At 48.9% G+C, this 70,291-nt stretch overlaps 1 protein-coding gene and 2 long non-coding RNA genes across 3 annotated transcripts in view; 2 read left to right on the plus strand and 1 right to left on the minus strand.

Moving 5' to 3' along the window:
- Window positions 1–5,315: 5,315 nt before the first annotated feature.
- On the plus strand, window positions 5,316–10,892 carry LOC121071199. Its single transcript, XR_005820436.1, has 3 exons — window positions 5,316–5,444; window positions 9,008–9,082; window positions 10,808–10,892. It is a non-coding gene; the product is annotated as an uncharacterized LOC121071199 (long non-coding RNA).
- Window positions 10,893–11,773: 881 nt separating this feature from the next.
- Window positions 11,774–24,979, plus strand: LOC121071458. The gene is made up of 7 exons (XR_005820609.1): window positions 11,774–11,866; window positions 12,919–13,051; window positions 13,689–13,798; window positions 15,296–15,451; window positions 18,535–18,656; window positions 20,035–20,220; window positions 22,292–24,979. It is a non-coding gene; the product is annotated as an uncharacterized LOC121071458 (long non-coding RNA).
- A 21,366-nt stretch (window positions 24,980–46,345) lies between these two features.
- Window positions 46,346–70,291, minus strand: part of TNFAIP2 (TNF alpha induced protein 2) — a 24,012-nt gene continuing 66 nt past the window's right edge. The window contains exons 1-12 of the mRNA XM_040558695.1: window positions 63,628–70,291; window positions 58,192–58,543; window positions 55,422–56,049; window positions 53,812–53,926; window positions 52,414–52,539; window positions 51,828–51,928; window positions 51,642–51,740; window positions 51,334–51,457; window positions 50,202–50,324; window positions 49,289–49,444; window positions 48,571–48,692; window positions 46,346–48,066 (exon numbers count right to left, since the gene is read on the minus strand). The exon at window positions 63,628–70,291 is cut by the window's right edge and continues 66 nt beyond it. Of these exons, the coding sequence (XP_040414629.1) occupies window positions 47,925–48,066; window positions 48,571–48,692; window positions 49,289–49,444; window positions 50,202–50,324; window positions 51,334–51,457; window positions 51,642–51,740; window positions 51,828–51,928; window positions 52,414–52,539; window positions 53,812–53,926; window positions 55,422–56,049; window positions 58,192–58,543; window positions 63,628–63,909 (2,370 nt within the window). The 5' untranslated portion in view covers window positions 63,910–70,291 and the 3' untranslated portion in view covers window positions 46,346–47,924. The remainder of the gene's footprint in view (window positions 48,067–48,570; window positions 48,693–49,288; window positions 49,445–50,201; window positions 50,325–51,333; window positions 51,458–51,641; window positions 51,741–51,827; window positions 51,929–52,413; window positions 52,540–53,811; window positions 53,927–55,421; window positions 56,050–58,191; window positions 58,544–63,627) is intronic.

A 70,291-nucleotide genomic window follows, 5' to 3' on the forward strand; every position in this document is an offset into this window, starting at 1 on the left:
GAAGTTCTTAATGCCATTTTTGTAGTAATGGAAAGGAAAAATTATATATAAAAACAACAACAACAACCATTTGCAACTATCTAGCAAACAGCATGTTAAGGATAGCATTTCAGCTTACGTGTAAGTGTATTGTCTTTCTTACAGCAGTGCTGGGGCTTTTAAAAATATGTTTTAAATTTGAGCTCCTGGACTTAAATGACATTTTTTGTAAAGGAATCTTTTCTGAGGATTATGGATCAGAACCTTTAACAGCTCAGGATCATATTAACAATATGATCTTCGTACTGGGTGGGCATTAATCTCCTTTGTCTTTCACTATGGGTTGCTGTAATGGTATGCAAGTTACGTATATGTAAATATAAAATAATACTGTGTGTAGTTGCTGGAAAATTGTTAAATCCATAAGCTTGAGATCACTCTTATCTCCTCTGAAAGGTATTACTAAACATGAAACCCAACGCATCTCCTCTCTTCTGCAGGTTTGCTTCCCTCTCGGCTAACACCCGGCTTTCTGAGAGGTGGGGAAAAACCTGGCTCCAGAGCAAGGAGTGATGTCCTCGCTGAGGAACGGCTCATGTACAGTTGGCACACATGGCGTGTGTGGAGTGTGACGTGTGCTTCATAGAAACTATTAATAATAAACTCTCTTAAACCGATAGGATTGTCATTGAAATAATTGGCAGCGGGCGGCGTGTTTTAGTCATTAGACAATGATTAAAATTCCACTGGCTTTCCCCCATTGCTGGTGGTTAGATCGTGTATGAGGTTTTTGACATTATTTTCCTAGAACAGAAAGATTACATAACAGGGTTGGCAGCCTATAAAAATTTCCTCACTCAACATGGGCAGGGAACAGGTTAGCTTTCTTAGAAGAGAGTCGAAGGTTGTAGCCGCCCAGAGAAAAAAATCTGGGGATAAATGACTTCTCTGGGAAGTAGCTGCTAAACTTCTACCTGAAACACCACCTTGCACAGAGGAGTTGCTAACATTCTTCTCCGATAGTATTTCCAGTATCTGGATCTGCTTGGATCATGAGGAAGACGATGTATTCCTGGGGAACCTTCACAGGAAGAGACAAGTGGGAGAATGGGGCTGGTGAACATGCAAGGATGCTTCCCAAGGCTGGGCATGAGGAAAGAAAGAAGCAGGAAACAAAGAGGAAAAGAAAACTAAAAACTGTGGCAGGCAAATTACTAAAGGCTGTGGCTAGTGGGAAAGAGACAGCAGCAAAGAAGGCTGAAAGTGAAAATGTGGCTGGGAATTTGCTGAAGATGGGAACAAATAGGAAGGAAGCGGAGGGAGAGACGCCTGCAGGTAACCTTGAAGTTATCTCTGTCTCCAGTCCTAGACCTTCTCAGCCTCCTCCAGCTCCGGAGACTCTTGTTTTCATTAGTTTCTGGAATAGCTGATATAAGTGTTCCTCCTAACCATCCTTCAACTAATTTGTTGTCCTTTCTGAGCTGTATGGTTTTTCCTCCGAAATTTCTGTGTTTCTTTCCCTTTGCCTCATGAGTATTTCTCTTTGCCATTCTGAGATTATCCCTGCAAAGACTCCTGATGCGTCTTCTAAAAAGGATGATGTACGTTTGACTTGTACCCTGTAGGGTGTGACTGTGCCGTTCTTCCACAGATGGGCAGGGGGAGGTGGGTTGTACATGGGTTAATTGTACAAAGAAACATTTTCTATGCGTTGCATGTGTTGAGGCAGGATGAGTGCAGCTTGCTAGACCCCTGCTGAGCAGCTTGCCCATTTCTTTACTGGAGATTCTTGCATTAACCGCGTCCCCGTTTTGTGTCATGTTCCTCCCTTCAGTCCTGTTTAATTTAATTCTAACTACACAGACATGTTATTTCACAGAAGAAAGTTAGGATACGTGCAAAACATAATTGAAGCTAATACTCTTTCATGCTTTGCTCTAAGCACACCCAAAGCTATATCCTGAATTGATTCCAGTGTCTCACTGCTTCTGTCCTGGCTTAACTTTTCATGGGTCCTCATCAAATTTAAGTTTTCTTCTGGGCTCTGCTCCAGTTGTCTTTGGGGAAATCTTGTTAACACTTTGTTACTCAGTTTCATCATCTGTAAAATGCACAGGAAAAGAAACTACCGCTTTGTGCAGCTGTTGTGAGATGAGTTTAATTCTTAATGGCGGGTTGAGTGTGATGGTTAAGACACTTTGGAAATGAGCAGCAGTGAAAAACTTCTCCCATCATCTTCTGAACTTTAAAGATTTGTTACCTGTCTTGTCAGGGTGCCCGGTGATCAGAGCAGTGTCTCGGTCACCACGGCTTCTTGCAGACACCGAAGCTGTGAATTCCCATTGCTAATGCAGTGCAGATAGCCCAACTTTTGATTTTCACCTTTGGACAAAATAGTGCACGCAGCTATTTGGCCTAGTTCAAGGGCCCTGGTCTGCAGTGAGCAGCCTTGGTTTAGACAAGAGGCAACAGTTCGGTAGGAGTGACACACTCAGTGCAGCCACAGGAGGCTGTGAGCAGGAGGGAGAGGCCTTACAAGAGAGTTTGCAGCACGTTGTCCTGCCAGGGTTTCTGCACAGAGGACAGAGGGTTCCTACCAGGCTTGATTTTCGGCTGTGCGCTCCTTCAGAAGATGTCCTTTCTGTAATGCTTTTGTTCTGGCCCAAAGGTACTTTCCTTAATGAAAGATTGATATTGATAAACCTGCATTGCCCACAAGAGGATCTGGGATGATCACAGAAAGATGAAGACGACATGTCTGCAGGCTTAGTTAGCCTGAAGGAGAAAGGAAGAGAGAAAGAGTGCTTGCCCCAAGGAAAGTAAGAGGTGCAAGTGCTAAGCCTTAAGTAAGGGAGGTGACTTTTTATAGATTCTGAGGCTTTCTGGGATACCTGTGAACTATGTACTTCGATATGTGGATATTAAGGCGATGGGTCCTACAGAGGAGTGAACAAACATCAAGCTGAGTTGTTACTCTCTCTATTGCAGAGGAAACCGTCTGTGAATTCATTGAGCAAGGAAAATTTTTTCAAGCTTGTAATTGTATTTCTGATCTGGAGCATTCTGGAAGCGATGCTGTGGGAAAGTCTGAGTCACTTTATACGCTGCTGGCTGAACGAATGTGGGCTGTGGTGGGAGAAGCACTCCGTGGAAGTGATAGGATGCTCCTGGAGCCGCTGCAGTCAGTGGGTGAATCGCTGAAGTGGGAGAAGCAGAAGGAAGAGGAGTGGCTTGGCCGTGACCAGGAGATGGAGTCCATTTCCACCTGGCACCCAAACTTCTGGAAGAAAGATCTGGAGGAGAAACTGATGCAGTACATGGCAGCCCAGATTCCCCACTTTGTTCCCACGTGTAACACCAATGAGGCTGCACTAAAACAGCACCTGAGTCAGCTGGAAACAACATTTCTTCCCAACCTGGAACACAAAAGCGGCTTCTTCAAGGAAGCAGGACTGCTTGTCACCTATGCCCAGTGCTGCCATGCCTCTTTGTCCTCTCACCTTTCCACCCTTACTGACAATAAGCACTGTACTTTCAGCCAATGTCTTTTAGTTTATGAATGGTGCCTTAACATGTACAAAAGGTATGTCTGAAGGACTTTCTTTCCTCTACAGGTTTTCTGTGTCTCTCTAATCTTCAGTTCTGAGCACAATCTCCATTTCTTGTTAATGCAGTGATTTTCAGGGCATAAAACCAGACAGATCTTGCTGAGTTTAGATTTGCCCATTGCCTGTTTTATCTTCTGTTCTCTCAGAACCAGAAGCTTTTTAGTTGTATTACTGCCTCTGTCTAAATCCCTTGTACTGGACTCAGGGTTTTCCCTGATATATGCAGATAGGATTTCTCTGCTGGACTTCTGTTGGACATGCGCACAGAGTCCTCCTTTCCTGAGCAAGCTGATGGGAATTTCTTTTCTCCTATTAAGCCTTTTTTAGCAAGCCCCAGAATGGTCCATTTACTCCAGAATAATTTACTTTTGCCTTGATGTCAGCATTATGCTCTGTGGACTTCTTTTGTAGTCTCCTTGGCTCACTTGCTGTTTTATCTGGCTTGCAGTCTGACCAGTTGTTTCCATATTTCCTGCACTCAGGCCACAGGAAAAAATACAGCAGATCATTTAATTCATACCCAAGTTTGGGAAAATGGTTGTGGCTTACTCGGTGATCTGAAAAGCAGCTCATCTGGGACCTTTTGGCCCAATGCAAATTCAAAGCTTTCCACCGAGAATTCCTGCAGGTGTCATCGAAGCCTGGAGCTACTTTGCTTTCTTGTGATTTCTTTTTGTATTGCAATGGTAGATGAGGTGTTTCATTCTCTGTGTTCATGGTTACTTTGCTGCTTAACAGCTCCGATTTACTGATTTCCTACTAGTTTTCAGTGCTTTGGCTTGTTTGGTTGCTTCCATCCCCACCTAGAGCTTCTCTGTTCCTTGTATTAATTGCACCATAAATACTTGGTCAGCTGCTAATCAGTTCATCAGATGGGCTCTTCCCTTAACCAACCCGTGAAGGAGTGGGACAGCGTGATGGGTACACATTGGTGCATGTTGTCCTCAGAGACATGGGAGACATGAGGCCAGGACGCATCCCTTCTACTGCTATTTTTATGGGTTTAAAATGGTAAAATTTTGATTTTGGATAAGATTAATGTATTGATGAAATACCAAAAACTTACATGAAATTGGAGATGAATAATTACTTAATTTAAATATATAAAGAAAAGCCCAGAGACAGGAAAAATGTGTTACGCAAACGCTGAATTTCTTCAAGAAAAAAAAAAAAAAGCAAGAGCAGCCTGTGGCTGTGTTAGGGTCAGAAGACAGTGAAGAAAATGGAAATGAGGAGAGATGCCAGACTGACTTTAGGAAAAATAACAACAGTCTTAACAATTTGGATTCTTCTCTCTGAATACAGTTACAACCTTAGTTAATGCTCATGTGTAGATGCAATTATCCTCGTCTACAGGTGCTTTTTCTTATAGACCACTTTCCATTCAGGTGGAATATCTTACACTTGTAAATTTTTGCCTATATGGAAGTGGGTTTGCATAGCCGCGCCCAAGCCCAAGAAGGAATTCAGCAGCAGGAGAGGGAAGGGGAGAGGGAAACAGAGAGCAAAAAGTATAATTCGGGCAGCAAATTTAGGAAGAAGGAAAAGAAACAGCAAAAAGGCATAGTCAGCCAGAGGGTATGAAAGAGATGTTCAGCCGTGTTGGGGCTGCTCCAGCACTGCAAACACTGCTGGATGTTTGCTGCGTGCCGGGTGAGCCAGGGACACAAAGCAGGGGTGCCAGGTGGGAGAAGGGCCGTGAGTCACTGGGAAACTGAGCTCTTGTTTTCTGCACACAGCAGCAGCGGGACATGCCTGAGACCCAGGCAGACCTCCCAGCACAGCCTTGCCCTTGATGTACAGAGTCTCGTGTGGATTATTTTGAAGACAGAGGAAAAGTTACTTGCAGTCACCCGGGTAAGAGTTCAGTAGTTTTACCCCAATCTGCCTGTTGTACTCATCCCCTCGCAGCCCTCTCCAGCCTGCTAGACTGGCACTGCTGAGGTTATAACAAAGATTATTTCCCGAGCCCAGCAAAAGAAAACATGCAGCTAGTGCACAGGGGGCACAGTCCTTCTATAAGGTCTGAGCAGGGCATCCTGCCCTGCAGTCCCACAGACAACCTCAGTTCAAGGGCTGCAGCATCTCCTTTTCTCAGCAAATCTCCCCCTCTGAGAAGTGCTGTCTAGGCACGTGGTGCACCAGCAAAGCAGGGGAGATGTGTTACAACAGTGGGGAGTTCCAGAGGAAACCATGGTGTCTGGAAATTTCAGCAGGGCCTTTCAGATTCAGCCAAAGCCTAAATGCAGCACAGGGAGTTACCACACGGATCTTCTCTCTCACTTTCCCTTTCTACTCCTCCCTGACCCCCCCTCCCTGAGCAAAGGAGGGGAAACTCCATGGCAAACTGCTGAATCACCTGAGGGGGAGCGCTCTAAATTGCAGAGATTCTCAAGTCCCTTTCCCACCAAGGTTTTCATAAACATGGGAGTAGAGGCACCAGCTGGTGACAATATGCTTAAAACCTACTGCTTTCAGTGTTTGACATTAAGCATCTACGGGCTGTTTCAAATTATTACCCCGGGGAAGACCACGTGTTCTTAAGGGCTGTTTTTAGCACTTATTTCAGTGAAGGAAATGACTACACTTGGGGTAGTGCCGGTGAGGTTATCTCAGAGCATGCCACTGAGTCACTGACAAACCCTCAAAGCTACTGACTAACAGCGATGAAGAATTTAAGTCTTTTTTTCTTTTTTTTTTTCTTTTCTTTTTTTTTCTGATGTAATGGCTGGAGGAAGCTTTTGTTTAACATGGGCATTCTGCTTTCCTGGTACACCGTGCACTGAGCTCACCTGGATCTGGCGGTGGCTCTGAGTGCTCGTGCCATGGTGCTCCAGGCTGGCTGCATTTCTTCAGGCATGCTTGGATCTGGAAGCGTTGCAGAACTGGGATCGCTGTGGAGCACGGTACAGCACAGGCCCAGCTCAGCTCAAACCTGGCCAACTTTGGACCAGCCCTGGGTTCAAGCTAATAAGCTTAAGTGGACCTGAGCTCACTTCATACGGAAAAACTGTTCATGTCTTTTCACTCAGCTCAGTGGCATAGCCTATAAAACCTGCTTTATTCCTCTATTTCTTTTTCCAGGATAGTTCGACACCTCATTACTCCAAATATATAGGAAGCTGACATTGAGCAAATACCCTGAGTTATCACTAGGTGATCATAATGTATAACTGTGACTGTAAATCATACAATGCTGGGTTTGCCACTTCAATGGATGACCACATTTTTCTAAATGAGAAGTGTCTGAGCAGAATAAGCAATTGCCTACTTTGCCTGTGAATACCTGGCTTTGTCACTGGGAGTGCCAGCCTGGTACCTGTGCAAACTAAAAGCATTTTCAACAGAAGTGATGAAAGCTGTGACCACATCAGAGGGTGCTGGCTGCTCAAATGCCATGTGGGGTTCCAACCTCCTAGTGGGGAACATGGCCAGCTCTGGGTACAGGCAGCATTACCTCAGCACCGACACCTCTAGGGCAAGGGGCCTGTGTGCCTTTGAGGGTGCAAAGCTGGTGAACTGGAAATTATGGTGCAGTTGACGGGGTTGTTGATGAGTTACCCCTGTCCTTATGTACTGGGGAATGTGACATGAACGAGGGGAAAACCTTCCAGTGAGAAGTCAGGGTTCATTCTAATACTGAGAGGTGGAAAATGAACTTCTGTCCCCTGCTTCTGTGGCCTCAGCTCAAAACTGACTGTCCAAAACCAGGGCAAAAACTGGAGGAGGGTTTAGAATGACTTGCAAAGGATCACTTGGGTTAGTGTCTTCTTCCCATCGTCCCCCTGTTTTTTCAAGTAGATGAAAAGAGGACTGAGACGTGCATGTGCTTTGGAGAATTTGGGCCGAGGCCCTGCTGCTGCCCAAATGAACAAGGCCGTGCAGTAGTTCTGCCTGCTGGTTTGTCAGTGGTGTGCTCCCACACGTGTTGAACATCTTAGACAATTTTGACATTTGGTAACGAGGTAGAGGTCTCAAGGATGTTAAATACTTGCATGTTTAAAAAAAGTAGCGATTTGACAGATGAGAGAGACCCAAATTATAACCCAGTCCTGTGTGTTTTCTGAGAGGCAGCAGCTGGCTGGGCCATTAGCACCGGTGGGCTGGCCATCCGTGGACCTAAAGCTTTTATAGCACGAGGTACAACATCTTGGTCAAAAAGGGAGGACAAGGAAGAAGCTGGAGGTTATTTATGGGCCTGCTTGCTACATCAGAAGTTTTGGTCCTCTCCATGCTGGAGCTCTGGGTAGCCAGTGTCACCGCAAGGGCTAAAAACGGGCAAGGTTATGCTAATTCAGACACTGCCCGATCCAAAGGAACTAGGTACTCTGTCTCAACAAGTTATTGCCTTGCAGAGATCAACTAAATGTGTGCTTTGTCCCATTACGGAGCAAGACCTCCGTGTTGGCTTAAACTGATGCATTTTGCTTTGCAGCTGGGGAGGCTAGAAATGTTTGTGCAGCCCAGCTGGTATCTGTTATCTCCGCAGATGGTGTTAACACAATTGCCCACAGTCAGGTGATAGCAGTGCTCTGGAAGAAAGGAATTTTCCTTTGGTTGTTTACAACTGCTTATTTGCCTTTGTTTCATGCTTTTTCAATGAATATGGCAGAGCAGTTGTTTTGAATATACTTTTGATGAAATTCTTAAGTGACAGTCATAAATTTCCTAATTCATCAGCCAGAAAAGAACAAAGACACAAGGGGAATGTCAGACTTTACATTCTTTCTATTTCTTTGGCAAAAGATGCAGAAATGAATGAGTAAATGAGCCTGGCTTTTGAGTTTAAAGCTTCTATGAAGGTCAGATCGTGTTTTAAGCAATGAGCCCTTTCTCTGCAGCATTAGTTTTGTTTTTATAGTCTATTCAAAATAACACAAGCCAGCCAAGTCTTGGGAAATTTCCCATCCTGCAGCCTCATGGAGCTCATCTCCCTGTGACAGTAGCTCCAAACACTAACCCGACTCCTATTTGCACTCACACGTCCCTGGCTCAAGTGAAGGAATGCTTTTAATTAGTACTGGCTGGTTCATGTGGGTGCTGGCTGGAGCTAGGAAGGGTGGAAAATCTCAGCTACAGTAGCTGGCAGTGCAGCGCTGTGTCTAAATGTTGTTTTGCTGTGTGGGTGCCTTCATTTGAGCTAAGCTAACTAGGGAAAGCTGTAGATAACCCGAGCTGACACAGGGATGAAAGGAAGCTGCAAATCTTTTAAACTCAAACAAACAACGCAGAACAAAGCAGAACAATGTTATTAGGTCAGCTGGAAGCCAAGCTTTGGGTTAAATGAGATGGCCAAAAAATAGAGGCAGAAATTCATCTAGTCCAAATGCATAACGAGAGGCTGGGAAACCTATCTTGTTATAAATACCATTGTATCTCAACTGCTTTTTTTTTTTTTTTCCATGTATATATGTATTTAGAAGGAAGTAGGGAAAGCCCTGGAAGAAGCTTTTGACATTGGGAAAGCCCCTTGTGCAGATGCTGCGGTCATTCAGGTAAACTGGGGGGTAATTGAAAAGCTCACATCCTTTGGGGCAGTCACGTTGTTGCACACAACTCTGTAGGTGTTTGGCAAGATCCAGTTTTGCCTCTCTTGGTCTAAGCTCCGCGTGTAACAAGCTTGCAAGTTAGCTGCCATATTTAAACTCCATCTCTTTACCCCAAACCTGTTTTTCTCTTGTGCACGTGTAAGGAAAGCTAAACTAACTGAGGAAAGGATGTCTGAGATTAGCTGATTCATGTGGAAGCTGCATTTACACCTGGATTTCCATTTAACACTGGAAAATGGTGGCGTAAGTTAGCCAGTCTGCCCTCTGTGAGTTCTGCATCGCAGCAGAGTGCTCTTATAAAACAAGTGGGAGCTGCTGAGTCGTGGCAGATCCCCTCATCTGGCAATGCAAAGGCAGGCAGTGTGTTCCCTGCTGCCCCGACTGGTTAGGTAGTGTGAGGGATGACTCCAGAGCATAACGAAATTTGCTGCTCAAAGGGCATCACAGAAGCATATTGCAGATTTATGAACAGGGGATATTTGGATCAAGACCTGCAGGAGGCTTCAAATAAATCCTAGAGTTTACATGTGGACTCAAGTGATGCTAGATGGAGATCAGGGCCAGCTGACGTGGCCCTCATATCAGCTGATATGTTGTGGATATCGTCCTTGTATCTCCAACATCTGGCCATGTCTCAGCACGGATGGCTTTGCTGTGCTGTGTACATAGCTGGCAGTTTCGAGTGCTCTGGAGCAGGTGATGAAAAAGCCTGGATAAATTGGCAACCGTTATGAAATTACCGCCTCCTCAATTTTCTCAGGCTGACACCTAAAGATCAGATAGCAAATGAGCAAGGTGATGTGGAAACTCATCATCTGTGGTTTCCTGACACTTCGGGGAACCGTGTTTTATCCCGTCCCTTTTGGTGAACTTTTACATCTGTTGTGAGCAGTGGAAAAAAACCTTCCCAATGTGAGTCACCCTTTGTCTCTCGCTGATGCTTCCCAGAGCATCGGGAGAGCACAGCACACAAGTCCATCTGGCTCCCTTTATCCATCTGGCTCTCTTCCCCTTGCAAGCTTTTGTTTCCACGGAGCAACTAATGGACAGCGTTAAGCTGCCACCTGCTCGAGCCTGCCCGCTGTGGGATGGGTTTGGAGCTGTCTGGCACAGCCCGCCTGCTGCAGGCACCTGGGCCACCGGACGGGGTCAGAGGGGCGAGACAAGCATCTGGGGGCTTAAAGCACGTCGCTGTGTCAGGCCTGAGTGCTGGAGGTGGGCACCGGGCACCTGCCTTGTTCAGACATCCCCGACAGAGGCCCTGGGCACACCGTTTGGGCTGCCTAACCTTTTCTGGTGGCTGCACCCAGATTTATCTGTGAGGGTGAGCCACACAGACCTGCAGGTGTCCCCACAGGCAGCAGATGTTGGTATGCTCTGAGCTGCAATGCTGGACATGGCAGAGAGTGTTTGTAGGGATAGACTTTCTCCTGAGCACAGGACTTTACACCACCCTGTTCACTGCAGCGAAAGCAGTGGTAGCAAAGTTGTAGGATCAGGCATTAAAATCAGACTCCTAAAAATACTTTCAGTCACACAAAACTGAAAAAGAAGTTGTTCCCTAGAAGGCAGAGGGATTTGCAGCAGAGTAAAGGATGGGATGTATTCCTGATCACTGTATAAGGAAAAAATAGCTTTGACCCGTTCTCCTCTCCTGCCTCGAATCCACAGATATTCAAAGAGAAGACAGAGGCTGCCCTGCACATCAGCGAGAGCCTAAGTGAGAAGGTGGAAGCTGTGTGCCTGGAGGAGTGCCTGAGCTTCCTGCAGAGGTAAGGGGGATGCTGTTTTCCTCATCAGCCTGTCCTCAGTGCCCGAAAGAAAGAAATCCTGATGAGACTGGTGGTTCTGTGTCCAGCTTGCTCTGCCATCACCCCTCTTATGTTTTATGGCTGTTTCCCAGAAAGAGGGGCAGCCGCGTGGCTGGTGCCCAGGCATGTTGTTTTCTCCTGGCTCCCTGTAAGGGGGAGAGCTCTGCCCCATTGTGCTTCTCAGAAGACACATGCCTTGTTCTCATCCTCTGCCTTCTCACCATTTCTTCTGTCTCCCTTCATCTGCATTTTAGTCTTAGGCACCTCCCTCCCCTTGCATCGTGCAAGGCAGAAAACACTAATAAATACTGCTGGTTGTAGATGAAGCGTTTCAGAAGGAGATGAGATTTAAGATCTTTGCTCTGCACATTATAATGGGAAGGAAATTCCTGTAAATCAGAATTGTCCAGGAGCTGTTTGTGAGCCTGAAGCTGTGAGGGAGTGGTCAATAGATGTGGGTCGTGCGTGCATGCTGAGGCTTTTACTGTTCTGCAGCTTTATCAGCAAAGCCTGAGTTGCTTCCCAGAAGCAAGTGTTGCAGCAACAGCAATGATAAGACAAATCCCCTGCTTCTTAATCCATAGAAGTGGCATCCAGGCAGCTCAAGGGCTGTTCCCATCCCATCATAGTGCTCTCTTTCCTCACGAACTGGGCAGGACAGAGACCATCTTTGTCCTGCTCTAGGTCCCCCCTCAGGGACTGAAACCACGTGCAATAAAAATACAAGCAACCACAGAATATTTCTCCTGTTGGCTGCTAGGATAGTGCTGTCAGATGTGTTACAGAGCATACGAGCTTGAAAATATGTCTTTCTCTTTTAATTTAGCTATGAAAATGAAGTAAGAAACTTTCTCCAGATTGATGGCTGCCCTGGGATCTGCAGCAGCTTACGGATCCTCGAGAACTGCTGCATTTTCAGGTTAGAAACCAGACCCCAGTGGCACACCAGGCAAAATGAATTTTCTGAATTTTCTGTGGGGACATCGTCCTGGCCAGCCCTGCCGGGTGCTGTGTTGTGGTTCCCTTGCCATGCCTGATTCTCCCTCGTTAGGAAAGCCTCATAAATGTTGCTCTGAGACTCATGTGCTTACGTACGTCAAGGTAAGCCCAAGCTTAAGTGCTTTGCTGGATGAAACCCTGCCGAATGCACCAGGCTTTCCCCGGGGTTGTTAGGAAGGAGGGAAGCAATAAAGCACAGAAGGCTGGGGGAGGCTGTTTGCACCTACAAGCTAATTTCAGAAGTGCTTGCAGCAATGGGAAAACAAGGTTGCTTCTGTTCTTCCTGTGTAAAATTATCTGAGGATCTCTGGAGTCAGCAAAACGCCCAGATCCACCATGTGCACAGTACTTCCTTGACACTGGAACGCTGCCTTGAGCCTCGGTAGCTGTTTTGTTTGATGTATGTCCACATTGCTGCTGCTGGATCCCTAACTGAATACTTATGAGACTCTTTTATGTAATTCTTCACAGAGATACTGAAAATGAAGTTACACAATGAGCTTATCCAGAAAGTAAAATGTCTGGTTTCAAATTGGTGATCATTTTAACAAGGTTTTGCTGACTTGAAGACTGTTCTGATGGGATATAATTCTTCATCATGTATTTGCAGGGTGTCAAAGGCATACAGGATGCTCACCAACCCTCTCTTTGTCAAGGCCACTTAACGCCTTCTAATTTTTTGAAAATCCTAGCACTTTTACTCATTTAAGCTCATTAGTGATGGGTACAAGTGGCATTTTTATGCTTTTGAGCTTTTATGTCCTTGTGACAGCATCTTAATGTGGGCTGTCCAAACTATGTGTATGTATGTGGGTCACTGAGACCCTGTGCTAGCCCTACACCCCAGCATGTGCCAAATATCCAAATATCCAGACAGTCACGCTGGTTATAGTGGGAAGAGTTTTGATCTGAGAGAATAGCCTGATGTGATCTGATCAATTGTTTCCATATTCCTTTTTGTTTTTGGTACAGAACTGCCTGGTGTAAGCTAACATACATTTGCAGTGCCAGCACTGGTCAGGATGCTAAGGTAAAAGGATTTCTATACAGGATGGAAGATGAGATTACAGAGCATTTTCTGCAGACAGTCACTTCTAAAGTCAAGGTATGGGAGACCCATGTTAGCACTGAATATTTTCATACTGCTGGGCAAGCACCCCCTTCATTTTCATGTCCTGATTGGGAAAGGATTAAAACATGGTGTGATCTTCAGGCCCAAACAAGGATTAAAACAAGGTTTGATCTTCAGACACTCCTCTGCCTTGTCTCAAGCTGCGTATTGACAGCTTCATCTTTTCCAGTTCCACTTGTCTGTAGTATTTACTGTTGTGCTAGAAATAGGTACCCCATGCTTCCCCTGGGGACCCAGGCCCCAAGGGTTGAGCTCCACTTGATGCCTATTCATCCCCTGCAGCTGGGTGTCTTCCTGGAGCAGTGATAATTCACAGAGCTAATATCACACAGATACATTTTACCCAGGATTAGAGCTACTGCCACCCATTTTTCATAATTTTAGATCTTCTAGGTTTGGGCTTGAGAACTTAATACATCTTTCCTGATTTTGAATTGGTTCTGTCTTTCATGTTTTTGCTTTTCTTTGACATAAAGGAACAGGATGCTGCAGCTTGCGGAGGAGTCTGCTTCTGAGAGCAGAAAGAGCGGAAGCACAGTAATCCACGTCTGTAGCCTGTGTGGTGTCTCCACATGTGCACCCTTTGACTCTGTCTGTCCCTTTTCCTCAGGAAACACTGAAGGATCACTTCAAAAAATGTGACAGTGGTTTCAACCACATCCTGAATCCTTAAAGCAAAGCTTTTTGGCATTTGGGAAGAAAAAAACAGACATATATGAGGTAAGGAATAACAATAAAGAAACAAGTAAGAAAGTAAGAATAAGATATTCAGCAAATTACTAAAACTAGTCCGTGAACCTCCAAATTACACAGTATTTCAACATTAATCCAAACTACCATTTTGTCTATCATTAAAAGGGCTTTCCAAGATCTAGTGGTCTCAGTTCAGTTCCTCAGAGTTGGATAGCTACTTTGCCAGGACAGCTAGGACCTTCCTGTTATCTCAGCAGAGAAACCAAGACATGAAGGAAGGGGGAAACCGAATGTGGGAACATCGGGCTGTCTCTGACACTGCCATTGCCCCAGTAGCAGTATATTGGGAATCCTTTCAGTTTCTAATGTGCTTCAACCTTGGTAGTAAGGCACATTTATCCCTTTGGTAGAACGGACCCATGGATTGGTGAGAAGTCCACATCCCCAGAGGATGTATTCTCTCAGGAAGAGTTAAATAAGTCAGGGTTAGCGAAGTAAAACTGCACAAAGTACCTACATTTTTTCACTTTTACAGTAGCCTACAACTTGTGTAGTATCTCACAACACGCTAGAGTCTGGCCCTTCAGCAGATTGGTACCTGGAGTATCCTCTTGTGCACAAAGGTTGAATTCACTGCTGCTGTGCTATACATGGATCACTAGGCATTGGCTCCCTTTCTCTTACCCTCTAAGGTCTGCAGGCTTTTTGTTAGTGCTGGTTTTAATTAACATTTTGAAATGTGGAAAAAGGTAATGGAACAGAAAAATGGAGAGCTATTCTGATGTTGCTCAGAGCCCGTCACTGGATGTTGTGTCACATTAGTGCTGGGGTAAGCAGCAGCTCAGTGGTGGAGCGCTACACCAGAGCTGTCTGTGACTTGCTTTGTCTGTTTTGGGCAGGGCTGGGGATTTCCTGTACCCTTGGACTTCAGCCTAAAACCGATCTGATTTCCACTGCTAATGAAAATGGCTTTTCTGTGTAGCAGCCCATCTCCCCTTAGAGACATTCACTCTGCCTCCCTCTTCATTTATTGCATGGCCTGAGCACTGAGGTTTCTTAGCAGACTGTGGCTCAGAAGTGCTCTCGGGACTTCTCTGTGCCCAGCCACAGCTGTGTGCCCTGGGGTATGGACCTCGGGTGTGTCCAACAGAGATGCTTCAGGGAGGCTGGATCTTGCTTTGTAGACCATCCCAAAGCTATGTGATTGTTAGCTCGGGGCCAAGCCCAGTGTCACTTTGCTGCTCTGGAGTGTGAGTGCGACCTCTGGCTCTGCCACCTGGTCCCATCGCTTTTGTTTGGATGTCTCCACACTTACCAGTGTCATCCACATACTGCTTGGAGTTACTGCATGTGTTAGACCAGGCATTTTGAAAGGATACTTAGGCAGAGAAATGGGACACCCATCTGCCTGGGCCATTTATCACCTGCCTACGGTAGCCAGCATCCTGTAGGTATGGTCTGCTGGTTGCTTGTTGTCCTGCTTAGTACAGGGAAGTTAATTTGGGCTTCTTTGCTCTGGAACAGGCCCTCGTCAAGTCTGTGAACATCATCATTATTACAGAATATGTGCAAGCCCTCCTGACCACTTCCAGGAAACCATCTTCTGTGCAGAGGAAGAAGATTGTCAGCAAGATAGAAGAAGATCACAGGACGCTGCAAACCATCTTTAAAGAGTGCTTAGTAAGTCTTTGATATGGTCATGGGTATGCTCTCTGTCATCAAGATCAGTATCAGAAGAGGAAAAGGCTCTGAAGGCAAAAGAAAAGCTTAAGAGGTCTTACCACAATGGCATTTAGCTTCACAGAAATGAAAGTCAGATGTGCTGGAAGACAGCCCGTCCTATCTGCCAGAAGCTGTTAGTTTATAGTTTTGAAATGTGTGACTAGAGCAGGCAAGATTCACACTCCTGACACTGAAATAAGGACGATCCACATTCCTCTAAGCTGGTAAGATAGCTCCAAAGCTGTCAGCTCCCCCAGGCAAGCCCTTTGTGCCTTGCTGTGTGTATGCGGAAGAGGAATGTGCATTCACATCCCAAGAGTTGTGTTCCCACCTCGTGCTTTCCCTTGAGCCTCTGGGATGATGTACTGAATCAGCCGCTCCACAGCTTCTGGGGCTTCACCTTCTCTGCCCCATACGGCTACCCCTCCTCGGACATGGGATATGTATGTTGTTACCTGTCCCTCTGGCCTCTTCCTCCCTGCAGGCCCTTCCATGGATGCCTCTGTCCCAGCCTCCCAGAGCTGGGCTGATCTGTGCACGAGCCATTTCTGTCTGCTACGGTGTTTTTTCAAGGGTAGAAACACGATGCTGTTGTGGTTGGTCATGGTTGCAGGGAGGAGTGAACCTTCATGTCGAGGTGAACACCTCAGACCATTACAAGGTAAAGACGTGTTGCAAAAGGAATAGGTAGGGTATAAAGTATATCCACACCTTTGAAGAAAACTTGTGGGGAAAAAAAACAACCAGTAGGTCTGAATCACAGAAGCAATTTTGGAAGCCTAAGAAAGCCTCCTTACTTAATTCACAATCCTGTGTAACTGGCAGTTCCCCACACCGTGCTGTCACATGCTTTGCTTGCTTCTCCAAGGACAGGCACTGCAACACCAACAGCCTGCTCTGTGGCTGCTCCAGCAGGAGAATTGGCTGCCGTGCAGCACCCCTCTGGCACAGCTCTTGTGCAAATGCAGGCTGCGAGTGCCCAGGCACGGCACTTCATAGGAAAGCTGAACCGTGCACTGCAGTAACAATTGCAAAGGCAGTCTGGTAACAGGACTTAGTCGTAACAGAGCCAATAATAATTCTCGGCTTTATTGATTTTAATAATTCCACAAATTCTGACTCATTCTGATGATTTGTGAATTCAAGAGCTAGGGACTAGAAATTGATTTTCTCCCATATGAGACCCGCTGCAAGTCAGCTGTCAGAAATTCTGACTTTGTCCAAGTAATAAAATGAAATCAAAATGATAATTTGTAGGCTCCTCTAAAAACCTCTCAGACTCATTACAATTAATCCATTAGTTTCATGGCAGAAAGCTGGAAGCTGCTGGTGCTTTTAGCTGCAAACCTGCCTTTCCTAGAGCGATCAAGCACAGACATGTCAGTGCCTTGAGAAATCAGGGCATCGGGAACAGCAGGAGGATTTTTTTAATGTTAATTCTGAAGTTTACCAGTAATGCTGTGCTCAGCATCAGCTGTAGTTGATATGTGCAAGGACAGCTGGTTTTATAATGTAAACGAGATATGAGAAATCTAATTATCTAAGAAAACCCTATGTTCTGCTTTGGTGAAAAAAGTCTGCATCTATTAGTGCTGTTCCCCTTGTGTCCCTGCTCTGTCCTCTTTCTTACTTGATGTAGAAGCACTGAAAATCTCGGGGAGGAAATGCATAAGCAATTTGCAGGGGATAGCCTGATACTCAGTCAAATGAGGTATATGGTTACGCATGCAAAATATGTGCTCTTCTGCAGGCTGAATTTGTTGTGCAGTTGCTGCACAGGCTGCACCTGCTCCCTGCCCTGCTCTGCCCTCTCTTCAGGCTCTTCCTTCCACTCTGTCCTCAAAACACATTAGCAAACGCTTTGCTTCTTTCCTAAGAGCGGTGCATGTCAAAGGCACCTAAACACTGCTGACAAGACACCTCTTCTTTGTCTTTTTAGATTGCACGCTGTTTACCTCGGACCTTTCCTGTCTATATCGTGCTTAACAAAATCTGACACCTTTTAATTAATTAGCATTTGTAATAGTGAGCTTGCCAAGTATGAAGCCTTACAGTACTGGTGCATTAGGAGCTGAGTACAACCTGTGCACTGTGCAGAGCTAGACATGCTGTGTGCCTGCAGTGCGGAGGAAGAGAGAGAAGGCTGTCTTCACATATTACTGTTTTTTTTTTTTTTGATTTATGTTCAATGCAGAGATGAGCTGCACGGAGAATCCAGCCCGCTGTTTCTAATGCTCCATGGAGATCAGGGGAACCCGGGCTGCTTCTGTCCTAGTTTGGCAGCCCAGGCTCCAGGTTTGCTTTGTCACGGAGTCTCTGTTGACATGACAGCATCAATAATTCAGAGAAGCAATTTAATTGCATTACCACACCAATGAAAAATGTGAACAAGACCTGAAGCTCTCTCTAGGCAGTTCATCCACATTCTGTTTTCTTCAGCTTTGCTAAAAATGATGTGCATTTCTTGCTAGATTTATGAGGCTCTTTTTTTTTTTCTTCTTCCGTGTGCTCTGGTTTAGAGGGAGCTGGCCAGACACAGCATCTACCATCCATGCTCACACCCTTCACAGTGTCCAGCCTTGCTTCCCGTTGTTTTTCTGCTACAGGATCTGTGTCCCCTCACCTGCTCACCAAGGTCACTTTCTGTCCCTGGGCTTGTTCCAGGGCAGCAGAAATGCTGTCAGGTGCTGGCCAGCTGAGCTTGTTTTCACGCAGCTACAGGGCTGTAGTTACCTGCGGAGGGAAACCATTTCCCAAAGAGTGAGACAGGCTTTGAGAGGACAGGAGATGCAGGGAAAGGCCTGCTTTGGAAAAGGAACTGAAGAAAGGAATTATGCACTGCTGCAGGTAGTCACTGAGCCACCCTGGAAGCAGCCCGTGGTTTCTTTTTTTTCCCTTTTAACCAGGAGGGAAAACATGCACAGACAGTCCTGCAGAGCTCTTAACCCATGGAGTGAGATCCCAAGTCTGATGTGAGGCCACCTTTTAACACTGTATTTTGCTTTCCTAGTCCTGAACACACCTCTGCTTCTCTCCCCAAGGGTCCCGCAGCTGGTGCCGTCAAGGATCCCATAAAAGCAGTTTTAGAACTTATTCAAACTTCCGATGCCGAGGGGATGAAAATAGCCCTGCTGCCCATTCTCAAAGAATTTCCTGACCTAAGGTAAGGTGTTTTACAGGCTGGTTAATTTTGTTTCTGAATGATTATTTGCCACCAGAAGATCTATAGCAATATTAGTCCTGTGGGACTTTCTCATTGCAGCGTTCTGGGCCAGGCACAATATCTACCTTTGAATGAGCTCAATGCTTCCCATTCGCAGATGCAGCTTAACGTGGTTTTTAATTTTGCCAGACATTAACCACTGGAGCTGAGATGTCCAACCTTAAAAGCAAAGTATGAATGAAATTTCTACCAACAAAGCAGGAACACTGTGGAAAAATGCTACCTGAATGGACAATTTGCAGGCTGCATTGGTGCATTTTACAGCACTGGCACGTGTGGGCCAAATGTAGATTTCAAGACCATTTCATAACTTCCAAGCACTTGGTGTTTGGCTTTAACTCTTCATCAGTCCTCTTCTAGGTATTACTATTTCCACATAATCCTAGGTGTATTCAGCAAGAATACAAACTTCCATTTCTCTCAGGAATCTGTTAACAGAAATGAAACCCAACTTTTATTAGGAAGATGAGATTTTAGCTAACTGCATTTCTTTCAAATTCTGTTGTTTGTCACATCCATCTTAAGCTCTGATGTCTTCTTCTAGTGACTGTATTTTTCAAGTTAACATTATTACAGTGTAGAGCTCTCTGTCACAGGATGCTCTAAAGGCCAAATGTGTGAATAGCTTCAAACAGGGAGCAGACAATTTGTGGTAGATAATTGTCTCAGCGCCTATTCGACATGACAGTCATGATATAACCCCCAGCAAAGGAAGTCCCTTAACTGCAGACTGCCAGAAATGAAAAAAGAAAGACAAAGAGACCATGTTATGCTTGGCTTGTTTTCTATATTCTTTTCCTAAGCGTTTGCTTCTTTTGAAGATGCAATATTGAGCTATAAAGATATTTATCTGATGCAGCAGAACAGTTTGTATTCTCTTACTATATATATATATGTGTATACTTACTATGTGTATGTATGTGCAAAGGAAATAGAATAATATTATTTTGATCCAATTCTTAGTGGAGAGCATTCTGGTGTGAGTAGATGCACTGCTCTTGATTTCAGTAGATGTCTGTAGGTTTAAAACTATGTTTGGTGTGGATACATTTGCCCTGCTTGTTAAACAGACCAAGTTGTGGCCCGGCTCAGCAAAGCAATGCTGTGTAGAACAAAAGTCCTAAAACCCTTCAGATAACCAAAAAGTAACTCTATTTGAGGTGAGAAAAGATAATACAAGTACAAATAATACAAAGGATATCAAAAAACAGTTTGAGCAGCTTCCAAGTGTTGGTCTGGCCCAGAAATACCAGGTGATAGGAAGCAAGCTTTTTTCCTTGACTCTTTCACTGACCTGCCCTCTTATCCTTTGGAACAGGGAAGAACATCTGAGTGCCGTGTTGGACATCAAAGACTCGCTCAGCCGAAAAGACAGAGCTGCTCTCTTGAAGGCATTTCACGATAATTGTGGGGAAACAGAAACAGAAACAACCTTGCTTTTTGCAGATATAGAAGTAAAACCTAGAAAATATGGACTCTGTGGCTGCTTCTGTTGTTAACAAAGGTAGGCATGTGTATGTGTGCTTGTGGGTAACCTGCATACGTGCATAGGCATAGGCATTCCTGCTTATAGGGAGGTGGAATGCCTATGGCTGTAACATCACCTCCCTGAGCTCCTTGTTGCTATATACACTGGTTATACTTTCCTCTTTCTAGCTGCAAACTTCCACGTCATGAAGCATCACGCTGTAGGCAGTGCAGGGAACTGAATGCTCAGACGTGTGATTCAGGTTACAGCAGGGACAAAGGAGAAGACAGGGCTCTTTCTCCACATTCTTCCCTCCTGTCTGAGCTGCCCTGCAGCAGTGCTCCTCTGCAGCATCCCCTCCCTCCCAGCCCATGACAATATGTGCATGTGCAGGGTCAGCCAGGCAAGCGCTGGTGCCTGGGAGGGGAACTCAAAGGGGTTTTCCCCTCAGAGGTTCCCCTGCTCCTATCCCTGGTGCAGAGGGGAGGGGTATGTCAGTCCCACTGCTGTCCCCACTCCGTGAGAGCTCTGTTAACCAAACTGTTCTCCATCCTGCCCAGATGGCTGTGCTGTGCTGCCGATACTAGAGGCAAGTGTGCCCCCTTGGCTCTGAGAGCAGCAGCCGATGGCAGAAGGGATAGGGGTCAGAGGCATGGCTGTCTCTGTAATGTCTTAAATTGCCTCAGTGTGAACTGCCAGGCTCATCTGGAGCACCTGCAAGCTCTTCTATACATTCTATATGTGCAGTCTGTACCGTGTGTTACAGTCCTATTCGTAGATCTCCAAATCACCAGCCACCTTTAAAGGCCGTTACGTCAGTCCTATGAGTTTCCCAAGTGATTCTTTCACATTCACAAATTACTTTTTTTTTAGGTGGCAAGCTGCATCAGATCTTGAAACTAAGCAGGTCCTCATGGTTTAAAAATAGCTTTTAGTGGAGAGCAAGCAGCCATTTGCTTCACTTTAAATGATCTGTAGCTTCTTTTTAGTCTGAATTTGCCTAGCTCCAGCTCAGAGCAAGAGAATTTTGTTTAATCTTTGCCAGGCCAGAGCCCTCTCATATCAGAAATCTCCCTCAGTTAATATTTACAGATTGTTATCAGTCACCTTCTGTTGGATAAGCTGAATAGACTGAGTACCTCAGGTTGAAAAACACAGTCCCTTTCCACCTCCTCCTCTGCTCTCCAGTGTCACCATTTATTTATAGTTCCCACATTAGCAGATCAAGGATGAGTTACACAGAGCTCTGACCTGGGGCCTCCAGGCACAAGCAGACAGCAGGTTACCCTGTTAGCCGGGAGAGAAAGCAATTAGAGAAACAATAAGCAAGCACACTTTCCCTTCCTAATGAAAACTGGTTCTGATATAATTAACTGGCTATCAGCCACCCACTTGTATACCCTCCTTTGAAGAAACTACCCATAGCACCACCTTTGCTTTAGAAAAGATACTCAGGAACATGTTTTTAAAACACTGTAAATCACTTAATCTGCTATTTGCTGAAATCCCCTGGGTAAATAGGCCCTTAAATCCCAGAACTGGCTGTGCTGCAGTGCGGTGGAAGCATATTTGCAGCACAGGTTGGTAGTCTCAGCCAGGCTCACAGGTAGCAATAGTGAACTGCTGGAGGGATGTGCTTAAAGGAAGGCCGCCTTCCTCCCTCCGTCCTGTCCCCTCTATTTTGTGGCCCTGCACTGGGGCACGACCTGCAGGTACACCAGCCCCTATCCATTGGGAATCATCTGCTTTTTCCCAGTCAGGCATGCAATAGTTGTGCATATTTGTCCCTTCTGTAGACAGAGGTGGGAGGACTTTGGGAACTTGTTATCTTTGGTTGTTTGGTGTTAGCATGAAATGACCTCCCAGAAGAGGAGTGAGAAGGTTTGACTAGTGTGGGCAGAGAGACACAGGGATGCTGCCAACAGCTGTGGGCCCACAGATTGCATTAGCCAGAGCAGCCGAGGAACTGGAGATTTTCAACATGTAAACATTGATACAGCTTCATTCAGGAGCCTGTGAATAGGAGGGATGTTTTTGCCATTTGACTCTCTCAAGTGTTCTGATAAGTGCTATTTAATTACGCAGCTTTTTTCTTGCTTCCACTCAGGCCCCCTGTGAGAAACACGAGGTTCTCCCTCCCACGTGGCAGCATCTGCAATCACAGCTCCTTGAAAGCTTTGGGGACTTGTGCAGCCGGATGCATGAAGATGCCTGGCAGCTATGGAAGACAGAATTCCTGCACTTCTGCAGGAAAACCACACAGCCCAAATCCTACTCTTCTATGCAAAGTCCAGGTGGAAGATGATTGGGGTATGACAGAAAGACATTCCTTCAAAATGGCCTAGAGATTGCTGCTTAGCTGAGTCCTGGTGGTTATTCCAGGCTGTGGCACCATGGTGTGCAGAGGAGGAAAATTCCTCCCTGCCGAATTTTCATTTTCCCTCCCTTGTTTCACACAGTCTTGCATGTAACGAGGGACTGCTGCACCATGCAGTGTCCTAGCAGGCTACATGGCATTGCAACCTGCCCCAGTGACTCAGGACCCTCTGTCAGGATGTCCTGCCTAGCCCACGGGAGCATAGAGCAGCCACGGACATGGGGCAGGCTGGGGCTGTGGGCTTGGGCACGTGGATCCAGCCCCCATAAGCCTGAGGGGGCTTCCCCCTTCCCTTTCTCCAGGCATGTGAAGGCTGCAATCTGTTCTGGGGACATCCTGCCTGGGGGAAATGCGGCCTTTCTCTTCTCACACCAAGGTTGCAAGCCCCAAGAGTAGGAGCAGGGGACAGCACTTGGCCTCGTGTTGTCTCTTGTCAGGCTGTAGGACACGTGCAGCCTGCCACGGCTCATGGCAGCCTCCCTGCTGTGCCGGCTGTGGGATGGGGAGCTCATCTCATATGAGTTTCACAGCTGGCTCTGGAGCAGAGTTTTGCATTCATTTTTATACCTCAGTTTCTGGAAATTTCCTCTTGCTGTGGAAAGCAGCTCCTTTGGAGAGGGAGTAGAAAGCTTCATGGGAAGTGGGCAGTGAAAGGAGTTGTTTGTCCCAGCCTCTGGGCAAGGTCTGTGCTGTTTTCAGATGTAAATAGGCAGTTCCTCTGGGGAAAACACTAAGTTTTCTTTCTAGTTATCTATGGGCTGGCCACAACCTCCGAGCTGGATTTGGTTCAAGGCCCTCCTTTGCTATTGTGTTAATTTAGGTCATTACTGTCCTGCTCTTCTCTGGCTGTGTAAACAAGTGAAAAAGCTCTGCTACCTCAGACGTGCTGGTGCTTTTCTGAGCAGCCATTCCTGTTCCAACATAGTTTCTCCCCCTCATCTCTTGGCACCAAAATGGGCTCTTGCTTAACAAGAAAAGGGGCTAGTTTGTTGCATAACCTGCAAGCTTGTGAGGCTGGGGATGTGTCCAGCTTGGGGACTGTGGGTCAGCACAGGCCTGCGTGGGTACCACCACGCTTTGCAGAGCCATGCCATGTGAACAGCCCCTTCGGATGTACCGGCAACGAAGCCCCATGGGCTGGGGAGTGTTGTGTGTCACGCAGCCTGTGTCTCATATGGGGTTCCCGTGGGGCCGTCAGTCAGCTGGCTTTGACGTGCCGCCCTGGGGACGTGCACGTCCCGCACCCCAGGCAGCTCCTCCGCCCAGGGCCTTTACCGCAGACAGGGTCCATGGCCTGCGAACCTGAGGGAGCAGGAACAGGTTTCTGATTGTCATTAGCATTGCTTCTGGCACAGCGCTGAGCGTGTGAGTCACAGGGACCAGGAACGAACAGGCTGTTTAATCACCAGGAAGCACCGTGGGCTCTCAGAGCGCGGGGGCACTTGGGCATTGTGGTAATCCGTCATTACAGGCAGGACAAGAGCGTTGGGTAGACGCCCATGGCCTGCCTGTCCTTCCTGACTGCACATCTGCTTCTAAGGCCCAACTGAGGCATCTCTTGTGTTTTATAACTGCCCTGCATGTTTCAGTTACACATTTCCAGGACGTGGAAAGGCTCGGTGAGGCTGGCGAGGAGCTGCAGCCTGGCAGGGTGGGTGCGGGAGGGCTTTGTGGGGCGGTGGGTGCCTGTCACCATGTGCAGTGCTGCACTCGGAGCGGTGACGGCCCTGTCAGGCACGCCGGGTCATTCATCCTCCTGTGCTGCCTAATTGCACATTTTTTCAAGGGCAGGAAGTGATTACAGCCCCAACTTTGTGACAACAGGATTAGAGTCAGCCTCTGTTTATTGGAATTTCAATCAACGAACCTTCCAGAGGAAATAAATAAAAACCCCTCTGACATTTTGATCGCGTCTGGTCTAAAAATACTTCCACCGCATTTGAAAGATTCCTGCCACAGACGTTTTGATTGCTGCATCCTCAGTTTGACATTCACAGGCAGCAAAGGGTATTTCCCGCTGGCTGGCAGGGGCTGGGAGCCCTCGGGGATGCCTGGCTTTCCACTGGTGACCCGCAGTGAAATGGCCGAGGACAAGCCCCACGCAGTGGCACCTGTTTCACAGCTGCTGCTGTGCCTGTCCTTGCTGGGTGTGTGGTGACCAGGTGTAATCTCCTGCTCTGCACGTGTGTGTAGGATGAACACCCTTTTCCGTGAGGTTTTCTAATGGCAAATTTCTCCACCCTGTGTGTGGCATCAAGTGTCGTGGACAGGGCAAATAAAGGCTTCAGTTCAGAAAGGCAACCTGGGGCGGGGAGATTTGTGCACGAGGTCGAGCTCTGGTGGCATGTGGGAGGTTTTCTTGACCTGGGGCGCTCTCTGGGGAGGGGATGAGGGGGGCCCAGCAGATGGTGAGGGAGGAACATCCTCGGCCACCCGCAAGCCTCCGGGGGCGAGCAGATGGTGTGTGGGGAGGCTCCCGGGGGTTCTGGGAGGGGAGGCAGTGGGGGGTCCTGGGTCGCACAGGAGGGGAGAGCAGAGGGGAAACTGCCTGGGGAGGTTAGGCAGGAAAGGGAAGGCTGTGGGGATGGGGATTGAGTGATTTCTCTTGTGTCGTGGGGATTTTAACCCACTTTGCTGTGGGCCCTGTCACTCCCAAATGAATGTCATGCTGCTCCTGGTGGTTTGATGCTCCGGCTGCTCTGGGAGTTGCTCGCCATCCATTGCCTCTCTGCTTCTGCCCAAAAGGTGAGCAACAATTTCTCACCCAAGCCCCCACACCACCCCGGGCTGGGGTTTGGTTGCTTTGAAGTGCTGCACGCAGCAGAGCCTCGCGAGCCACCCCCGTCATTTGAGATCCCGTCTCAAAGGGTCACCTTCTGTGCTTGATGCTGAAGGCAGTGGAAAACAAATACTCTTTAATTACGCTGCAAGGTCTAGGGAAAGGCCTGACATTTGCTGAGGTGCCACCTGTGCTTCCCCAGTTTACCAAGCAGCTTTGCCAAGGGTGTGTGACACTGCAGGGAGGGCTTGACGGTGAAAAAGCAGGTAGGACTGAGGATTTGGGACATGCCGGCTTCTGTTGAATAGCAAATGTGCACAATGAGAATAAATCCCCCAAACCATGATACAGAGTTGCTTGCCGGTTGCAAAATTTTATAGTAAACTGGGTTTTATTCCCTTGCCTATGCCCTCCCAAGAGCAGTCTGATGATGCTGGAGACTCATGCGCTGACCAACACTGTCCAGAATAACCTGCACCCGTCTTCGGGGCTGTCCAGCACCCAGCTGGGGAGCGGTGTCTGGCCCATAGGTGGGGACGGGGACACACGAGGGAGCACAGCAAAAGCCACCCCGGCTAATTCCCCTGTGGAAATACCTGGCACATCGCTGAAGCTCGCTCACCCTGACTTTAAGGAGCCCCTTAAACGTTTGCCTTCACCCCAGCACACCCACGGGCGTGAGGACAGCAGGAGGCTGCAGAGGAATTTGCTGAGGCCTCTCGCTCTGCACGAAGGGGCTGGGCTGGCGGCCTCCCCCAGTGCCCTGGGGACAGCCCGGGCTGGAAGGGCACACGGCTGGTGCCATCTAGTGGCTTTCGGAGCCACCTGGCTTCATAAAAGCCGCTGGAGGCCCTGGGAGCTGAGGGAGGCCGAGGGGAGGCTGCAGGGAGCAGTGAGGCCGAGCTGTTTGGGGGAGCTTTTTTCCCTCTGGCAGCCGTCGGGGCTCCTGCTGCGGCCGAGGGCTTTGGGATTGGGTTTCACACTCGGCTTCACCTGGCCTAGGGCCGCATCGGCACCAAAAGGCGCATTCCTACCTCCACCCCTGTGTGTCTTCCCACCACCTCCATCACATCGTGCTGGGTGTTGTGAAGGGCTATTGGTTTGTGAGCATTCAAAATAAATGGAGGGTGGTTGAATCAGCTGTTGGGACAACCCTTGTGTCTCAGGGTTGGCCGAAGTATTTGCAAGGGGCCAGAGCAGCAAGGAGGTTCAGGAGCAGTTTGCTGTATCATAGAGCCTCGCAGGGTTTTGTAAAAAATGTAAAGCAAATCTTGGCTAACAAATGAGTATCAGTTTTTTTTTTTTTTTTTTTTCTTTTGCTGGATTACGTCCACTGATCTTTTGTGTCTCCTAACAAGATGGGCTTGTGCTATGCCAAATGATGTCATTTTCTTCCCCACCGGCCTGCCCAGTGTTGAGAAAGATTTGAATCTCCATTTCCAGCTGCTGCGGTTCCTGTTTTGGGGAGGATAAAAAGTGGGGATAACACCTGGAGGAGGCTGCTTGCAGCGCGGGGTGTGCGGTGCGAAGGGAAGCACAGCACAGGGGGTGGTGGCGGTGGTGTTCCTTCCTCCGTGCAAAAACGTCGTTTAGAAAAAACCCCAGGTCTCCGCGGCTCAAAACCCCCTCACCGTCCGGAGGGCTGGAGCAGGGGACAGCTTTGCCCGGGTGCTGGCAGGGAGCAGGGGAGACGTTTGATGCGGGATGTCCCCCCAGGTGGGGCCACCTACCGGGATGTCCCCCCCGAAGCCGGGTGCTCTGCTGTCTCCCCGGTGTCGCGGCGAGGCCGGGAGCAGCCGCTAGGTGGGGGTAAGACCTCCGGGAACCCGCGGAGCCCGGCGGGCTGGGGCTGCCTCCCTGCCTGCCCCTAAATGCCCTGTGTAAGGCATTTAGGGCTTCTTCCTTCCGGCAGAGAAACCCTCATCCCTCTGCTAACCGGCATCTGTCATTCTTGACCCAGTCCCACGCTCTCCCACCTTAAAATCTCAGCCCAGCGAGGCTGGACTCATTGCAAGGGTAAATTCTCTTTTTGTGCACCCGCAGGAATGATGCCCACGTCTCCAGCGAGGGCATTAGGGTGCTGCTTGCTGCTGGTGCTTCAGCCCTGGGGGGCCAAGGGGAGAAGTGCCATGTGAAACACGCTGCAGTGAGCCAAAGCCCTAACCCACAGCAGTTTCTTTATTAGACAGCTGTCCCTGGCCATTAGGGATGTAACGGGGAGCTTTCTCTTCTGCTTTATGCCCCACACGGTCATTAATATGATGCTAATATGACGAGCCAGCCCGGTCAGTGGCTCCTTCTCAACATGTTATTAAACAAAACAAGCACAGAGAGACATTCAGGCTACAAAATTAAAAAATATTTCTGGGAGATCTTTTCCCCAAGACTGCACGATGACCATGTGGGCCAGGATAGTTCTGTGCATGCAGTTTATGGCCATCCAACACTTTGCAGGGAGGAAGGTGAGTTTGAGCAACAGCGCCCGCAGGAGTGAAGTGTCCACATCCTCAGGACATGAGGATCCACATCTCCCTCCCAGGGGTGAAGTGTCCTCATCCTCAGGACATGAGGATCCACATCTCCCTTCCACAGCAGGACCCACCCAACAGACCCCTGGCGCTGAGTCCCCCTGCAAGGTGGGCTCTGGGGTTGCTCCTGCCCCATGTGAGCTGAACACCAGGAGCGGAGGTGAGAGCTGTTGGTGTGGCAGCCACAGCCCTGCTGGGGAGAGCTGCATGTCTGGGCTGTAGGTGTGACACGTGGGGTGCTGGAAATGTGTGGGTATTTGCTTGTACTGGCTGGTGTGCATAGCTACGTGGGACTGCTAAATAGCAGGGACCAAAGCGATGGACCCAGAAGCGATCTTCAGAAATGATGAAGTTTCTCCCTGATGCAACACAGGATCAATTCTCTTCGTGAAATATTTTTATAGCCTGATATTAAATATTTCCAAAGACCCCAATCCATCCCACCTGATTCCTTTCCCTGCCTTGCCTTGTTTTCCCTGTACCTCAGCCTATTGCATTCCCTCCTAGATGCATTTTTTTACCTGCTTGAGGGCCAACATCTTGTCTCCTGTCCCCCATATTTCCTCAGTTAAGCTATGTTGTTTCTTTCAGTGTTTCTCAGGCATCACTCTTTCTGGACAGTCAGTTTTCCTCTCTATTTTCCTTTAGACTCTGGAGGTGGATTGCCCAGACCGGACACTGTACAGTAGCTCATCCTCAATGATGACAGCCAGAGCAGGAGAGTTACTTTCCATGCTGTGAAGGTGTCAACTTGTTTTTGCAAGTCCCAGCTAGAGATTTCCTTTTTTCACAGCAATGTGTTGACACAACCCATTCATGACCCTTTATTACTCCACAGTGTTTGGATTTTTGCAGAACAGGCAATTTCCTCCCCTTACTTGTGCAGTTGTTTACGTCTGTGTCATTGTACTGAGCAGTGCTTGTTCTGGTTGAATTGTATCCTATTGATTTTTCTTTTCCTAGATAACTGCAAGACCAAATCCTGTCCCCTATCCCCTGTCATCTGCTTGCAGTCCCTGAAGTTCTCTTGAGCATCCTCTGCATTTTGGCACCCAAATGCTGAACAAACTTGGCTCGGAGCAGACTCCTGTGGCCCCACACTCAACACCTCCGTCCTGTTTTGCTCTCTGACTGTGAGTCTCCATCCAGGTTTGTGTTGGCATGGAAGTCCCAGTTTTCCTTCTCTGGAAGCCTCCAGTTTATTTAGGCTGCAGTTGGATGCACAGTTTGTTAGCATTATCTTATTTCACTTACTTTTTGGCAGTGTAGCTGGCATAAGCAGCCTTCTCTTCTCCCCTCCCTGTGCTGGAGCAGCCATGGGGGCAGAGCACAGGGCTGTGTGTACTGCAGGGGGCTGAGGAGGGGGCAGCGGGGCTGGGGGGGGGCACAGCCTGCTTAAACCACAGCTGCTGCCAGAGCAGATGCACCTCTGAGCACTTACAGCTGTGTCCCGTGGTGCTTTTCCATCCCTTGGTAATGGCATCTGCACTTGGTTTCCAGTTGCTCCCCAGATGCTTGTGCCTCAGTTTGACGTGAATCCACTGGAATTTAAATAACTGTTGTTTTTTTTCTTTAATTCCCTCTTAAAGTTCAGGGGATTAAGGAATTTATGAGTCAGCTGAATTCCCATCACACTCCACATCCCTCTGCTGCACTGGGAGATTTCTTCATGCCTTCAATATTATTTCCTGAGGAGCTGCCAGCTCCTCCAAATTCCACTTTCTCCTTAGACTGACCTGCCCTGGGGTGTCTCATCTGTATCTGCTGAAACCTACCCCCGCTGTCTTCATTTTTCCCAGCTCCTCCCATCCCGAGGAGCTTTTCCCAGCCTGGTCCCTAACTCACCATCCATCATCTCACCTTCACCCCGTCCCTGGCAGCTGGTCAAGAAGGGGGTCAGGAAGAGGGTGCTGAGCCCTGTGTGCTCTGTGCAGGGGTGAGGAGCACATCCTAACTGTCCATGGACAAGCCTCTATGGAAGGGGGGCTCCAGATGAGGGGGGGCTGGAGGGAAAGGCAGAGGGAGTCTCCACAAAGGTGAGCTGGGGTGTAAAAAGAGATCTGAGAAGGAGGAGAACCCATAGTTGGAGGGCAAACAGGCTGCCCGAGGCACGTGGCTCCTCCATGTGGGGGGGCACAAGAAAGGGGAAGGAGAGGCTGGAGGCTGCAGATGAGGTGAGGTGTGGGCAGCACAGGGCTGTTTGGGGAATGGGAGCCACCCTGAGCGGGTGAACTTCAGATAAATCCCTTTGGCGGCTGAGCTTTGGGTTGAGAAGTCTGCAGGATGCTCGAGGAGGCTGGTGGCTGGCTTGGCACGCGTGGCCCTGGGAAGAACTGCTGGAGGGCAGCACTACTGCTGCTTCCACCTTACAGCTGTGGCCCTGCTGCTCCGTGCCCTGCCACATCTTGTCCTGCTTGTCCAAGCAGTAGAAAGCTGCAGGGGTGGTGTCTGTGCTGCCTTGCTGTAAGGCCATGCAGGTAAACCCAAATTGCTGTCTAGCCTGGTCTTCAGTGGAGGCTGAGCTGCCAGACCCATTTGGGCTGAGGTGTGTGCTTAGGGTTTTCCCTCTCCAGCCTCAGCAGAAAGCCCTAAGATGGATTTAAGGGCTGCTGGGGCTGGAAGGCTACAGGAAAAGCAGCAATTCTGGGAAACCACGTGGTCCCCTCACGCTTTTGGAAACAATCAACGCTGCCAGCCATGATGCAACCTCAGATTTCTGCATGCTTTAGGGGACCGTGTGAAGGCTGTAGCTACTGCAGAAGGCACATTATGTCAGAGTCATTTGTTTGGAAAAGTCGTGCCCTTCCCCAGGGAGAGCCTCCATCCACGGAGAAATGACAGACAGCTGCCTGGGGGGAACAGCGCTCTGGTTTCACTCAGACACTGCCTGATTTTCCTTCTGTGTAAATGCAGAGATGTTTATGTTAGCCTCTGATGTTTTGCACAATATTGGATTCCTAAGGTTTTGGCATCGCTGAAATTCTCTTTTCAACCCAGAAATGCTTCAGCTCGCTACCCGCCTCTTGGCCATAAGTGAGACTGAGGATGAGCTCCGTGGCTGGCCCAGGTTCCCTGGGGCTGCTACGCCTCCGAGCCGCTGAGCTCCTTGTGCTGTGCAGAGGGAATTTCTCACCAAACGAAGCAGTCAGAAGGGATTGCCCAGTCCTTTTCTGTTGTCTGTTTTTGGGTAGCTCAGCTCCCGGCGTTGCAGAAGAAGCTTCATGTCCTGCAGGCCAACCAGTGGTGGCGTGGCTGTGCCTTGCCCCTCAGCATCAGGATCCTCACGTGTGAGCCTGGCAGCCCTTGGAGATCTTCCAGCAGGATTTTCGGCACTTTTTCCAGGTATGGCCACGATGCAGGAGCCACCCACCTTATTCTTCTGCAGAGGAGGCAGCTGGAGAGCAAGCTCACAGCTGGCCTCTTGGCTTGGACAAGGCTGCACATCTGCAGGGTTGACTGAGGAGCAGCTGCAGGCCAAAGCCAGGCCCATGCGTGTGAGTAAGGGGCACAAGCACTTTCGGTCACATGTGGCTTGCCTTGAAGAGCAGCTGTTGTTTGAAGAAGACGGGCTCTGGCTGAGGCTGTGAGAACCTCTGTTTATAACTTTTCCTGTTAGTGAAGAGTCACTGCAGGTCAATGGCAGCAGCCTTCTTCTCCAAGTGTTACAACATCTCCTGCTGCACCATGATGCAGCTCCCTTTTGCTTCTGAGAGGCGAAGGGCTCTCTAAAAACACCCAGGGCAAAGGCTGTCCTCTACCCTGGACTGATGCCTCCAGCATCTCCCCCAGGCTGTGCTGCGAGCTGTCAGGGGGCTTGGAGGCAGGGGCAGCACCCTGTCCTCCTGGAAAACCACAGCTGCTGGCCAGAAGGATCCCCACCAAAGTCCTTCATGTCTCGTTTGCTGACAACACATGCAGGAGAGAGTTGTCCCAGTAATGGACATATTGCCAGCGAGATGGTCCCGTGGAGGGGTCCGGAGCATATGGCGATGAACAGAGGTTGCAGAAGCTGGTCTTGCTTATCCTGGCAGAGGAGGATAAAGGACAACTTGACAGCAGCTTGTGTGGAGAGTGCTTGCAATGGTGACAGAGCTAAACACTCCTCAGTAGCAGCAGGTGGTATACCTAGGGGGAATGGGTACAGGTTAGGTGGAAAGTTCGCGTTCAAAATTAGGGCATAAAAGTCTCCCTAGGAGGTCACACAGCCCAGAGAGGTGGGGGACTCTCCACTTGGAGGTTTTCAAAGTTTTGCTAGACAAAACCATGGGCTGACCTGAGCTTGTACTGCAGATGGTCCTGCACTGAATGTGAAGGGGGACTGGAAGGCCCCAGAGCTACCTTCCAGTGATGCCATCGTCCTGCAAACTCTTTGGCCAGGCAGAGCTCACTTAGAGCTTGTCTGAGGGCTGCTGTGTAAAGTACCATTGCTTCTCACCCACCTGGAAAGAAGCGGGAGGAGAAGGCTCTATGGTCTTTGTCTGTGGCATTGTTTTCCCAAGCATGAAGCAACAGGGGGGTTGATGGAGCTGAGACGGGGTCAAAAACACTCTTATCCTTCCCTACATTGTAAACATTGACCTATTGCACTAAGAGAAAGGGCAAAGAGAGGGAAAACATAAATAAGAGTAGACCAGAGTAGTTTGCAACTCCTTACAGTCACGATTTGGTTTTCTTCACCACACACCATGGTGGGATGGGACCAGAAGGGACAGCCAAAGTCGCAGCCAGGGACCAGAGAAGGACAGGAATTTCCTTGTGCCACTGGATGGCCCTTCCCACTCTGAAGCCTGTTGGTGTCAAGGACCCACATTTTTCTATGACTTAGTGGGAAGCGAGGCCTCCCAAGAGCCTGTGGCAAGGGTGGAATTTCCCACAAGGCCCTGGTTTCTGAGGGCATCGAACCAAGAAGAGATGCTTGCTCGGGTTGTTTGTTCTTGTTGACAGGGCTGGAGCATAAACACATGTCCTAGCTGCAAACAGGGACATGAGGCAGGCTCCAGGCTCGCATGAAACCAGAACGCCACAGTGAAAAGATCTGAGTGAGCTATAGTTGACTTGAATGCGTAGAAAAGTTCCTTTCTTGTAAATATTTTCTATATTTAAGATAGTATCAGCCATGTTTTGTTTTTCCACGGGGTGACAAGAAGAAAGAGCACAGAAGATAATTTTTGGGAAGAGCTATGAGGGGACTGATTTACCAATCTGACTTCCCAGACTTCTTTTGAGCTCGCAGCTGAGTGTAATTGAGGTTTGGCAGGGTCTGTATTTAAATAGCGGTGTTTGTATTTAAAAGCACTTGATGTTGTTTTGTTCCTGTTGCTCCCTCTCCATCGCTGTCTGGTTGCTTTCTGAGTATAGCTCAGCTTTTAGCAACCACAGCATCCTACACTGGGGAGCTGCTGCAGTCTAATTACACACTCTGTGAGAAAACACTTCATTTTTTCTGGCTTTGGGTCTTGCGCCTACTACCTTCATCTGATACTTCGTGTGTAGGAAGAGACAGTTTTTCTCTTTCCACCCTCTCTAGTCCTCGGTTATTTTGCAGACCTCCATTCTCATTTGTCCCATTTCCAGCCTAGACGATCCTGTCCAGAGCTCTGCCATCCCTCTGCTAACCCCACGCCTCTGCTCTGGACCTTTTCCACTTCTGCTGCCACCTCTTTGAGATGGAGGGACCCAAACTGCACACAGCCCTTGAGCTGGGGCTGCCCTGCCTTTGTGTTGTGGCACAATTTCTTGTTCCTGATATGTTCACTTTTTCCTCTGTTAGCAACTCCTACCATTTAATTTAAGGTTTCTGCTCACTTCCTTGCGTTGGGTATCATTTCCACAGAGCTGTCTGCCCAGGATGTCATTCAGCTGCCCTGATTTGTATGTAAAATAAGGATTTTGCATCCCGTTGCCTGGATCTCCTCTGTCACCTGCCATTTGAACACCTGCTCGCTCAGGCTCAAAAGGCCACCTGCCAAGAATCAGCTGGTATCACCTGCGGTGCTGTCACCTGCCTGTCCGCCCCCGTACAGGTTCCTGCAGAGATCCCAGCACAACCCCAGTGTGAAAATGCTCCTTATTTCCTCTCTTTGCTCTGTTGCTTGTCCCTGTGAGGATCTGCTGCTCCCTACGAAGCAGGGCTGACTTTTCTTGGTGCATCACCGCTATCTCTATGTCCACTAGCTCCATCTCTGGTGTTCATTCCCTGGGTGCATGACCAAGAGTGGAGGAGGCAGCCCGGGACAAAGGCTCCTGCCAGGTGCCAGCACCACCCAAGGGAGAGGACATGGCCCCAGCTGATGTGCATTGACAAGGGCGGTCAGCGTGGGGACAGACAAGGCTCCCGAAACCTCTGGGAGGTCTGTCTGTGCACGTCCCATTCACAAGACTGCTCATTTCCTTGTCTTCCAGCACGAATGGTATTTCTAGGCCATGACATTCATGTGGCAGAAGTGGTTGGAGGCTGTCCTGCATGTCCTGCGTGTCAGACACTGCAGTCATTGTCCCTCCAGCACCAGCCTCACCGCCAGAGGACACGGGGCTTTCTCCATTCCCACACTACACTGGACCACTGGATTTCAGGGTGTGGGGATCCTCCTTGTTTTCTCCAAGGGTATGAGTTTTGCTTCACAAGAAACCAAGGCAGTCAGGAGGCACGTCTGTGGATGGGACACATAAATGGCAACCACGCAAAAAACTCAGATGCTCTTCTGGAGTTGCTTCATGGTGAAAACAGTTGTTCTGGTTTCTATGGGGAAATGGCCCAACTGTGAGTGGGAGGAGGTGCACATGGCCGGGGATGCCACTCATATGGCAGTCAGCCTCTGCTGCTGTGCCCCACGTGAGGATGACCTCTGGGAGCTGCTGCTCACAGCACGGCAGAGCCCACAGGCCTGGGGGACCCTGCAGGACAAGGCGTGGTCAGCTTTGGTCCAGGAAAGTGATTTAAAATGTCAGATTGCCTTAATCCCCGAGAGGCAAAATTGCCCCCAAATGGCAGAGTTTCTTCAGTTGGGTCCCTGGGGCCTGGGTAGATGTGGGGTGCAGCTCGGGCTCTTCCCCTCAGGCTGCCCATCATGGCTTGGCTGATGTGTTTTCCTTGGCTGAGGAGACACTGACTTTTCTCTGCCCTTTCCTTCCTATCCAATCCTCAACCACAGTGACCCCTTACTAGAATACACCAAAGTGCTCCAGAAGGAAAATTCTGCCCCGAAACACATTAACTGGCTGATGCCAACTTTCTGAGGAAAAAGAGTGTTTTGAGACCTAATGGCCTACAGACAGAAGCACCCTCTCTGCCTCATCCTCGGTCCAGCTGCCATGACCCTCCAGCCCGGTGACACAGGGACGCCGGCACCAAAGGCTCTGCTGGGGGAAGACCTCCATGCCGAGCTCCAGAAAGCACCCAAAGGGCCGAAGTGCCAGCTCTTCCCCATTTAGAAGTTACTTTGCACTCTGGCCCATATGGGTTCTCTGGTGTTTGAGCATTTGGGGACCTGGGTATCTGGCGAAGGAGTACTGAATTCTTTCATGGGCTTCCTGGTCTTCTGTGTTTCAGTCTCAAAAGGGAATCAGGGGACAAATCCTCTTTGGTACCTGCTTGTGCATATATGTACCGACAAAGTTTGAAAACCCAGCCCTCAGGAACCTATATTTCTGCAAAATCAGTGAGACTGAGACTCTGGAGAGACAGAACATGTGAGGGGAACCAGTTTGAGCTGAGATGGGTGTGTGTGTTGCAGACATCCTTGCTCAATGTGAGGAGCAAGGGGAAGAACAGACATGGCTAGGGAAAATAGGAAACGTGCTGTTAAATGCTGTGATATTAGCTCACTGGTTTTGTTCAAGATTTCAGATAAAGAAGTGAAAAAAGTGAAATGGGTCAAGGCAGAAAATAGGGAAACTCAGATCTGCCATGCAGTCAGTGACAGTGACACAGGGAAAGTACCAGGGAAGTGAGCCATTGCAGTAGAGCTATGGACCCGCTGCAGGAACACGATACTACAAGATCTCTGTGTGCCCTCTGATGTCTGTGTCCCTAGTTTCCATTACTCCCTGGACATGGCTGTTTCCAAGGGTGAAGCATGGCTCTTCAGGAGCCTGCAGGCAGGGAGCCTGCAGGAGGGCCAGGGGTGAAGGGCAGCAAGTGCAGGAGGAGATTGCTGTATGTGGGTCCTTCTGCAAGGCAAGTGGAGTGTAGTTGACCATGCTAGAGCATGGGCTGTGCCTTCAGGTTGACTCTCCATTTTGCATGCAGACCCCAATGTGCATCTGGTCACAGACGATGATAGAGGTGGTGCCACTGGATCCATCCCTGAAGTCTGTGAATAAACAAGTTTGTATCATTCAGGAGGGATCCATTCCGCATGCACATTGATATTCTTGCAAGCAAGTTTTGCAGCAGGTAAAGAAAGAAAAAAAGCCAACCACTGCTGCAAACAAATTTTCCATTTCCAATCCCCCTGCCTTAGCCTGGTTGAAAATCAAGGCTGATCCGGTGGCTGAAATGTGCACAGTGTCCTTTGGGGCTGGGCTCATCACTGTCCTGCTGCAAGCTCACCGTGTGCGCCCGGGGACAGGTCACATCTGCTCTGTAAAAGGCAGCACGGCTCTTTTCCTTGGCATGCAGAGGGAATAAATACTCAGCGCTCGGCTGCGATCCTGGACACAAGGGGCCATCCAAATAGATGTCTGTTCCAAGGAGGAACAGGGCCAAATACCTCTTCCCCCAGTGAAGCATAATGGGATATCTACAGTGGTATTGCTAAGCATCTGGCCTGGCCTGAAAAAAAAAACTGCAAACCATTTATTTCTTCAAGAATTTTTTGGCTTGGCTCAATTCCACAAACATTTTGAACTGAAGCACACTTTAATGGCTGCAGGGAAGTGCCTTGTATTATGCCTGGCGATATAAAGCAGACTCTGTGCTGTAGGAAAGGCTTCTAGTCCCAGTCCCATCCAGTTTATCTATATGCTTACATCCATGCAGAAGAACACAACTCAAAAATCACTTCCATGGTTACAGCTCGGTATAGGTGTAGCAATGTGGACTGTGTTATTTTGACTGAACTATGCAGGCTGTTTGGGGCTGATTTCTCTCAGCCATTGTTTGCCCAATGAGACTTGAGATGGCCGAAAGTTCTCTTGCCAATACTTTCCTGTAATGAGGGAGAAATTAAAGCAAACAAACACAAAACAAAGCAAACATAATTCAACTGCGTGGAGGAGGGCCAATAAAAATAACTCCTCGTGCCCTTATTTTTTTGCTCAAAGCAGGTTGACCCTGTGGACGCACACTGTGGCTGTGTTAGCGGGACAGTGGCATGGTGAAGTCTGTGTGCACGGCTCTGCTGTGCTGCTGGAGACGCTTGGCTGCTCCACTTATATTTGAAAAGCGGGTCTCACTAGGCACCCAGCCAGCCTTGCACACGGTCATCTCTTCCCCAAAGAGTTACAGGCTGAAACCTGTGTTGGACAGGGAAGAGAAGAGAGCAGAGGGCAGAGGAAATATGAGACTGAGGGCACAGGCTATGCGCATTCCTGGGCTGATGAAATTGCCATCTGTCTGGCGTCTGTACTCCTGCAGTTTTTATATTGCTGGTGGCAGAGGTGGCTGCAGTCAGCCCTCAGCACCCAGAGACAAAACGCTGGCTTTGTTCCCCATCAAATTCCCGACACTCCTTCAGGAATAACAGGGCAGTGTCGCACAGCAGCGGCTGGATCTGCTGCAGTGCAGAGGCTTGCGCTGTGGCGGGTTAAGAGCCAAAGGTGTGACCTGGCATACAGCCACAGGGGTTTCCTCCTCTTCACAGCGAGCAGCCACACTGGGGATGTCAAAAGCTCACACGCTGCTGATAAATTACCTGTCTCTTCCAGGTGATAAGCGAGAAAAGACCAGTCTGCTTTCCAGACCTACCTCATCTCCTCTGAGCCTGATGCTATTTCCTTGACGCCTAACTTCAGCAGACAGCTTTGTGCAAAAGTCTTCTTCTTGCTAAGTGCAAATATCTTCTTTATGTAGTGAGGCCTTCAGCATCATCTCAAATCTCGGTGAGAAGAACCCTGAGCTCCCCATGGGCAGCTTGCCATGCCCATTTTCTTTTCCTTCCTGGCTCAGCAGGTATTTGCTTGAGGTAAGGGTCACAGCTGTGTTCACCAGGGCTGGGTGGGGATAAAAGTAGCTGCCCGTGGCTCCATCAGCTGGTGCTGCACAAGCCTGATGGCCAGTCCACGGATCAATGCCCAGCTGGCCCCAGCTCAGCGCGTTCCTGGCCTGGTGCAAGTCAGGGGCACTTCTGTCCCTTGGCTCCAGCATTGTGCAATGCATGTGAGTGCTCTTGTGTTTTGTGGTCAGCTCCCCCTCCTCCCTGCCCTCCCCTTAACTGATCTGTGTGATACTCAGTATTTAGCCTGTCTACAGAAGACAACGAGTGATGTTTGATGACATTCATTAATGGCATTTCTTGAGTCCTGCCGGATGAAGGAGGGACAGTTAAGGGAGAGCAGACACAAGCTAAGCAGCACACTCCTCTGCAAAACAACAGTGCCTCGATCTGGGCAGCTGGCAGCTGAAATCAGGGCTAGGAAAGAGCTCTGGCCATGCAGCTCAGGAAGGGCCTCTGTTTCCTGGAAGCTGTCTGAATACAGGGTTGAGTTTACGACAAGTTGCTGGTGCGTGTGAGACTGGTCTTACAGATTGGTCAAGGTGCATCTGCAAGGCTGTGGTCCCTGATGCTCTGGGGCAGGAGAGGGCAGGGTACCCCCCCTGCCAGGGTAGCATGGCTGTTTAGCTAAATTTTGGCTTGACATACTCCACTGCTGAAAGCTTCACTCCTGAAGGTGTTTTGGCCTCAGACAGCACCAAAGCTTCACAGATTGAGAAAGAAATTATAGCTGGAAAGAGTGCTTTTTTTTTAATCTGTGGTGCTTTTTTCTTTCCTTTTTTTTTTTTTTTTTCCCTCAGGTGGTGGAAATACCGAAACATTCCTTGGCATGCTTGGTACTATACAGTGAAAGGGAAATTATCCATTCTCTGCTCATTTTTTTTTTCCCAAGCGAGAAGTGAAACTGCGTTAAGAACTGTTGACTATGTGGAAACACAGGAGATTCAGATAGTTGAACCTCCACAACATATCATTTATCATTGACGGTGCTAATGTTACCTTTGGCAATGGTTGCCCTGCCTACAGATCAATGGAAAATGAATATTTGCCTCTAGCTAATTGTGTCACTGATGAATACAGAGGCAGACGTACAAAGCCAGTCGTCATCTGACCTTGAAGGCTGTGTCTCATGGGCTTTCAGATGCAGCTGTGATGTCCATCCTGTGTCCAAGTGCTTGCGCCAGGCTTGTGCTATGAACTAGAGAGCCCTTGAGGCCACTGGGTCCCTGGAAGAGGCCTCTGCTGTCCTTGCCTGTGAGTGCTTGCGGCTGGAATTGTTTGGGGGAGCCCTGTTATGGTGTCTTAGCCCCGGTTTGTGGAATTGCCGTTTTTGGAGGAGGAGTGCTGTGGTCTGTCAGGGTGACCAATTGCTGCCCAGTCACCTCACACAGCAGTTACTCTAGGCCAGGTTAAAGTAAGAGCACAAGCACGATGAAAGATGTGTAAGAGTCTCTGCTTGCACTAACGCAACACCAGCACTGCTCCCTGCCTCTTCCTACTCCTGTGCTCTGTTGGGAGCCTCCAGCAGAGACTCATCTGCAGGAACATTTGAAGACCTTTGCTTAGAGACCAGGTTGGGGTCCCTCCTTCTGGTGCTGATATCAGACCACCCTCCCCTCCCACAGTACAACCATCGTCCTCTGACATTGTCTCAAGACATGTAGGCAGGTGTCATCTTCCACCTGGGAACCACAAGGTAGACCATCTGCTTGACTGCAACAACAAATGTTCCCCATCCTTACATACAAAGGCAAAGATTCACCTCCTGCCTGATAAATGGCACAGGGCTGCCAGGAGAGGTGAAACCGCAGTGAAACACCAAAACCCAACAGCTGCATATAGCTTGTCACTGGCCCTGAGACCAATCATACCAACCCCTGGGGGCTGATGACCACCCTTGTCCTTTAGGGCATACACCTTGTCTAACAAAAGTTTCAGAATTCAGGGAATTCAGAATTTTGGGACTCCAAAATTCCAGTCCAGAATGGTGGAAATAGAGGTAAGATTGTAAAATTACACCTTATTTTGTGGTTATTAAATTATTTTGTGCATTAGGTGAGAATTGCATGACTGAAGTCTCACAAACCTGCAGAAGATAGAGAAGTCCTCTAGATATTATTTGTGTTTGTTTCATAACATGTCAATGCTCCTACAGCACTATCAACATGAATGGCCTGAAATTTCTGATGTTTTCATTAAATAGAAAGTTACCAGAAGGAACAATGACCAAAACCCGTACTGACACTCATCTAAGCACATGCTGTGGCAGAACATGGAAAGAGGAAGGAGGTCTTACACTTCAATATGACCAATTCTCAGATCCCGCAAGCTGTGACTTTGCCAAACTAAATGCCCTGATTTGGCCCCTTTCCATGGAGAAAAAATGTTGAATTTCCAGAAGACAGTGTGCTTTGAAGGGCTGAAACCGTGCAAAAGGCTGGATACTGAGTGTCTGTAAGAACAACAGCTGTTGTGGTAGTAGCATGTGTGGGGGCACTGTGTAAAGAACCTTTCCTAACAACCAGCCTGACCCTCCCCTGTCCCAGCTCCATGCCGTTCCCTCGGGTCCTGTCGCTGTCCCCAGAGAGCAGAGCTCAGCGCCTGCCCCTCCGCTCCCCTCGTGAGGGAGCTGCAGGCCGCCATGAGGCCTCCCCTCGGCCTGCTCTGCTCGGGGCTGAACAAACCGAGGGACCTCAGCTGCTCCTCATACACCCTCCCCTCCAGACCCTTCACCATCTCTGTAGCCCCCCTTTGGGCACTCTCTAATAGTTTTGTGTCTTATTTTATATTTTGTGGTGCCCCGGACTGCCCACAGTGCTGGAGGTGAGGCCGCACCAGCTCAGAGCAGGCCAGTCCCTCCCCTCGCCCGGCCAGCAGTGCCGTGCCTGATGCACCCCAGGGTACAGTTGGCCCTTCTGGCTGCCAGGGCACGCTGCTGGCTCACGTTCAACTTGCTGTCGACCAGAACCCCCAGACCTCTTTTCACGGGGCTGCTCTCCAGCCTCTGGTACCCCCAGTCTGTACAGATATCCAGGGGTGCCCCTTTCCAGGGGCAGAATCCAGCACTTGGTTCTGTTAAATATCATATTGTTGGTGATTGCCCAGCCCTCTAATTTGTCAAGGCCTCTCTGCCAGGCCTCTGCACCATTGAGATAGTCAACAGCTCTTCCCAGTTTAGTGTTCATACGAGTTAAGTTGTTCTTATGAGACAGCAGAAACTCACACTGGAAAGAAGAACATCATACCTGGACAGAAACAGTGCTATTTCATACAGAAGTAGTTTTTCTGGACAGAAATAGTGTTACACAGAGAGGTGAGCTATTGCCTGTTGCCCACAGTGGACATGGACAGTGAGGTTTTGAGGTAGGTGGAAGAAGGGTGGAAAATTTTCTTTATTAAACAGCAGTTTCTACCCAAGAAAAGGTGGTTTAAGAGTTTGTTCTGGATGACAGATGAATCTTGTCTATCTTTAAAAGCTGCTATTGATTTCATGCTCTACATGCTGATCTGACAAAATGTTCCCCAAATAAATGCAATCTGAGCTCCTTGAGAGAGGCTTTATAGAGAAATCAAATCAAACAAAAACGGGAACATGGGTAGTTCATGCATTCCACACTAATACTTTAGTCTTTATGATAATTTAATGGATCAGAAGGGGATCCTGAGCCGGACAGTGAAACAAAGGCTAACAAAAGACTTTTGAGCACAGCTAGAGACATGGCAGGTACTTGAAGGCTCCTCTCCCATCTTCACGTTCTCTATTTCTGCAGCCTTGTTTCTCTAGAGCACCACCTATGTTTTCCTTACTGCTATACAGAAAAGATTGCTGCTTGTGCTGGCTGTGTTTTGCCAGCTCCAGGATTAATGAATTTACCCATGAGATCTTTGAAAGCTGCCAAGGTTCCTCCAGGAGCAGGTCTAACCCTCCCAGAGTATGCAAGAGTTACCCTAGTTCAGTTCCTCCCTATTTTCAATGACATTTATGGGTCTCTTTGCTCCCGTGAAATCTCAGGACCAGTCTGTGGGTCCTGCCTGCCTCTCTTGAGTTACCCTGAGCCCTCTGATTCCTTGGAGGTAGAGTGGGATGCCCCTTATTGAGCATCCTGGGCTGCTCAGATCTGTCTCTCTGTCGCTCCCCGCATGTTGAACACAGGGAGTGGGAAGCTGTAGCCGACCTTTGAGGGTCTGCATATTCCCACAAAGGTTACTGAAGGAGCTGTGTGGCAACACATAACGTTGGGGCTGGGACCTTGTCATGAACAAGAGGTGAGTGAAGGTGACAGTCCCTGTCCCACATCTCAGGGGGCTGTCACTGCTTCTTGTGGCCATGGTGTGGGGTGCCGGGTCCTGCACCTGGGGCGCAACAGCCCCAAGCAGAGCTACAGGCTGGGAGATGAGTGGTTGGAAAGCTGCCTGGCAGAGAAGGACCTGGGAGTACTGGTTGATAGTTGGCTGAATATGAGCCAGCAGTGTGCTCAGGTGGCCAAGAAGGCCAACAGCATCCTGGCTTGTATAAGAAGCAGCGTGGCCAGCAGGTCTAGGGAGGTGATTGTCCCTCTGTACTCGGCTCTGGTGAGGCCGCACCTCGAGTACTGTGTTCAGTTTTGGGCCCCTTGCTACAAGAAGGACATGGAGGTGCTCGAGAGAGTCCAGAGAAGGGCAACGAAGCTGGTGAGGGGTCTGGAGAACAAGTCTTACGAGGAGCGGCTGAGGGAGCTGGGATTGTTCAGCCTGGAGAAGAGGAGGCTCAGGGGCGACCTTATCGCTCTCTACAGGTACATTAAAGGAGGCTGTAGCGAGGTGGGGGTTGGTCTATTCTCCCACGTGCCTGGTGACAGGACGAGGGGGAATGGGCTAAAGTTGCGCCAGGGGAGGTTTAGGTTGGATATTAGGAAAAACTTCTTTACCGAAAGGGTTGTTAGGTATTGGAATGGGCTGCCCAGGGAAGTGGTTGAATCACCATCCCCGGAGGTCTTTAAAAGACGTTTAGATGTTGACCTTAGTGATATAGTTTAGTGGAGGACTTGTTAGTGTTAGGACAGAGGTTGGACTAGGTGATTTTGGAGGTCTCTTCCAACCTAGACGATTCTGTGATTCTGTGTAGGGCAGAGGACGGTAACAAAACCAAAGGGCAGAAACAACCCTACATTAACTAGGACATTGCACTGTTACCCTTATCCTGACAGTTTATCTAATCTGTACACATGGCTTAACTCTCAGGCTGCACTGCTCTTGCCAGGGGGGCTTAGGGGTTGGCCTCCAGCCTTTGGGATAGGACTCAAAAGCTCTTGAAGACTCCAGGACCAATATTGTTGTACCCGAGAGTTTGTTATCACCTCCTCCCTTTCAGAGTTAATCTCTCCCCATCACAGCTGTTCCAACATTAATGAATACTTTTGAGGGCTCAGCTTTTCTGCTAAATTATGACTTTTCCTTTTTCATTAGTCCATTAGGAGAGTTATTACAGTTCAAGTGCTCTGTCCTGTTTGGATGAAAACTACTTAGATAAATAACTACGCATTCCTCCTTCTAAAATGATGGCCTTTCTGGGTGCTGTTACTTGACATGCCCTGCTGGGTCCCAGCTGCTGAATTAAGGGCTGAAATGTTAGGAGGACATGGTACCAGGCAGCATTTGGAGGGGAGCTGGGGTGAACATCTGAAACTCGTGGAGTGGTAAAAGAAGTAAATGAAAACCTCCAAGGGGACAAGACATGGAGCAGAGATGAAAAATGGTTTTGTTGCGAAGGCTTTAAGCTGGTCAGTTCAAAAGGAATTTTTAAACCCGATTTCTAGAGGAGGAAGACCTGGATAGCAAGCAGAAATAGCGTCCAGCAGGTGGGAACGCTTCGCAGTAACATATTGCCTTAAAATCTTCAATTAACCCTCCTCCAGTGAGGTGCACCTGGACAGCCTGATGCATGCAGCTGCTCCAGTGCATTTGCTCTGGTTTTCCTGCAGGTGAGATGTGCTGGTCTCTGGGGCCATGTGGGGTTGCACCTTTGCTAAAGGGGAAATCTGTGGCTGCTGCACTGTTGAGTAATTCATAAAATCCTCCTGACATAAGCTGCTCTCAATTCATGTGGCTATATGAGAGCTATTTTGTGTTTTTAAGGTATCAGTGTGGGTGGTGTGGCCACATCCTCTTTTAAGTCATGCAGGAAGGCAGCAATTATTCTCATGGGTTTCAACTTACAGCGTGACAGCACTTTATGCAAGCAGGGTTCTGCTAATGTCACACCCAGGTTTACCAGCATCCAGCCTGCTCCTCAAATGTCCTTCCTCCTCGGTGCTTTCTGATACTGGTTCTTTCCCGTTTGCTCCCCAGTACTAGCTTTCGACCCAAGCTGCATGAAGCAGAGACAGGGTGATGGGCAGCTGTGCTGGGACGTGCTGGAGCCTGCAGCCTATGTGCCCAAATTCACCCAGGGAAGGATGCTCGGCTGCTTACTGCAGCAGCTCCTCGCCTTCAGGAAGCTCTGTGCATTGCCAGCCTCCTCAGTCTATTCCCAGTGGATTGCCATTCCCAGTTTTACTCCAATTAAAGTTCATACCAGCTAAACTAAATACAAGGATTTTAAATGGAGGTTGACAAATTGCTGCCAGATCCTTTGTAATTGCACTTACTCCTCCTGTTTTATGGATTACGCTGTTACTCTGGCAATGACCAGTTACCATCAGGCACTTGGGTCTAGTGTCTCTCTTCAGACCTGTGGGTCAGTGCATCCTACAGCCTTCAGTCCAGTGCTGTCACCTTTCAGGGGACCCTGGTGAGAAGATCCAGCTCTGAGGGGAGGAATCGCAGGCTTTCTGGTTTCTTAACTCTCTCTCCAGGTCTGTAGCCCTCAAAGCTTCTTGGCTGGCTCTAGCAGAAGCTTTTTGCTTTTTTTCACTATGTCAGCACTGCCTGCTTTGTTGCACACTCCCACTCCTCTTTGCTTTCCCTTCGAGAAAGGCCAAGGCTGGCTGGTGCCCTAACGGGGTTCCAGACAGCCCCTCAGTGCCAGGCTGGTGCTTGCTGCAGCGGTGGGTGATGCTGAGGGCTGAAGGAAGCTTTCCCCCACCCCATGCCAGAGGGGCAGGAGCTTTTTGGCTGTTTTGGCTTCCCTGCAGGACGGCTGATGGTTTCCCAAGTGCCATCGGGGACCTTGCATACTGCAGATGTAGAGGAGGAGCAATGACTTGGCCCACCCTTTGGTACGCTGTGGTGAGCATCCCTGGGTCTTTAGTGCTGCAAATTGCAAGCCTGCTGCCAGGTGATGGAAGTGCCTGCTGGGGTGGATGGGCAGGGAGCAAGGAGGCAGTGTGTGTCCCTGCCTGCTGCAGTAGCTGCTGCGGGCTGCTGTCCTGCATGGCACTGATAACAACCGAGTCACTGAGCTGGGACTGCCACAGCAACTCTGCCGAGGAACCAGCTGTTGTAGCTGTTTCATAAAGCTGATTTTATTTGTTTCGTCCTGCTTATTTGCTCTGCCTCTAAAGAGGGGCAGAACAACATCAGCAGAGGCTGCATGATAAAATCCAGCCACACTGACCACAGACAATTTTAATTATTCAGTTCACAGGAGTGCTGTTTATCAGTATTAACCTAGCACTGTCATCGGAAGACGTTCCTGCAACCCTATGAAAGTACCTGGCTATGTGTAATATGCCGCATATGAATAAATGCCATTGTAAATGTCGAGTCATACAGGAAGGTAAATAAATTGGCTTCCTGAGCTCATTAGAGCTGAAAGCTAAGGGTTTTGTAGCAGGATGAAGGGAATTGCACAATGTGGTTCCATATGGCTTATGAAATGTGTATGAAAACCGTTTTCTCCTACCCATCCTAATTACGATATATAAATAGGTTTACTATTTTCCTTTGAGTACTTACTTAGTTGAATTATTTTTTTTTAAAGGCCAATGTAATCACTTGTATGATGCATTTGTCTAGGCCCTCAATAGTTCTCTAAATCAAAATGTAATTATTTATAGCAATAACATGACCTTTCACTAATTGGGAAAGAAAATGTTGCACAAAGGGTGACAGTTGTCATGAGTGCTCAGCACTGTTAGAAGTTACTTTGGCATTGGCTTTAAGTTGTAGCTGGGATAGGTGTTTAAGTAATGTGTAATAAACTTTGAGATTGTTGTGTACCACAACAGAAGGTCCGACAGCAGACTGAAACCCAAGTGCTGTTTTAAACGATATATAAATAGCAAGTGCTAAGAGAGCAGACGTGGGCCAGCAGTGCCAGCTGGGGCCAAACCGTCTTTCCTAAAGTCTCATGCCAACAGGAGGAGAAACAGAAATAGAGGAAGCAGTAAGGACAAGACACATCTCAAATACAAATCTTTTTATTATTCAACATTGAGGCCGTGGCAGCGCCTCAGGGCTGATGTTTTGGACCTTGTTGTACCAGATACCACAGACGCAGCACATATGGCAGTCCTGGCTTCAGAGAGTAAGGAGAGACAGGCTATGGGACCAACAGGCACCACAAACACAGGGCGCCCCTGCCCTCCTGACCTGGCAGCAGCAGGTAATGCTCACCGGAGCAGGCTGGGAGCAGTGGAAGAGCTGGCCCTTTGGAGGAGTATGTAGGTCTATATGAGGCAACACAGTAAACAACAGCCAGAGACAGAATAAGTGAGTCACTCTCCTAGCGTATTTGAATACTGTTTAAATATAAACATTGCAAATGCATATCTCTAACTGAGAAAAAAATAAAATTGGTTGCAAAAATACACCAATGGTATACTGTATATGCATATAAATACATTGCATGGTTTGCACAGTCATTATGTGTCTTCCTTCCAGACTGACTTTCTACAGGCTGATACAGAAGTTGAAATAAAGAAGAACAGAAGGGAAAGGTCTTCAATGAAACACGTGTTGTTTTGGCAAGTGATTCATTTCCCCCCCAAAAACGGGCTGTAAAAACAGCGCGTAGTTTCACAATGGACACACTTGTGTTTGCACATCTAACCTACCCTACAGCAAGAGGGGAAAGAGCAAGTGAGCGCATGGTGATGCAGGTGGGGACCTCAAGACATTTTGATGGCATTCGAGTCCAGATCCACCACCCACTCAAAGCTCACAATGTTAACAGGGTCTGGAAAAATCCTTTCCTCCATAGGGAGGGCTAAAGCAATATCTAAAGTGCTTTACTAGAAGGTGGGACTCAGCCTACAAGTTCTACTGCAATGCAGTTTGATCCCAAGCCTCTGTTAGGGGGGTGCCACCCCAGCGGAGATGCGCTGGATGGGGCCACTGGGTGGCTGCCAGAGGGTTCAGGTGCTCCCACCTCATGGAGGTGAACGAAGCCCGGGCCAGACTGCTGCTGTGGGGGCAGCTGGGGCTCCTGGGACTGGTTTGGAAACCCCAATGCCGCCAGGTAACACGGCTCCATGGGGCCAACCCAAACCTCTGGGGGTGCTGCAGCATGGTGGGACATCAGGAATCACAGACTGGGGGGAGGTGTGCTCTTATGGGGCTTTTCCAACATCTCTACATTTTAGCTTCAAATTTCATTTCCTTCCCTTTCTTTAGCAGACAAGAAGCTACATAGGAGGCGCCTGCTCAGTACGGGAAGTCAGCGACGTGGCCTTCACGGCGCCCAGTGAGGTAGGCAGAGGTCAGAGCACCAGGGCAGCGTCTGGGCAGAGAACATGGTGACACCAAGGAGACCTCAGAGAATGTCCGTGTCTGGTGCAAGGAGCATCCCTGTTTTTTTTTTGGGCACCTTTCCTTCCATGGCCATGCATGGTGGATGGTGCTTCCCATAGAGACGCTGAGCACCAGACCAGGACAAAGTACTTGCCGTAGGAGAAGGCGGCGCCGTGCAGAGCACTGCTGCAAGGGACAGTCCCTGGCTTTGCCCACAGCTCGGCACACGGGGTGCTGAGGGGTGCCCCAGCCTAGGACAGGTTTATGCTGGAGAAGAGCGGGTTGCTGGGTGGTGTGGACACCGTGCTGTCTGCCAAGTAGCCCAGGATGCTTCTGAGTTCTCCCCGTGATAAATTGGCCTTGATATACAGGAAAGCTTCCAGGTGCCTTCTGCTGTGGAAGAGAAAAAGGCAGGTGTCATCTCTGCAGCTCTGCACCAGGATGCAGCCGCAGCCCACGGTCAGCCCCACCTGGATGATGGCAGCTTGGATCCTACATGGGACCCAGCACCACCAGGGAGGCTTGGGAAATCTCCAAGGTAAAGGAGAAAACCACGCCAGAACTTGGAATATATAAATAGGCCTTTTTTAATAGATTACTTTTTTGTCTGATGGCACTGGGGTGGCCACAACCTGGCAGCAGCCTCCCACCCACTCTGCCCTGGGCAAGTTAAGGTTTTTGTAAATTCGGGCAAGGAATATCTAGGGAAAATGCAGTTCAGGCTAGGTGAAAGGAGATGTATCCAGCTAACCGGGCACCATTTACCTGGATTATTTATCTGATAGGGGTCAATACAACCTGGGGAACATCAGCCTCACCCACGCTAACATTTGGCTGCTTCATGGCTCAATTAAAATTCCGTATGCACATCTGCAAATCTGTTTCAGTTTCTCTTACCGGATATCTGGGTATGCCGTGGCAAGCGTCGCAACTTCAATTTTAATAGCACCTATATCCTGAAGCCGGATGATTTCAGCCAGTTTTGGGAGTGCCGAATTCAGCCAGGTGGCTTGAGACCCCTGCAGAGAGGGAAGCGGTCAGCAGTGCATGGCTGATGGCAGACCCCAGCCCAGACCGCCCCACCGTGCCCCCCGGTGAGCTGTGAGCAGCCCTGCCTCTAACTCCTCCAGGAACTGCCCAAATCCCTGCAAATGCAGAGATGTGAAAAGAAGGAGGTGACCCCAGAGGATGCAGAAGGGTGTTTCGGCCATGCAGAAATTTGGCTGTGAAAGCCTGAGCATCTCTCGGTGGGAGCCCTTGTGCGCCAGACCCCCTGCCAGCCCCCGCCTCACCCGATGGCAGGGGAGTGAGGGAAATCAGACTCCACGCAAGCCGTACTGCAGCCAGAGAAGCTCAGTGTTTAGCTCAATATTTAGACCCTGTTGATGTAAGTCTTCAAAAGGAAACCATTGCTTGCAGTACAAAGGAGGGTGAAATCAGTGTTCTCCATCTGGGGAGGGCAAGCTGGCACTTGGAAAGCTCTCCCTGCCTCAGGTCTTTCCAGAACAGTAAGCTGCAGTGGAAAGGCTGACAAGGGGCTGCAGGAAGGGCATGCTCCTGTTTCTCAGCGTGCCCGTGCTCTGTGCTGGCACAGATGCAGCGAGTGCTCACGTACATTTTTGGTGCAGAAGTCTTCCAGTTCGGCAGCGTTCTTGGAGATGCTTTGGGCCAGGTTTTGCTGTTGCGCTGCACTTTTCAGGCTGACCTTCCTCTTCAGCAGCCTCACGATGTAATCTCTCACCAAGCGGACATGGATCTTCTCAACGATGACCTGTTGGGAAGGAGAGGAGGCATCAGCCATCTGTCTTTTGCTTGGGGACACAACAAACCGTGTGTGTGGATGGGGGACAAACATCTTGGGTGCTACCAAGCATGCCCCACCACGTGCCTGCTGCTGCTCGCACTCGAGGAGCCGTGCTGACTGCCAACCTCCCCGCAGCCTGCAACACCACATCCTAGATGCTGAGAATCCATTCGTACTTAAACTAATGAGGTGTGGGAATTTCCAAGTGTTCCTTCCTTCTGGGAAGAGTTCAATGCTTATAAAAGGTCTCTGCGTGTTGGAGAAGAGAGAGCAGAGCTACAGGGAAACAGGAATTCACCCTGCTCCTCCTGTTCCTCTCTCGAATAAAGAAAACATCATAATTTTTTTAAACTACTAATAAGACAAAGGCAGGAAATAAAAGATTTTTTTTATATGGTGATGTTTCATATATACTCCAGAAGCACTGAGCATGTGGTTGTGGCTCTCACTTCTTTGGGATCCGTCCCAGCTGCACACATCTCCTCCAGTCCTCGGGGCGATCAAGGGAGCCAGGAGGCGCATCGCGGCAGGGCTGATAAACCAAGCCCACCCATGACCAAAGCCATATTTTGGGTGGTCCCTAGAGCTGGCACTTCCTCCATCAGACCTGTGCTGCTGATGCCGTGGCAGCTTGCCAGATCATGGCAGGTCAGGGCAGCTTGAATCGCAGGCAAAGCCCAGCCTTGGCACCCCAGAACCCCTCCGCTTGTTCTCTTTGACTTACGTTGTAAAAAGGGTCCTTCAGGGTCCGTAACTCCGAAATGTGGTTGCTGGTGGTTTTAATGATCTCATTCATAATTTTATTGCTGCAGTCCCACTTGTTTTCTGTAAACTTCTTATAAATTGGCTGTAAAAAAAGAAGGAAAATCTGCTTAGTTTCTATGCACGTATATATTTAGCATTCCTATATGTACAGCATCCTATATAGTGACAGTGAGGTGTGTGGTCCTGTTCAGGGAAGTGTAAAGATGACCGATGGGGAGAGGGGTGGAGGGGCTCTCTTGGGTCTGTGCCCCCTTCTTGGTTCCTCATGATGAAGGAGACAGAGGGCTTGAGGGGCTTGCATCAAAGATGCTTTTTTTGTTTCCATATTTTCAGTGTATTGTCCATCACATCTTGTCTGATGAGAGAATGACAGCATCATCAGGGAAGGAAAGATGAATTGTTATGAGATGTTTTCAATCACACGTTGGCCACAGTAAATCAATATGAAAATAAAGGCTCTGTCAGATAGCTTTCAAAAAGCAGGAGAGATTGTGGCTGACATTCCTGGCTGTTGTGCCTTCCACTCCACCACACTTTCTTAATTTACAAAGCAGAACAGAAAAGAAAAAAGAACAGAAAAGAACAGAAGAGGAAAGGAAAGGAAAAAAGAAAAAGAAAAAAAAAAGAAAAAGAAAAAAAAGAAAAAGGAAAAAAAGAGAAAAGAGAAAAGTGAAAAGAGGAAAGAGGAAAGAGGAAAGAGAAAAGAGAAAAGAAACCAAAAGTGCTTTTCAGGACACCTTTATGGAGAAGCCAAAAGCTGTGCAATTGCAGTTCATGTCACCATTTGTGCTTGCTTCCTACTGCCTGCAGTGTAAACATGTGCAGGTTCAGACTCCCCCCTCTGCAGCACTTATCTCGGATGTGGTCAGCACTTTTCGTTTCCCTGTGCCCAGGCATGCCTGCTTGCTTTGCCTCGAGGACCCGCTCGTGGAGAGGTCACGATGGGTTTTCTGGCAGCAGCCCAAGTCAGGAGTGATGCTGAGGTGGCCCAGAGCCCTTCTGAACTTCACTGTGTCTGAGTCACAGATTCGGATGGCACAGGGACATGTCGCCGTTTCCCACCCAGTGAAACCAACCCGCTGGTGCCATACCTTCAGCTGGACAAACAGCTGCTGAAGCAGGACGTCATAGCCGCTGGTCTCGATGTCCCCGAGGGTGCTCAGGATCCTGTCTTTGTTGTCGTCCTTTTCTGCCATGTTTTTCTCTGCGTAGTCTCTGAAAGGAAACATTGTCAAGGTCAGAACTTGTCCCCCAAAAAAAGGGGGAGAAGTTTGGAGGTCCCCAAGCCTTCCCCTGATGGCAGACAGACCTTCCTCTTTGGGGAAGACCTAATGTGTCTCACTATAGACCCTTACTATAGACCCTATTACCCGCTGCTGGCAGAGGAAGAAACCCTTACCTGAAATTCCCGCAATTGTTAATGTTTGCAATCAGAATCGGCCTGTAGTGTCTGTGCTTCTTGCCTTTCTCCTTAAAGTCTTCAAAAGCGTCCTTGTAGCTGGAGGGGAGATGGGAAAAGAGGTGGATGAGTGGCTGCAGCAGGCTGCCCTCGAAGCACGTGCTGCCCGCCAGAGTCTTACCGCACCTTCTCAGGAGGGCAGCCAGCTCCCTCGACAGGCGAAGTGACAGCTCGTCACCCAGCGCCACGCTGATCTCCTTGGCTCGCTTATGGCCATTATAGATGCTCTAGTAAAAAAAAAAAAGAAAAACAAAGCAAAAAAAAAAAACTGGTTTCAAGTGCTGCTTGATCCAAAAAGGCCAGGCTTTCTGGTTAAAAAGCCAGCAACTCCTTCTTTGTATTCTTTTGATTTTTGTTCGGTCAAAAGAATAAAGTGGCCACCTCTCCACTTTCAGATGAGGTGGAGAAGAAAGGAGCATTATAGACACAGCAAGCCTATAAAGCTGCTGAGGAAGTGGGAAAAGGCTTTTTTTCTTGCCTTTTTTTTTTTTTTTTTGCTTTTTTTGCTGAATGTGAGCAGGATTGTCCTCAGCACCTGCTGGACCACGACCACACCAGAGCATGGGTTTTGGCTCCCTTGTGCCACCCGCTTCTGCTACAGCCCTACACACGGGACTTGGCCTTTTGGCTTCCTGAACTAACTATAGCTGGTCTCAAGTCTTAAATACATGAAGGATGCTATTGTTTATTTTTAAACATGTATCTGTAGTACCTGGATAACGAATATTGCTAGTAGTTCACTCTGAAAATGCCCGTTTAGTTTCTCTGGCTCTTTGTCTTCTTTCCATCTTTCAATTTCCTTTTCTAAACATTTGTTCAGCGAATTTTTGATGGTCGCCTGTAGGAAACAAAGAGCAACAGCATTCACCACAAAGCGTCTGTAATGTCTGCTGCCTTCCGCTGGTGCAGCTCTCCTCACCCACCTAGCCTTTGTCTGGCTCGGCAGACTTTGTCCTCTTCCCTGGCTGAGAAATAAAGGCTCTTTGTTATGAGACACCTCACACACCACTTCACGGCAGCAAGGACAACTCCCTCACAGCATCCACCTATTCAGTAGGGAGTGGAATATTCCAGGGAAGGAACTGGAGGCACCAAGATCAGGACCCACCACCTCGATACGCCAGCAGTGACGTCTGGGGCGGGGGAACGGTAGCGGGGTGTAGGGAGGTCACAGGCGGCTCCACATGCTGGAGCCCTGAGTCCCTGAGCCATGTGTTGTTGGCGTGTAACACTCACTACTACCCGCGCTAGGGCCGTTTTGCAATCCTTTTTCATAAGCACTTCTGACGTGTTATGAGCTCTGGCGTGAATCAGGATGTTCCCAGCTTTTCCCTGCCCCGATCCCCCCTTGGTGCACGCTGTGCAGCAAGGTGTTTGAGATGGTCGGCACAGGGGCTGGCGTACATCTCTGCTCTCTGCCCTCTTCGTGCACCTCGCAGCCCATCTGCAAGCCATCACGGACTGCAGCTAAACCTGGAACTTATCTACTCATTTTCCAGGAACTCCAGCCCAAAGTGCCAAAAGCACTGAGCTATGGGAGGGCTGTGAAAGTTGCTGCTTGTGTCTGCTAAGGCAAGAGTCATCCAAAAATCAGAGCAACTGTAATTTCCCGCAGATCACATGGTTCTCCGTCAAAGAGGCAGACTTTTCAAGACCAGACCTGTGTGCTTTGTGCTCACCCAAGGTCTGGCGCTGCTGCAGGGACCAGACTAAGGCTGAAAGCACCACCTGCAAGTGGGAGTGTAAGATCCTCCTTCTGGGGATTTAACACGCAACTGGAAAGTTACCCATGAAGATCTGTAGTTGGACTTTTTCCCACCTTCCTTACACCTGTTTTGCAACAGCAGAGTGGTAATTTTGTGCTGGCTCCCAGGGCAGAGGGCTGGGTTAACCAGAAGGCAGCAGGAAGTTTGCTCTGCATGTCCCAACCAGCAGCAGGCCCACCTGTCCTGCAAGGAGCAACAAAAGCTTTCCCGCTTTTGTGTCTCTCTTGAAGGATGTGTGGCTTACATGGATGGCTGGGAAGGGAGCATTCAGGACAAGTCAGAGCTCCTCCAAGAAGTCATGCTGGAGCGGTACAGGGCTGAGGAGGGACTGAGCAGACTCTCACCTCTTCACTATCAAGGTATTTCCTTTCAAGCTCTTTGCTCAGGCTTGATGGCAAAAGGCTTCCAAGCTTAACTTTTTCCAGCTCCTCTGCTAAAACAGGATCTTTCCTCATATCTCTGGAATGAAAAAGCCAAACAATCACATTTTGCAAGGTCAGTGTAATTCAAGACAGGTGTTGATGCAAATCACTAACACTCCTTGAGGCCACCAGTGTGAAACCAGATGTAGATGTGCACAACCCTTAGTGCAGGCCACTGCACTGATGGGGATGGGGTCCCAAAGCAGCAGGAGGGACTAGCTCTGGCATATGGCCTCTTGCCATCAATACAGCAAGGCGATCTGATGAAGAGCTGGTGTTTCATGGCTGGTTTGTGGGAGCGGAGCAGGATGTTCAATGCCTCCTGTTATTTCCCTGCCACGTACCAGCTGAGCCAGGTGATGCTGAGCAGCTCTGGAGGGACACGGTGGCACGGAGCCACCCGGCAGGGACCTGCCAGCCTGGGGGCCTGCTGCAGAGCTCATTGGTGAGCATCGCCTGGTTCCCACGTTAGCGTTAGGCCCAACTCCACGTGAGTATGTTGCTGTGCTTCCCACACACGGGCTGCTTATGATATGATGCTGGAACCTCAGACCTGTTTTTTATGCAGCCAGGCCCTTCCCTTTTTCTCCCTGTTCCCTGTGCTCCTGCTCATGAAGAGAACACCCTGCCAAGCGGCTGCTGCCCTGGCCAGCACCATCCCCACCACCCGGCTGCACTGCTTTTTCTGGGTCCTGCTCCTCACAGCTGCTGATTTCCAAACATGCAGTAGTTCAGGCTGCATGTCCTGACCTAGAGCACAGCAGCAGCTGTGGAAAGCTTCCAGGATCAACAGTGACTCATTATATTCCGTCAAGGGGAGAACCAAGAAAAGAGGTGAAGGTGGAATAGTTTTAGTTTCTTCTAGCAGAAGAAACACTGCTTGAAAATTTACTGTTTTTCACCCAAGAAATGGGAACCCTCAATTCCCCACCCAGTACAATAAGCCACAAGAGGGAATATTTTCAGTTTTATAACATACAGGGCTTGTGAGGCTGAAGAGTGACCCTTGGCTCATGATGTGCTCTCACAGGGGTTCACCCTTTGGTCTCCTAACCCAGAGGAGATCACAGACTGTGGGCAATGCCTAGGCAACACCCTCCGTGCCCAGGATAATTGCATCCCAGGCTGTTCCATTTACTGGCTGCCCTCTGCTCCAGCAGGCCAGAAGGCTGGAGTTCCCAAATTTTCCAAGAATTAGTTCAAGCCTGCAACTGGAGTAGAGATCAGGGCAACGGGCCTGCCCAGTTTACGCCTCAAGTGAAGTCCTAAATATCTGTGTAGACGTGTTGTCTAGAGGCCTGTGGGGTATAATGAGACTGGTTACAGACCAGCAGCCCTGTGGAATTGCCTTCAGGCTGTCCTGGCCAGGTGGTATAAATCAGCACAATGCCAGTGACACCAAAACCTAGCCATGGATCAGACTGCAGCCACAGTGACAACAATACATAAATCCAGCAAATCTCTGGTTTGGCAGCCAGGGAGCCTGATGGTCTCCAGTACCAAACAAGTGTAAAAGCAAAAGCGTCACTTACTTTGGGTAAATGTTGTGCACCCACGAGAGGAGAAGGTAGACATCCTTGTCTTCCAGCTGGGACTCAGCAGCTTTCTTTGCCTCGGAGGCAAAATGATGGTGATAGAGTTCTGCATATGTACCGAACACGTTAAACTCAGGGGGATAAAGCTGTCTAATGCATTTTGCAACTACTGTCAAATCTTCTTTCATCGTCTTCCCCATGTGCAGGAGGTTTTGGCCAACTGAAGAGAGGTTCTCAGTTCTGGGAGTATGACTTGTGTCTTTCATTCGAGTCTCTACTGACTCCTTCACTGTAGCCATCCAAAGCTCTTTCCATTTTCTGGGTCTAAATTGCACATTTTGGTCAGGCGAATTCTCCGACAGGCAATTCTGATCTTCTTTCTCCTGTTCTTTCAGTACCTCTACTGCTTGCTGCAGCAGTTCTGGGTTTGTTCTTGCTAGAAGTACAGAGTCTTTCAAGATGCTGAAGACTTTGTGTTTCAGGATTTCGCTGATGGACTCGATGTCTTGTTGCCTGGTGCTTAGTCCCTCCTCGCTTTTGCTGGATATGCTCTTCTCCAGGGCAATCAGAAGTAGGGCAGCATCACAAAGCTTGTGCTTTTCAAGGAGATCCATGATTTGTTTGACTAAGGAAAAAAGAACACCCTTCCTTTACCCAATGGCAAAAATTTAAATTTCTACTTTGTACAAAAAGATGGCTCTGGAACACTATTTTTAAAACAGTTTTATTTCTATAATTCTAGCTCTTAGGTTCCTTTACCACAGAGAAAATCTATTTATTTAAAGATCAGATTATTCTATTCTGCCACTGAATGTTATAATGCTAATTCCTGTTCTAACCATGATTTTTTCCAAATTTAGAATTGTGGTTTTTTTGTTTGTTTGTTTTTATCTGTTTGTGTTTGTTATCCCTTTGCTTGGGTTGCCAAGCAAGGCTCTGAGAGTCTTTTGAGTTTTTTTAATAGCCCTTAAGATATTTTACAGGTTTCCCAAGACAGAATAAGAAATGGGGAGAACAAGATGTATATATGTAAATATATAATTGTTCCTTGGAGAGGAGCTGATGGAGAGGAAGAGTCTCAAAGGAACATGACCTGGCACTAGAGATGCTACCTGCATTTTTTCCTTTTCTGCACAACACGGTTGGTCAGCACATGGACTGGATGTGTAGACCAAGGGACTGTTGTGGTCTGGGACCAAAGCAAGGAAATCAGGGCAAAACAGCTACAAGGACTGGCATATGGGTGTCTAATCCTGAAAGGAAAGTCAAATTCCCTAGGGTTTTCTCAGTGCAATTTTGCCACAGAAGTCTGTTTTGTTGGGTTATAAGTAGAGAAATAGGTGGTTAGCACTGATAAACTCTGCAGTGTAATGTTGCAGTTATGAGCACAGATTAAAAATTAGCCTTATCTTCTTTAGTTATATTTCTGACATCCACCCAGTTCCTCCCCTTAATTAATATGACCTTAAGTAAGGAGCATGGCTTTAGAAAAAATGTAGATGGAAAGATGTAGCTAAATAAGAAGTGCTAGAGGAAATACCACGTGGGTTTTCCAGAAATAGGCTGGCACGATCTGACCTGTGAAATTTTTTGGATGACATATTTAGTGGGCAAAATAAGCACAATTGAGATATCCTATCTGAGCTACAGCCACTTACTTGATGTGGTGCAATCTGGGAAATTATTAAACTGAGGAAGTTGTATCCCAAAATAAGTTCTGTTAGGTGTGTAAGGTTTGTATTAAAAACTTTGGGTGGAGAAAGCTTACATTATTCATGAACCTCATTTCAATTAGAGCACAAAAGCTGGGAGTGCCCTATTGACATCTGCTGATTACACAAAGGTCAGAGACATTACTGAAACTGAGGGCTTGGTGCATGATACAGGAACAAGGGGATAACTTCAGCAGTGAATGGGCTGAAGCTTAATAGCACAAGGTATAGGATACAAATCTAATAGAACAAAAGTTACTTAGCAACAAATAGGATTTTCTGTTGCAAGCTGCATGTGCATCAGCTTGAAATGGAGGAGGAAGAGAGTTGCCTGAAGAATTTAAGTAAATTGCTGCTATGAGATAATGGTGAAAATGTCAGACCCGATCCCAGGCTGTATCTGGTGAGGATTTTCCATTGAGGACAGAAAAATGGGAATGTGTTGTACCAGGCATTGGTGGTATCTCAGCTGGAGTATTTTCTGCAATTCTGACTCATTTATTTCAAAAGACATTGGAAATGGGGCAGTGCAGAGCTAAGACCAAAGCTATGAAGGGCCTGTTTCCAGTAAGCTGTGCTCATTTAGCTGAACAAGTTCGAGGCTGAGAAGGAAAACCACCGGTTATGGAAAACAGCTGACACATGAATAAATAGACATGAATTAACACGGAAAAGGTTTGCCTAGATATGAGCTAATTTGCTCTAAAACAGTGAGACTTTGGAAGAACCCCTCCAGTAAAGGAGGTAGGACTAAAACGTTGACTTCAGTGACTCATTTTAAAGTGCAGGTGGCTCAGTTTATGGAGCAGGTAATGTGACACATCACCTGAGCTAGCAGGTGAGGTTGGAAGTGCCAAGTTCTTCGCAGTCCTGGGTTTCTCTGAGCAGGTATTTCCTGACTCTCTAACCACCCTGCAGGGCTGGAGCCTGGGCCTGGGGGACTTGCACGCTCAGGTACCACCCCGGGAAGACCCACAGCAGCTGCTCGCTGCTGTCCTGGGGAAAAAGAGATTTCACAGGGTGGTTGGTGATGGGGAGGCAGGGTGAGCACTTACTGCTGGGTGTCCTGGTCTTTATCATCTTCTTAAATGCAGTCGTAAACATTCCCTTGATTCCTTTCTTCCCCTTCTCCAGACTGTCCCCAGCAGAGGTGCAGCTCCCAGTGCTCGTGATGGAAGATGCTCGTGAAGTTCTGCCGGCTGCCTCTGGCCTTTCACTCATCTTCTCCTGGTTCCTGGACCAGATTTCGTCTCCAGAGGGTCCAGAACAGGCAGGGACTTGCTCAGCTACTGATGTCGCAGGGTTTTCCAGCTGCCCATTTACCTTGATGCAACCTGCTGATCCATTGCGTATTCCAATGGGACCACTTTGGAAAAAAGGTAACATTTTCATCATTTTCCTTCTAGCCTGCAAATTTCAGAAAGAACTGGTCAGGTTATAACAGTTTGCATAAAAAACTACCATGTCAAGATGTATTCCCATCAAAAGAAAAGAGTTTCTGGGCTGTGTGGTGGAACGGGACTCGTGTCTTGTGCTTGTTCAAAGCAACTCAACCCCCTCTTACATTTATACAGGAATGGGATCAATTTCAGCCTTTCTCAGGGCCTGTTTGTGCTGGTCCCTGCTCATCTGGCTGCAGGTCTGGTTGTGGAAGCCCCCGTGTAGCTACTTGCACATGGAGTTTGCAAGTACAGCATGAAAATGAGATGAAGCCTACCAAGCGTGGTACACAGCTGCCTTTGCTGGGGAATTAGTCCTCCTATGCCAAACTTCTGCTGGTTTAACACTTTTCCCACTTAAGCAAGAAAATTCTTAGCTTTCCTGAGAAGCCTTTTCCCTGAGAAGCTGTCCAAGAGTTCAGAAGTGTCGGGGTCATGAAAAAACACAGGATGTGAAAAAACATGGGAAGAACAACAGCACAGTGAAAGTAAAGCAATGCCTCCTGATATGAGCATAACTAGGATTATTATTTTAAGCCCCAAAATCCCAGCCAGAAGTACGGCTTCAACACTCCGCTTGCCACCCCCAGCCCTACAGCGACACATGCAAGCTCAGGGATGCATCCAGGCCCTTCAAACCCGCTCACTGTCTGTGTGATCTCATACTCAGAATGCTCTCGGGGTGACTACAGCATCCCAAAACAGTGCAACTTCAGCACAACTTGTTGGGTTTCTCCAAACGCCTGGGAGCAATTCTGTCCCATCTGTTATGTGGAAGCATGGAGGTGCAGCACGAGCCGTGGCTTGTGCGGAAAGAAATTGTGGTGGTGGTCAGTTTCTGACACTAGGGACTAATGAGTTTGGACTTTTTCCACAGCTGTTACATGAAGCTAGTGCCAGTGAAGTGAAAGACCAGAGCAGTCCTCTCCCAGCTGAGGGGGAAGAGGAACGTGACACAGGGTCGGGGTGGCTGAGCCTGGTGTAAGCACGCTCTCCTGCCACAGTCCTGCTCCAGCACCAAGATCCTGGGTGCTCCTGCACTGCAAATAATTTAGTGACAGATGCATCAGTTATTGTAACAGTGTCTTCTAAATACTTATATTTCATTGCTTTATTTACCTCTAACATTTAGTATGCTGCTCTAGATTTGTTTACATCACGGTTAAATTATAACAAGATTTATTAGTATTAGCATTGATTATGAATAAATAAAGTGACTGAGAGTCTCCAGCCCACATTCCAACAACACTTTTTCTAAGTGGCTTTCTGGGAAACCAGAGCAATTCTGCATGAAGAAACGTCAGGCAAATCTTGGCTTACACTTACTGAGTAAAAGCAGAGGAATTGGGATGTAAATATAGGGAAAAAAAGTGACTTCAGTTTTAAGGCCACAATGGGGTGATCTTAAAATTCCCTCACGGTCACAGGGATTCTATTTAAGTGTTCGGGACTTTTCTAATTCTTGTAAGGCTATTTTCCTAGCCTGCGTTTCCCAATACCACGCTGTGTTTAGATTCATCCTGCCAAATTCCTTCCTTCCTGTTTGTGCAAGCACAAAAATCAACTGAGCCCTTATTATTCCAAACAAAGCACTTTTTGTTTTTCTAAACAAATGAAGTACCTCTCCCTTTCGTATAGCAGAAGGTGACTTTCAGGGAGCAGTGACTTCTGCCTTTTGTTTTGATGAATGATGATCATAAAGATGGATTTCAGGACGGTTTTGCTGCTTCTTGGGTACAAAGAGGAATGCCATTTGTCTTAGAAAACCACATAAATGAGAGTACACATAAAAGAGTCTTTGGGAGGAAAGATCAAGCTTGTTAACAGCTTGGTTTTTAATGGCCAGCAGAACTTTGTCCCATTCGGGCTCTGCAGGGGCTGGGCACGGGGACGTGGTGATGCTCGGAGCGAGGCGGGTGGCTCGGGGCGTGCTGTGGTGGCACATCGCTGCTCCCAGTCCCACAGCCGAATTAGGAGAAAGACAAAACAGCTCCAGTGTGTTCAGCCAGGGGCTGCACATTGGCACCGAGAGAACTGCTGGTAATATTTGCGTCTCAGGGTGTGCTTTTTCCACTTGAGCTAATGAATGCTGAAGTAGCTAAGCATCTGAGGAAGGCTGTAAATGCAATAGCACTAAGATTTGTCCATCTCGAGTGCTCATCCAGAGTTTATCAGTTTGCTGCTGCTGCTGTTTTACACATCCTCCTATCTGTTGCTCCTTGCACCCCTCCAGCAGCATGCGCCCTGGGCCACCACAGCAGACCACACCGTGGGCTCAGCCGTGGCTCAGGTGGCCGAGGCTGCTCTTGCACCCTTACATTCTGCTCACAAACCAAAGCCTGGCAAAACCGCAGCTGTCTCCTAATCATTTTAGCAGCTAGTACTTTGGGAAGTGCTGAATCATTTTCTAGGCACAATGCTCATAATTGTGTCTTGGGAAATTTAATGGTTTACGATCCTGTCTCTACATAGATCCCAACTCGTCATTACTGTTAATTTACTATTAATAGATTTTATCATCATCATCATTATTGTTCTGTAGCACTATGGTTTGAGGCAGGAGAGTTTCCAGCACCAATTATCTCTGACACAGCGTATTCAGCTTTACAGTTCCTAACCAGAAGATCAGCACAGCCTGCGCAGCATCCTGTGCTACCCCAGATCAAGGGTGGGCAGCAAGGGCCAGCGAGATGAGCAGGTGCCAAGGCAGCACCCGGAGCAGTGCTACGAAGCACAAGGACAAAATCTGGACTCTGGGCACAACGGGTTCCCGTTTTCTCATTTCCATCCTCAAACTAAACAGCCTCTGCAGAAGCCCTGCACTTTGGATGAGTTCGTAGGCGAGGGGCGGCTCACGGCATGCCAGCAGAGATCTGCTAATTAACGCAATTCCAAAATTTTTGCTGATCTCTTTCTCAACTGCTTTTTTCCTGAGCTGCTGCCATATGAACAGGCATCTGTTTGGATTTTTAGTCCTTTCCTGTCTGCTGACATTCTCGGTCAGAGGGATTTATGTTTGGTTTCAATGGAAAGCCCCACGGTCCCGCAGCCTCTCCAAAGTTATTTAGCAGAGTTTGTTCCCTGTGTTTCCATCAGCCGTTCCTTCCCTCCCCTGCTCCCCCTGGAAGTGGGATTGCTGCTGCCTACACAAGAAAGTCGCAGCAGACCAGACCTTCCCTTGCAGTGTGGCGGCTGGGTGGCTGCTGGGGTGTACTCAGACTGTGCAATGACACCCAAATAAGCTGCCAAAAAATCAAAGCAAAGAGTCTACTGAGTCGCCAGCCCCAGTCTTTGCAAATTGGGAAGACTTCATAGGAATTTTTTTTCTACCAATTTGTGTTGGCTGTATTGATACTGAACAGAGACACTGTGAAGCTGGGGATGTCCACTTGGTTTTGCCTGGGAAATCACCACCTGTAGGTGAGCCAAGACACCAATGCCCCCGGGGAGCTGGGGGTGACAAGGTACCCAGGAAACTAGAGGTACAGCAGTGGCAGACCAGACAGAGGGTTGCAGGGCATCAAACCTGGCGTGAGGTGCCTTAAACTGCCTTTAAACCATCGCCTGTCCTGGGAGCAGCACAGGGAGAGCCACACAGAGCTACTCAGGCACTTCTAAAGGAGGGTTTGGGTTCCAGAAAGTGTAATCTGCTCCTTTTACTCCTCACTTCAAATGCCAGCAGTATAATTTTAAACTGCTGCGGCTGAAAGACAAACCAGCTGCTGCTGTCCAGGATTTTGTTTTCATATTGCTATTCCTGAAGCCAAATCCTGCACCCACGCTTGGATCTTGCCAGGTTTGCTGGTAGAGATAAACAGACCAAGAGGACACACAAAGTCTCCAGGGCCAGACCGACAGCTCCTGGAACACCCCCTTTTACCATCATTTTCAGACTCTTTGGCTTTCCAGACCTCTTTTTACAGAAAGAGCCACTGAAGCATTAGCGAAACCAAACCCAGTTTCTCCAAAGGGCTCTGCCTGTTTCATCCCCTGCATCAGAAGTGGCAAACCCCAAAGTCCCTTGGCTGGGGCAGGCAGTTGGATACTTTGGAGAACGACTGTTTCTTCATGTTTTTGGCTCTGAACTTGGGTGTGATGGCAAGGGACCGTGCCTTCTAGTTCAGCCACATGCTCCAGTCACAGAAAGCCTCGTCCTCACTTCGCAGCAGCCCGAGGAAGTCCTACACTAAGTGCGCCGAGGATCCTAGCCCTGAGGTTGAACCCAGCCTTTACCTCGGGGCTGGGGCAGTGATGTGGGGCGGCTGCCCAAGGAAAAAAGGGAATTTCAGGCTGGCTCTTCAGTGCCCAGGGGAAAGGTGGGTCCTAAGAGCACTGGCGCTTCCCTGACGTGCACTTCTAGTCCCAAAGCTGCGAGCATGCCCATGCAGAAGTGTGCCAACTTGGCATATCACCCCAGCAGGGAGCAGGGCACGAGGGCTGCCTGGGACCAAACACAATCCAGACACCGAAAAGGATTTTTTTCCAGTGCAGTTGGGATGAATAAACCATAATCCAACCGTTTTCCTGTGATATGGGAGGAAACCACATCCTTCTAAAAAGAAAGGAACGCGGGAGGGGTGGGAAGTCCCTCGCTGAATATGGAGCCTGGTGCCTGATCGGGGTTGAGGATGCTTTGGCGCCCAAGATCCATGTCTGGATTTTGGGGAGAGGAGGTTAAAAGGAGTCGCTGCTCGCTGCCTGTGTTCATGCCCTGAAGTCTGGAGGATGAGCAACAGAAATCGGACCCAGCTGTCAGGACGCAATCACCAGACACGCAGTCCTGCGCTCCCCAGCCCCGGGATGCATCTGGAGCTGCCGTCCTCGCTGGGACAGCGGTGTGACTTTATCCCCGTTCTGGCCACCACGAGATGGGGCCGAAACCTGTGACCTCGTCGAGGAACCCCCCCTTTAGCACCTTCCACTCAACTCTCACCCTGCCCCAGGCACAAGCCAGAGCCCGTGCGCCCGCCAGCCCCGCACGGAGCGAGGCAGGAGGGAGGAGCGGGAGCGGCCCCGCGGGGGAAGGAGGCACGGAGGGCCCCGGGGACTTACTCTGCTGCGGCTCCCGGGCACCACGGCGAGGACGACGAGGGCGGCGGTGGCGCTGGCTGCGGAGCCCCGGGGCAGCCCGGCTATAAGGGGAGGGCGCGGAGGCGGAGACCCGGCCTCGCAGGGAGCCCCGAGCCGGGGAAACTCCGCCCGCAGCCTCCGCTCCCCAAACGGGCTCGGGCCAAAGGGAAACGAGAAATCCCCTCGGCTGGGGAAGAAGTCCCCGCCGGGGGAGCCGGCCGGCCGGCCAGGAGGGGTGGTCGGTGGTGATGGCATCTGTCCCATGTCGGGACCGTGTAATGTCGCATCCCGATGGAATGGGGCACCGGGGCTGTAAATGTGTCGTGGCTGGTCCCCAGCTCAGCGTTAGGAATGGAGCAGGCAGGTTACTCCGAAATCCCTGCTCCCGCAGCAGGGCATCGCCCTGGGTGGGCTGGCAGGATGAGGTGCTCAGGGGAACGCACAGCTGGGCACATCGGGACCTGCGTCACGCACACGGCAAAGTGCCTCCTGCCCGGGACACCAACTACTAAGATCCTTCGGTGTGGTGGGGCAAGTCCCTGCAGGGCCAGGGTAGGTTTAGATTAGATATAAGGAAGAAATTCTTCACTCAGAGGGTGAAGGCACAGGCTGCCCAGAGAAGCTGTGGATGCCCCATCCCTGGGGGTGTTCAAGGCCAGGCTGGATGGGGCTTTGGGCAACCTGGGCTGGTGGGAGGTGTCCCTGCCCATGGAAGGGAGGGTGTAATCAGATGATCTTTCAGGTTCCTTCCAACCCAAACCATTCTATGATTCTATGAATGGGAGATGTGGACCTCCTTCCACACCCCACCTGTACCTGCTGCTTGCAGAAGAGACATTCGCTTTCCTGGTTTTTCTTCCTGAATTCACAGGAGCCCACATCCCTGGCCATGGAGGTGTGGTGAGCCTGTTGCACTGGGAAAACATGTATGCTGCCATAGCTGCAGGGTGGCTGTGGGGAGTCACTGCAGATGACCCAGAAAGCCCATGCTGTCCCCCACCTCAACATGGAGCATCTTCTACATCCACCTAGGGGAGATCTTGGCTGAAGCAGCTGCCCTGCAGGCAGCAAATCAAAATATAGGCCTCTTGCAGAGGCTGATCTCACTGCTGGATTACTGATGTCACCTCCCTCCTCTCCTGGGAAGCTGCTGTAGGGCAGCCAGCAGACTCAGCACCTGGTTACTGCACCTGGGATGATTTCTGGTTTATGTACAGCTGTGGTCTAATGCAAAGTGCCAAAAACAGTACAGAGACTTAAAGCTGAGTGTGAGCCATGAGCTTGCATGCTGTTGCTGTAGCTCTCCCCTCGGTCCCAGCAGCCTGGCTGCTGACACTCACACTCAGTTTCAGGGGGGTAAAGGGGGGACAACTATGGAAACCCAGTGTGGGGGCATACCCTGGTGGAAGATGTAGCTGAGGACTGATGTTTGTGCTGGAAGGAAGCTCTGGGCTGAGCGGGCACGATGTCAAACAACAGATGCTTCTCCTGGTCTGTGCCACTTTGGCATCCCACCCTCTGGGGCTGCTGCCTTCATCTCTGGGACTGCCTCCCCTAAACAAGCACAGTAACAGGAAAAGAAAATCCATCCCCACGATATCCACCAAAACAAGAAGCAGAAGCAGGGGGCACACTCAGACCCATGATCTCCGGTCACTGGGAAACACTGATTCATCTCAGGGCAGCCTGCGGGCTGCGCTGGCCAGAGGGATCCCCTCTGAGGGCAATTGCCTGAGCCTGGGTCACCTGCCTGACAGTCTGTGGCATTGTCATGGGACCAAAACACAGGCTTGCGTGTCAGATTGAAAATCGTGGAAAGATGAAACGGTGCAAAATTTGGTCCTGAAGAGCATTGACTTTGCGTGTGTGATGGCAATGTGCTGTTACAGCTGGCTTTCAGGGCAGCACGGTGCAGCTGGAGGCAAGCTTGGTGCTGCATCTGCTGACCCTTTTGTGCAGGAGGCCAGAGGATGTGGTTCCTGAGGGTTGCACACACCCCTGGCTCGGGGCACGGCTGTGCAGGTGGTGCTCCTGGCTGTCTGCAGGCAGAGGATGCTCTTCTGCACACAGCAGAACCCCAGGGCTGCGTTGCTTTCCCTGCCCTTGGTTGTGTGATCTTTGCAGGACACATAGGTGTCTGTCCCCAGTTACGCAGCAGATTTGCAGTGGAGACTCAGTGACATGTCTCAGGCCTGCTAAAACCTCTCTTTAAATATTCGGGGGCGTCCTTCTGGCTCAGAAGCTTCACTACTGGCTTCTGAGACCAGTATCTCACCCCAGCTTAACACAGGAGACTCCTGCAGCGAGCAACATGGGACAGACCAAGGGAGTCTGATGCTCAGCTTGCGTTAGCAAATGTAGCTGCTGCAAATCTGCAGGCACCCTTGGTTTTCTTGGATAAATGTCTGTACAGAACAATTTATGTGAGCTACAAAGTAGATTCACATCATGGGGTCTGTTGCTGGGCCTCATCTTTCGCTACTGTAAATTAACTTCAGTGGGGCCAGGGTAATTCTGCCAGCATGCAGGGGAACAGGAAGCATCTTGTAATTGGGCCTTAAATTAACAACTCAGAGCTTAGGTGTCATCCTTCAGATGCTGCATTTACCCAAAACAAATCTATCACTTCAACCCCCTGCTAATCAGCAGGATCATTGCATTGCTTGTCTGTGTAGTCTGCTTCCCAAGACAGGCATCTTGTATTGATGTATATGAAGTTGTCTAATGGCTAACCAAGTTATACCAGGCTGCACATATTTTGGTACCGCATGGAAATTTTTATGTGTTCTGTAACTACTACTCAGAATGCATTGCATAGGGCTACACTTTCTGTATTTATAGTTTATGCTATTGAAGATGTTATCTTAAGTCTGTGGTTTTGAGAATTCCTGGCTTTTGCAGTCTCTTCATTAATATGCATGACAAATTTCTCAGCTGTAACCTATTCTTAAAAGCAAGAGGTGCTTCAGAGATTTGTAATTTCATTTTCCAGTTGCTTCCACAAGTTTGAACACTGAACTCACATGGGATCATTCACCTCTTCCCTGTTGAGCATTAAAGCCTTTCTTACTAGCAATCGTAACACCCAAATTTAGATGGGCAGAAGACTACAAAAGGGATGTCTACCAAAAAAAAAATAAAAAATGCTGTGAATCCTTTGCACTAGAGAATGAATAATTTGTTCTGCCTATGAAAATGAAGAGAATATAAACAAGAAGTATTGATAAGGACATTATTCTGAAGAGAAGTTTGAATTTCCTCTTTCTGCATGCTGGAAAGCCAATATCCTTCTGTGCCAGCTAAAGGTGTGTCAAGAAGCAGATCATTACTAGGGTAAAAGTTTTCTTCCTGGAACCTGTTAATTCAATGCACTTAGACAATGAATGGTATTGGAGAGTTTTGTTTAAGCTTGTTTTAAGTACTTTTATTACCATACAGGAAAACTATTAATTTCCCTTTGGGATTTCCCATCTGCTGAGCTAATTTGTCCCAAGTAAATCCAGCTGTGCACGCTTCAATATTAAGGTAGCAAGAGGGCTGGATATAGGTGGGTGTCACCTGGGTGAGTCAGAAATACCTTTTCTGGTTCTGCTCCCTCTGGGATCTTTTGATAGAAGTGGTGCATATGCAGATGGGATTAACAGGAGAGAATTTGGAATGCTCTTTAAACTGTGGTGTGAAAGGCCAAGAGATCACACTGGCCATATCTATCCAGCTCAGTTCAGGAGTTCATATGGCTTGGGATCAGCAAAGGGCTGAAAGTCTGAATTCTGAAGACTTGCTCAGATCTGGAGCCCCAGCTCCTTGCCCTGAGTGGAGGGACATGGGGGGTCAGCAAGCTGTGGAGTCGCTTTTTGGCTCTAAAGGCGGTGTCTGCTCAACATCTGAGGCAAAGCAGCTGGTAAGCAGAGGGAGGTCTGGAGGAGATTTTTCCAGCTCTGAAGACTGATGTGTATTTTAACTTAGACCACTCAGATCATAAAAGGATTGTTTGGATGATGTGCTCGCCAAAATATGTTGCTTCTGATTGACTGGAGTGCCTTTCTCTCCAGTACTGATGACTGCAAGTAATGGAAACAAGCTTTTTCTCCATCAGCAACCAAGCTCAGAAGATCTGCAGTGATATGCCCAAATACCACTTGGAGCACAGGGATGGCGAGATTGTGAGGGCAGAAACACAGCAAAGGAACTGAGAGGTGAGGGTGACAAAGCAGGTTGTCTCAGACTACTAACTGCTGTGAGAAAATGTCCTGTGGTAGGTGATAACACTTCCTGTAAAAGACATAAGCATTGGTAAGCAAAGACAGTGGGCCCAGGACTTCTCCTCCCAGACAAATTCATGAGATCACTGGGATGAAGTTTTCCTTCCTCTTGTGGCTCCTCTGTGTGTCAGTGAACTGAGATCCTCCTTGGCTGCAGCTATCTGGACATCTAGATGTCCCAGGGGCCAGCTTCCATGAGTGGAGAGTACCTCCAGGTGAGGAGAGTCCTGTTTCAGCACCAGCCCGAAGGCTTTCAGGCTGATAAGACTGGTGTTTCCAGCCAGTTTGGGACACTGTCTAACCATGGCAGCTGTGGGAAAGGGTTTTGCACAGCGAGCAGAAGTCAGCAGTAAGTTCACTTCAGTATTCAGAGAAACATCTAATTTTTGGATTGAGCTCAAAATTGATATTTTTTGATAATTAAGTATAACACTCCTTCTCTTTCAAAATTATCACAGAAACACGCTAAGGGGTGGGCTCCTGCTACCTTTGAAGCTTGCTTGTGGCCTCCTCTGAAGAACTCCTTGTGGGGGTTATATTTTGCAGTAGGCAAGAAGCAGACTCTTCCCTTACAGCTCTAATAGCTCAGTCTGAACTTAAAGGAGACTGTCAAGTTGGCTAATACTAGTAAAAACTTCTTACTGTGAAAAGGTAACACCTGAACTCAACACCTGAATGTTAAAATAAATAAATAAAAGTAGTTTTGAAGTACTGAAGGACTATGATTTGGCAGCTATAGAGGTGTGACTCCCTTTTGAGAACTTTGTTACGGCTGACACAAGCCTCACAAGCTGGTAGTTCTGCCGTCTCCAGCCACGTTTGAATTGAACCAGCTGTACAGAGCTTTCCTGATTTTGGTTTCTACTGGCGCCAAAAGTCCTACATGTCTGAGTCATAGACCAGGAATTCAAATCTGACAGGAATGCCCTAAATCTTTGTTGAAGGAGGGGCTTACATGCAGTGTGGTCTGTGTCCCCACCCTGATATTTCTGCTCGAGGAGCGGTCTGTAGCTGAGGCCGATGACACCTTGGCCGTGATATTTCTGTCAGGGGAGGCATCTGTGTCCGAGGCTGCCCTGGGACCCTCCCCAATGTCTGTGGGGGGCAGGTGTGCATTTCTGGGGTTGTCCTGCCTCCCTGCCCTGACTGGGGGCTGCAGGAGGGGTCCGTGCCTGAGGTTTCAGGGCCCAGCTGTCCCTGACATGCTCACAGCACACAGCGGTGTGCTGGAGCGGGGCCTGCTCGCCGTGACATCCCTGCTAGCCACACATTCCCTGTCTGCTGTCCCTGTCCTCTCGGCCTTGGACAAATGCAAATCCCCGTGCAAGGAGCTGCTGTCAGACCGGCTGGCACCATTAACGCACGCGCTGTGGTGACCTGGTGAGCAGCAGCGGGCAGTGAGGAAGGGTGTAGCTCCTTCCCTTCACCAGCGTGAAGGCTGAAGGAAACTGGAAGTGCCTTTCCCTGTTGCGGAAGCCCAGTCATCTCCGCACAGAAAGGGAACACATGTTTCCTGCTGCCCAGCACCACTCAGGGGATGCATGGCACACTGTGGGGCACAGCCGCAGGTTCATGTCTGTGATGGGCTCAGCGAGGCGCTTGCAGGAGCCCAGGGTCACCTCTGCTGGTACCACCGACAAGGTGGGACACACCGCTGCTTTGGGGAAGCCTCAGGTCCTCTGAGAGAAAAGCACTGTGTTTTTTATCAGCCCATTTTTAATGTACGCAAGCACTTCCTACCCCACAGTTCTTTATTTTTACCTAGCTCGCACTTCCTCCTTTATGTCACACTGCTTCTCTATTGACATCTTCTGAATGCCCACGGTGAATACGGACAGCAGCATAACACACAGCGATCATCTCTCTGTAGATGGTGTGTGTGTGCTTGCAAGATGCACGTTGTTTTTCTCAGCAGCAGTGCCAAAACCCCTCTGCAGCAGCCAGAGCTCCTTCAGCCATGCCAGCGGAGCTGCTCGAGTACCTGCTGCCGGCGGCTTTGGGGGAAATGCTTCCACTCGTGTTGAAATTTGTCCTCACAAGCACTCAGCCCCTTGCTCTTCCCCAGATGCTGAGGGCTGTGCCTAATTTTAGGTTGGAGACTGGACACTGATCCCAAAGGTCACTGGGTGGCACCAGATCCTGCCTGGCCGTTCCGGTGGTGGCAGCACCGTGTTTGGGCCTGGTAGGACTGAGCAGGGTGTCCCCAGCCCAGCTGCCTGTCCTCCCCATCACATGCTGCCTTGGGTCCTCTTTTTGCACAAAGTCTCCCCGAGAGGGAAAGTACAGGGGGGGAAACACGTGAGAAACTGCAACAGCAGTACCTCTTTTTGAGGTCTTGAAGGGAAGACACCAAGGAGTTCTTCTGTTTTAAGCTTCCTGTCGTG

Source organism: Cygnus olor, chromosome 5 (assembly GCF_009769625.2).
Source record: "Cygnus olor isolate bCygOlo1 chromosome 5, bCygOlo1.pri.v2, whole genome shotgun sequence".
Classification (NCBI taxonomy): domain Eukaryota; kingdom Metazoa; phylum Chordata; class Aves; order Anseriformes; family Anatidae; genus Cygnus; species Cygnus olor.